Raw genomic sequence first — 72,089 nt, 5'->3', positions numbered from 1 at the left:
CCTGTGAATATTCATAGATACAATGCAATGCATATTTCAAGTCCAATGGGTTATGTTCTTTATACTCAGACAAACCTGTCAATATTTGAATATTATATTTTTTTGTTAGTTTTTTTTTTTTTTGTTTTTAGATAAACAAAAATATAATGACAATTATATATGCACAACGTCCAGACAAAATTTTCACATAAAATCTTACCAACAAATAATTTCATCGATAAATTAAATAATAATATCTGTCAATAATTCCTTCATAATTTATCATTATGAATAGATATAATTTCGTTGATGAAAGCCTGAAGTTTTCTTGTACAAACCTTCTTATGATCAAGGAATTTCTGACCTCTCACTATTATTTAAGAATCTTTATAATAATGCATATGCATATGAAAAAAATAAGGATAATTTGAAAACTATACTTTCGTTGTGTTTCTCTTCTAACTTGTGAAGGACCAAATTTAACATTTTCCTACAAATAAGCATTCTTATTTCCTATAGATCATGAGATCCAAACAATTGTGACACCTTCATCAAATAAGTTTTCACCAATAACACTCAGCTTAAAACAAACATATTGTTAGATATCTCCAAAAAATTTACTAATTGGTTAAGTTATTACAAGACATACCTAGTTGTCTCGTAAGAATGAAATTTGCCACAAATTTCCAGTACTCACGTCTTGGCCTTTGGGAAAATAGAGCAATGCCAAAATAATAATCGAGAAAAAAAAGCAAATAATGTATGGGTCCAAATAAAAGAACCAAGAGAGTTACTCCCTCCACCACCACTCACTGCCTCTATATCTTTCCATTCCTATTTTGTCCTTCGATAATATTTAAATGGATATGAATATACGTTGGATTCTTAAATGGATGTCATGAACGGATATCGACATCCGTTGAAGAACAAACAAATGTCAATATCCATTTAAGAAAGAGTTTGGGCGGAGCCTTGTATAATTGGAACTATTCTGAATTTTTCTCCAACAACAATTCCTGACATCGAGTCCACCCAAAATAATCTTGTAAGTGACACACGTATACAAAGTTTGATGGCATGTAGGGTCACATAAACTGAATTTAGAATCTCCGTGCAACCTAAAATCAATTTGTATGTTTAACTTTTATCTGATCTATTCTTTAAAAGGTAAATGTTTTACAAGTTTATTTTGTTTGTGAAAAAAGTTCAGTTTTTTTCCCTCAAAGAATATAAAAAATCTATCTACAAGAAATTTGAGTTGAAAGTAAATAGAGGGAACAAAGAGGGTACCTTGGAAAGGAGGATTTTAGTTCCGGGTCGCTTGTCATCCCAGCTGAAGGAGAAACCATCATCATCAACACCTAAAATGTGGTCATTGGATCGAATATATTGCATTTATGAGCTAGTTCCTGAGGCTTTATAAATCCATGATGCACTCCACAGAAGTTCATCCTATTTATTTAGCATTTACAACAAAAACAAGTCCAATCAGAAACCATGTATTCGTGCCACATGTTTCATTGTTACAAATATAATTAAGTTTTTGAAGTTATGTGTGCCTTACATGGTATCCAGAGTAAGAGCAGTAGAATGGACATGTAACAGAACCAAGAGAATCACAGTAAGAACCCCTGTAACGGTTTGCAAAATTGAATACCTGAAAAGAAACATTCAGATTGATTAATCAGACAATTAACATACAGAACACTTTAGCTAGCAAGAAATAAAAATGGAGGAACAATTTTTTATATTTATTAATTACGTTTATGGCTGCTTGAAGCAATTTGGAGGAATACGCTGGATCTGAATCTCCGAATACTATCGAAGAAGCTGCAAGTGTAGCTGCTGTCTCTAGCGTTTTCAATCTGGTCCATCATTGAGCTTTCAAATTCAATCACACTTCATGCTAACAATGTTGTAGTAAAGGCCATTAGCAACCCAAACTTAACGTTGTCTCCAGTACCATAATAGCCACCTACTAGGTTTACCTGAATTACAACATTAATCATGATTAAACTCTTAGTGAGCAAAACTATAAGACAGTTTAGTTCATGTGGAGTCACATACATTTAAAATAGATAGATAGAAAGATAAAGAGATGGATAGAGGGGATGTGGATGAAATTTGAGCAAAATTAAAAATAAATTAATTTGGTTAAATAGGGGAATGAGATAATTAAGCAATGGTGGGGGTTCTGTACGCAAAGAAAAGAAAAGAAGAAGGGAGAAACTAGTTTGTGTGCAATCGGAAAAAGATAAAAGTAAATGGGTGTACGGAGATTTAGAGTTTTAAAAAAGAAAAATAAAATTAAATAATAAAATTTAAATTAATATAAGATAATTTTAGAATAAAAGAAACAGTGAAGAAGGGTAGGAATCACTTGGGTTGTGGAGGGAGCAACTCTGAAGAACCAAAAGTGATGATGCATAGCATGGGCCCATTGAAAGAAAGTGTTTTCCCTCATTACTTTTTACGTGATATGAAACTGCGTTTTCATTCGGAGCCTCCATTCAAAAGCCTAAATTTGAAATTCAGTGCAATAGAAATTCTATGCAAACCTTTTCTGTGGGCTTAAAATGAAAAACAAATGTTTAGTTTGGATTCATTTTAAGGAATTGATTGTTATGTGGGCTTTTACACTTTTTATGTAAAAAAAAAAAAAAAAAACTTAGAAAAATGAGCTAAACTAACGTGTAAGGGAATTCCATTTATGAAACTGAGTAATTGGGTATAGAAAGATTATTTTGGATTTGTGTGTATTGGGGTTTCAGCACAAGATGTCTCTCCGAATAAAGGCAGTGGTAGATAAGTTTGTCCAAGAGTTGCAAGAATCGTTGGATGCTGATATTAAGGATAGGATCATGAAGGATAGAGAGATGCAGAGTTACATTGAAGAGCGTGAACGTGAGGTTTCGGAACGTGAGGCTGCTTGGAAGGCTGATCTTTCTCGTCGTGAGGTATCTACTGATTATCCATTTCTTTCAAATTTGTAATCTTTTTAATTTTTCTTACTTTAATGTGCTATCTCCTAGTTGGATAAGACTATTGTTGTTGTAACAGAGGTTGTGAAATTTGAGAGTCTGTGTGCTTGTTGGTTTTTCTGTGTGAGGGTCTCAAACACACGTTCATTTCAAAGATACAATTTGTTACTTCTCAGTAACTGAAGCTTTGGAACGTCAGCCAACTAAGTGCAACATTTATCCAAATACCTCTTTGTTAATCACGGAGCTTCTCAAATTTTGACCTGTAATGGAACGTTATGTTCTTCTAAAAGATAATATTGGAAAGACCTATTAACAAAATACTCTTTTAACACATCAATAGTTTAACATTTTAGCTTCATAATTAAGAAAAATAAAAAATCAAAATAATAAAAGTTTGATAATACATTAGTACCAAATAAGATAAACCACATAAACGATGAAATCATATATAACTTTTTAAAAACTCAACTTATTAAAGTGATAACATTTTAAAAGGGAGTTAATTTCTTCAAATAATTTGATTTTCCAGTAAAACATTTTGTGGGGTCAACGAGGGCAAAAATTACATATGATTTCAAACTCACTTCTTGATTTCAGAGTTTTCTCAAGTTTAGTATGTTTTTTAATGGATAATTAACTCGTTTGGCCTACTTGGAATCATAAAAGTTTAAGAGTTTACTTAAAAGTTTGACAACCATGGTTGTAATGTGCATTCTACATTTCCTTTCACATAGACTGAGTAACTCCGATACCATTTTGAGAAAGTGAAATTTAACTCTAACTTAAACTCACACGACTGCATGGGATTAAACTTGAGTAGATAGGCTGTAAATGACTTTAATACTCTATCTTAAAAAAGTAGAATTTAAGTGTAGCTCAATTTCACAAAACTACTTTAGTAAAATAGGTTTCCATCTAGTTATAAATCAGAATTTGGTTATATTTCTAATCCATGTGGGATATCCAACATATACATGATGAATAACTATAGACTTCCTCTCAACTTTTGTTTCTCGTTCACGTGAGGACTGACTACAAAGGTGGGCATTGGAGTAAGTTCATAGGGGCATGGGAAAGGGATGAACTGCATTACAGGGATGTGTCCTACAGCCTGACCTGTGTCATTGGGACACTCCCCATGGCTATGCTTCTGATAATTTTTACATATAATAATTGTCTTTGTTATGCGAACATCTGAGAAAGTTGAACCCAAATTATTTTGTTACTGTTGCTGCAAGATTCTATCAGTACTTTGTAAAGTAATCAATAAAAGATGCCAATGGTTGTAAAATACTGTTTATGGTTGATCATATGAAGTGAAAGAATACTGTTGTTCCTAGTTTAGTTTTATTGGTAAAACTCTGATTAACTTCCTTTTATCAGCTGAGCATGGAAATGGCTGTGCATGAATTATGGCTTATATTTGTAGGTAGGTGGTCTCAATGTCTAAAAATAAACAAAAAATATGGGAATGTTAACTGTGTTCTACACTTCTACGGGGCATTGAAATGGCTTTGCATGAATTATGGTTTAAATTACTAGGTAGTTTTCTATTCGTCTAAAAGTACATAATTTTTTAAACAAGTCTTTCTTAGATATTTGTCTCAGTATTTGTACCCTTTCCTAAATTTCTGCTAGGCTCCACTGGTATTTATATGCAAGATGTGTGATAGCAATGTGGCAATGCCAATTTCACTTGAATTTTGACAGGAATCCTGTTATGTGACATATGGTCACGATGTAGCATTTCATTTTATTTTCCTAATTTCTAAATTGTAACCTTGCGGTACACTGGTGAATATCTCCTCTTATTTTTTTTGTGAATAATTGGCAAAGTGAAATGCAGTAGAATAATTTCAAATTTATATATTGATATTGATGCAATTTCAGTGAACTGCTTCTGAAATTGAAGAAAGGAAGCAAACGGCCTTTAGGCACTTGAAATTATACAAGGAAGTGATTCTTTAACTAAAACAATGTGAGGTTGATTATTTTGAGTATTTTATACCAGATGATGCATTGATATTGTCGAATTTTAGTCTATAATGCTTCTGAAACTGAAGAAAGAAAGCAAAGTGGCTTTTAATCATGAACAGTTTACGGATAAATGATTCTTTATGTATCACACAATCTGAATAAATGAAGCTTTTCATCCCCCAAATTTCTGAGTTTGACACATGATAAACCCCTTAATAGGAGTTATGACTCAACTAATATTTTGGAACAAATTAAATAAAAACAACAATCCCTAAAATTTTAAGCTTGAGAAAACAAATATAACTAAAACTTGTGCTTCATGGTTGCTAGAAGCAGAATAAATAGTGTTAGAATTGCAAAAAGTGGTTAGGCAGTAACTTAATTAGCTGACTTGTAAGGTCTTATATACTATTAGACTTTATCTCTATTTCATTTGAGATCTTCAACGCATTCCTCACATCAAAGAATGAACATTTCAAGTGAAAAATTAAATATTTGTAGGTGAGTCCTATAACAGATAGCATAATAAGCTTGGAATGATTTTGATACCATCTTAAAAAGTGGAGTTATAAATAACTCATCCTCATAGAATTAACTTGTAAAGTAAATTTTACAACTCATTTAATCTTATTTTTAGTCAATGTGAGATCTTTAACAAGTAAATTGACCTTTAAATTAGATCTTGAAATTCCTTTGCCCTAGGAGTCTGCCTTTGTCATATTGTTTTAGTGATTGTTGTTCTTGCAATCAATTCATCAGATGACACCAGAGAAGCCCCTCTGCAAAATGTTTCTTCCTTAGACTAGAGCGTTATATTTTTCAGGCATTTCTACTCTACACCACACTTCTTTTTACGTCTTTAATAATGACTGATAACATGTTTCAGACACCTTCCTGGAACCTAGTTTATGTTTAGTGAAGATATGTGTTATATCATTCAGTGCCTTATCTTACGTTGTGAAAATGTGTGCTACATTATTCGTAAAGCATAAATATTGTTGCATTTGGGAATATGAAACAAAAAAGATTGAAATTGACCGAACATTGTAACAATATTTCTATTTACCAAACAAATTTCCATTTATGACCTTGCAATTAAAGAACAAAAAATCAGACATCCTCACTATCCTTAATTTTTTAATGTTCCAGGCTGAGATTGCCCGACAAGAAGCAAGGCTGAAGATGGAGAGAGACAATCTGGAGAAAGAGAAAAGTGTGTTGATGGGAACTGCGTCAAATCAAGATAACCAAGATGGAGCTCTTGAAATTACTGTAAGTGGTGAAAAATACCGTTGCCTCAGATTTGCCAAGGCAAAAAAATAAGGCTTTGCTGCGGTGACAAAAAGGAAATGTATGATCTTCACTTCTGCACCTCCCCTGGAAAAGGACTAGTGCTGCCGAGGAGCCCACACGAAAAGCCAAGCTCAATTTATGCACCTCTAGGAACAATTATTGAAATCAAAACTGTTCAGTGGTGGTTTACAATTCCTGTTGGGATAGTGTTTTATGACTTGATTAATTATTTTATTGATTTTTTTCTGTGATGATGTTGATGCTTTGCTTTGCTTAAAATAAAATTTTGGCTATATAATTAATTCTCAAAGGATTGTACGCGAGAAGATATTGGTCTGAAGTATCTATTGAGAAAAAATGACAATCAGCCAAGATAATTTTGACAGCAGATTTCATGGTTTCTAAAAAGGATTGCAGAGGAGAAAAAAAAAGACCCTAATGCATACTCTATTTTGATGGTGCGAAAGAAATTTAGAGTACTAAAGAAAGGAAACGAAGGAAATACAAAAGAAAAAAAAAGAGTGTGAAAAATAAAATTGTTTAGGTGATTTGAAAAATAATAAAAAATAGTTAAAAGAAAAATGATTTTATTTGTTATTAATAATCTTTCTATTATTATTAATACTATTAAATACAAAAATCATAATCAGCTATATATAAAAATAATGCATTTTTTTTACCCCGGGTCCATTATACTTTCAGCACAAATTCATGTCCTTCCACCCCTGCAAACAGTAAATAGGCTAAAGCAAAGTAAACAAAGGTTAAAGGACATTATTAAAAAGACTCTATAATTAATTATGATGCTGAGTGTCACCTATAGCGGCAAAAGGCTAGTTTTGTTTTATTAATTAATTGTAGTTACCGCCCATTCAAATGTTATGCAGAAAAGTCTTGTGTGAAGCAGGCTGCAACTTATCTCTTTTTTCATTGAAAAAGAAAAACAGGGAAAATAGGTAGGATTTTTGCAATTTGAGGGCCCATTGTCGATCACGTTATAACTTCGAAGATGAAAAGAAAGTAAAAGATAGAATAAGTTGAACATTTTTAACTAGATACAAACAAGTATTTCCTTCACTTTCACAGGAACTTTTTGTTTACTTTTTTCCAAAGCCTAAAGTTCTTACAGTTGATTTTATTTTATTTTTCTGTGGAGAATCACAATGGCTGGCCAACTATGTTTTACTACAGACCTTTGAAACAAGTTGCAGATAATTTAAGGTAAGCCTGGGTAACGAGACAACATGGCTAATGATTGTCACTCTCATGCACTTGCTATGGACTCTTTCCTATACGAAATTCTCAGGCAACATGGCAGCAGAAAGATCAGTCAAGTCAGTTTTCTTTTTCCAGATGTTCACCAAATTTCGATATTAATTATTATCCAGTCTGTGAAGACCAATCTTGAAATTCAATGACATCCAGTTCATTCTTGCAAAGACGAACCAAACCAAATTCTGATTCAAAATATTTGGTGTTTTAGTTTGTACAATCACCACATCAATTAAAGGATAATAAGAAAACAAATCCAGTTGCAAAACTAGGATCTGTTTAAACTGGGAATTTTCTTATATTCGATATATGGTGAAAAAGAAATAGAATAGCATCAACCAATAAGAATATCATATGTACAGCTTGGCCTTTTTTTTCTCTATAGTCTATCCTGTTCTAAATCATTCTCTTTCCCCTTTTCTTCAGGCATAATCATATTCCTCCTTTTATTTGTAAAAACTATAGTTGAAACTATGAAATTATTAGAGATTCATTTATCAATGAAACTCAATACAATTATGACGGAAACAGCCCTGAAACTGGAGCTTGTTTAGAATGGTGTTGACAATGGCTTCGGGTGTCAAAGTAGCATCAACTTTAAGTATTCCTTCGCAGTCATCAATCTTTAGCAAATCTAACTGAGATTGCAGAAGTGATGCAGGCATATAATGTTTTCCTTCTGCAGCTCTCGCATTAACTCGAACACTCAGCACTTCAGCAGGAGCATCCAACAGAATGAAGTTAACAGGACTTGCATAAGTTCCCCATTTATAAGCAGGGTAACCTGATCTAAGCATTTCTCTATATTGATTCTTCAAAGCAGAACAACCAAGAATCAGACCCTTTTTGTTATCCAAGTATTCGTTTATGACATCACGCAGTGCTTCAAGCCACGGTATCCTGTCTTCATCTGTGAGTGGGATTCCCATTCGCATCTTTTCTGTTGTATTGGAAGAAATCGGATGAAAACAAAAAAAAATGAGAAAAAAGAAATAAGAAAGCAGAGAGAAACAGTCCTTTTGCAGAAATCATACACACACCTTTGTTTAATTCAGAATGAAAATCATCAGCATCCAGATACTTATACTGCATCTCTTTCTCCAGCCTCCGACCTATTGTTCTGTGAAGACATAACCAATAAAAAATGTTAACCAATCAGCCTGTTCAACAGCTTGAAAATGGTTAAAAGCAATCACTTGCAACAGCAATATTCAACAATGATCATCCTCTTTCTATGTATGTGTATATAAACACTTTCATGTCTTCTGATTAATGGTGGCTGTCACATTCTAATGTCAATTTATTTCTCATCCTCAAAGATTTATAAAAACAAGTGCAAATATACGAAAACACCACCATCATAACAACAATATGTTGAAAAAAGAAAAAGAAGAAGCTTACGTCTTTCCAGCGCCACAGACACCCATGAGAACGATAACTGCACCTGTTTTGGATCACAGATATGAATTCAGTCTGAGCAAATAACAAAGCAAAAAAATTGAAGAAGAGAAAAAAAATGGTGAATCGTTACCATCTTTTGAAGCCATATTGATCTAACTGGGATTGGTAACGAGAAATACGAAAGAATTATTGAGAAGTTATGTGTATATGAAAGAATTGAGACGTGAAAAACAGAGCGAAACTGCAAAAGTTATATAGATATAATATATATGCAGGAAGGTAATTTTGATGAAGGTCGCAATCACATTGAATTCTGAGCGAAGTCACGCGGTTTGTACAAAATTTTAATAATATTAGAAAAAAAGATTAAGGTGTTAGAATTTGGAAGGTTGTATGTGTTGTTGAAGTGAGATGTGGAGAGTGCGTAGGATCCGAGTCATTGCGTTGCCTCGTCTCAATCCAAAGTACCTGCAACTCACTTTCTTACCAATCTCTCTTAAAACTCGGTCTGCCCTCATTTTGACAAAAACCAAATCAAACTTCTCATTTTCTGTGTTTCTCTTATCTCTTTTCCCATTGACCACTCAATAACATGACGTGTCCACTTTTTTATAACAAACAAATAAATAAAAAGATCACTGTTATAATAATTATTAGATTTAAATAAATTATTACTTTTAGTAACAAAATTGCAGATTTAGAATAAATATTTTCTTTCTATTTTTATATATTATTAATAATTAATATAATTAATACGTCTTTAGTTTAATTATAGTAATTATCATCCGTGTTTATTAGAGATAATATTAATGTTGATATGTGATTAATATTAAAGAAACACTAAAAGAATTTTAAATTTATAAAATAAAAATAAATAATAAAAATTTAATTGTATATTAACATCAATTCTCTTCTTTAATAAATACATCATAAAGTTAAAACTAAACATGTATTTAATTATCTCAAAATTTAATAAAATTGAAATAAAATTAATAAAATTGAAATTATTATAATAAGAATGTACTTTTATTATATCATGTCAATATATATCGTACTGAATTAACTATCTAGGGAAAGTAAAATAGTAATAATTTGTATAAAAAAATAATCCTTTACAAATATTAAGATATATATCAATAACGATTATTAACTTAATCAAACTAATAACTCTTTGCAACTACATAGAGTACTTTACCAATAAAAATTAGCCTTAAATGTTACATTTTACTATTCGATTCTCATATATATATATATATATATATATATATATATATATATATATATATATATATATATATATATATAATATATATATTATATATATATATATATATATATATATATATATATGGGGTTTGCTAACGCGCGTACGCCTGTTTTTCAGTTGGTACATTTTAGCAATGTGTACCGGGTTTTAGTAGACAAAAATATCCTTATATATCATGGATTCTAAGTTTTAAGGTTAAGGGTATTTTAATAATTTTCATTCTCAAAACTAAAAAAGGAAAAAAAGAAATCCCCCAAACCCTTACTCACCTCTCTCATTCCTGTCAACTCTTTCTCTTTTCTCTTTCTCAGTCCAATCTTTTCTCTGTCATCCCTACTGTAGCCCCAATTGAAAAAATCAGAAACACTTGCTGTTAAACAATCTTACAAAAAAATGATTTTATAATGAGTTTTCATCTTATAATTTTTGTCTTATCTAATTTTATCCAATTTTCACAAGCATAAAGGAATTGATAATTGACCTGGAAAAAATCAGAAATACTCGCTGTTAAACAATTTCTTACAAAAAATGATTTTATAATGAGTTTTTATTTTATAATTTTTGTCTAATCTAATTTTATCTAATTTTCACAAGCATAATGACATCAAAGGAATTGATAATTGGCCTGGAAAAAAATTAGAAACACTCAGTTGTTAAACAATTTCTTACAAAAAATGACTTTATAATAAGTTTTCATTTTATAATTTTTGTCGTATATAATTTTATCTAATTTTCACAAGCATAATGACATCCGAAAGAATTGGTAATTGGCCTGGAGGGTTTTTTTAGAGATGATGATTCAACAAATACTGTAACACCCCGAATCTTTGGCGCTACATCGACTAAATTTTTCCGTAAAAATAAATGTAGAAATTTTGAAATTTTAAACTTCAACATAGACATCAAATAGTACATTATTTATTACAATCGATTCTTCCGAAAATAAAATGTCAACATAGTCAGGATCGAAATAAATTTTTTTTTTTTTTAAAACACTAAAAATTGCAATCCCAAGTCTTCTATCCCATCTCTCTTTCGACCTTTATGCATGTTCAAAAGCGTCAGCCATCGCATCTGTAATAACATCTGCTCCCGTATAACATCACGCATTATACGATCATCGCATTCACATGCACACACAAGCAAGGGTGAGCTAACAATTCAATACAATAACCATACCCCGATACCAAACCATACTATACTCACTTTACCAGATGAAATTACATAAACAAATATGAGTTACACACACTAAACCACATTGCATATATATATCAAACACCAAATCAGAATGCATACACCAATATGCATCAATGCATACACCAATATGCATCAACGCATACACCAATATGCATCAATGCATACACCAATATGCATCATGCATACACCAATATGCATCATGCATACACCAATATGCATCGAACACCAAATCAGAATGCATACACCAATATGCATCACGTCCATCAATCCCAAAAGTCATACAAATTGACTATATCACATACATTCACATACTTTCCACATAAATCACATTATTATAATTCACAATCATGTTCAGATGCATAAATTCAAATCTAATAAAATCCAATTATTTCAGAAATCATACAAACTGAATATAGTCCAACAAGATATATTACACAATAATTTAACAGTCCAAAATCTGTTCAATAGGATTTAAGTTAAAAACTTGTCGAGTAGACTTCTAGGAAAGAGAGGTGCGTCACAATGGACAACTTAAGTACCAAGTCTTTCCTTAGCCAAAGTGTTCCTCAAATAGTTTTTAACAAATTTCTTATTTACAGATTTAAAACAACAGCATATAATATTAACACCGAAATTTAATATAGATATCAAAAAATAGAAATTTAAGCAATATTGAGATCTCTGAGAAGATACGAAATTAATATCTATAAATCTGTAACTCCGATTTCAAATCTGAATGGTCACAATAATTCACTATTTGTTATAAACTATATATTAAAATTTCAGGTTGATCCAACGGTTAACTAGATAGATATTGAGGTTTTACCGAGGTAACTTAGGTGCAGAATTTTAAGTGGTTTTCAATTATACTCAAAATGCGGAACTAATTTCCCTAAGCACAAACATTTAATTACAAATCTGAACGGTCAAAATGACTTAATATGTCTTATGAATTACATACTAAATTTTGGGCTCAATCTAACGGTAAATAAAATATATATGAAATGTTTACCATAATAACTTAAGAACAGAAATATAGTGTTCATCAGATTTTTCAAAACTTAAAAATTATTTTCTCCAAACATAGACTTTCAATTTATAATCCGATCGGTCAAAGTGTATTAATATATCTTAGGAATCATATATAAAATTTTCAAGTTGATCTAACGGTCAAATAAGTCGTAATATATATTTTACCGAGATGACTCAGTAATAGATCTACAGGGGTAATTAATTTACTCAAACATGCAGGATTTATTTCTCTAAGTACAGACTTCTAATTACAAATCCCAACGGTCAAAGTGAAGAAATAGGTCTTAAGATTCATATATTAAAATTTTAGCTAAATCCAACGGTCAAAATAATTAAAAGAAAATTTTTACCATACTAACTTGAAAATAAGAAAATTATAATCATGAAAACTAAATTTATATAAGTGAATAGATAACTACCATTACCAAAATTTTAACATACTCATAACTCATATTCATTATCATAACATGGATAAAAATCATATACAAGAAAGATTAGCTCCCCTTACCTCTATTCCAGGCTTAATGTCCTGCTCCGAATTTGTTTCCCCGAAACCCTTCAGAACTTCTACTCTTCTTGCAACTAAAAATTTCTCCCTAACTCTATCTTCTCTATTTCTCAAGCTCTCACTAGATTCCTCTTTTCTTGGTGCAAAATACCCTTCCCTCCCATGGCTATTTATAGTAAAAAAAATTTACTATTCATTAATATTTTAATATTATTTATTATTTTAATATTATTTAAAAATAATATTTCAATCATTTTCTCACCAAATCTGATCCTAATTTCTACCTACTACTTTCTTCCATGCTAAGGAATCTTAATGCTGAAAATTTATTTTTACTATTTACTTTTTACTATTTACTATTTACCTTTTACTATTCAATTTAAAAAAAATTTACTAAATAAGTTACCAAAAATTTGAACCTCTCCTTCTAAAATTACTATAATTTTATATCCAAAATTTACATTTTTCTATCCACTACAATTATTATTACTAATAAAATGCTGAAATTTATTAAAATATATATTTATGTATATATATATATATATATTTTTTTTTTTTGGGTCTTACAAATACAGATGATGAAATTAGAGAGGTTAGTGAAGATGGTGAAATTGAAGAGATCTTGAATGAACCTTTGCCTTGAAGGTGAATATGTCAATGACTCAACTCTTTACAAAGGAAAATTTTTTAAAGGCATGTGTTTCTGATTTTTTTCAATTGGGGCTACAGTAGGGATGACAGAGAAAATGTTGGAGTGAGAGAGATGAAAGAGAAAGGATTGAAAGGAATGAGAGAGGTGAGTAAGGGTTTGGGGGGTTTCTTTTTTTTTTTTAAGTTTTGAGAATGAAAATTATTAAAATACCCTTAACCTTAAAACTTAGAATCCATGATATATAAGGATATTTTTGTCTATTAAAACCCGGTACACATTGCTAAAATGTACCAACTGAAAAACAGGCGTACGCGCGTTAGCAAACCCCTATATATATATATATATTATCACATTTCTTTACATGTTTTTATATATTTTAAAAAAATTCCATCTTTTTAATAATAAATCTTTTGGTTTTGCATAAAAAGAATGTTGTAAAAATTCCGTGGAGAGATGTCCATATTTTTGGGACACAATTGACACTTAATAATTTAATAAAATGTTTTGTATAAAAGATTGTAATAAAATAGAAGAGGCACACTCATCCACTTTGTGAGATATTTAATAAATCACTTATACAAGGAGTTAGAAAATAATTTGAAAGTATTTTATTTAAAGATGATATTTGATTATTTTATTTATAAAAAATTTAATTTAATGTTAATTAAGTTTCATTTTATAAAAATTATTATTTAAAAAAAATTCAAAAGTTTCATGTGTGTGTTTTATCTCTAATTTTTTGAGTATATTTTTTATCTCTAGACTAACAATGAGTTTATGAAGATATCTATATTTATGATTTATTAGAATTTAAAATAGAATAATTTTTTTTTTGGAATTAGCTTAGTATTTTAAAGCACGAATAGTTCTAGGATTTTATGTATGTGATTCAAAATGGATTAAAGTAAATTTTTATTTAGTTATAATTATTATGATATGTTTAGATATATGATTTGATATTTGTGTAGGTAATTAGAGTATTCTATAAACACTAAAACTATAGGAGCAGATTTCAGTTAGGAGTTTTATATCAAGTTAGAGAAGTTATTGTTATTTTATATTTGTTTATGCTTTAATTGATTTGTATAATGATTTTTGACTAATTATATGATAATTGATCTATAACTTTTGATTGAGCAATTATTACTTGTATTATGAATTATTTAAATATTTTCGAGTGTGAAGAATATATAAGAAAATTTAGGATAGATATACAAGTTTGAATTAATTAAAAAGTTTTGCATAAGTAGTACATGATTACTGAGGGGTAAGTAAATTGTGTGAAAAACTAATAGTAAAATAAAAAACAAAATTAGGTGATAAAATATATGAAATAATGATAATTAGAAACATGGTGTCTCGTTAACTAAACCTAGTAATAATTAAACCTTTGAAATTATTTCATTAATCTTTCTTTTATTTAAAGTTTGTTTTTTTCTGAATACAGCATATTTAATGAGTTTGCATCTTTCCTTGTAAATAATGTTTTAGTCCTGAAATGGTAATGATTAAACAAATTTAATTGAATTTTTAAAATGTATAGAATATATAATCCCATTGGATTGGGCCCTTTACCCATCTTGATTTATAAAAATCAAGTTCTTATTAGTTTTCAATGTTTAATTTATATATATAAATATTATGTCTAATTGTTGTACTTATTAATTGCACTTTTGTTGTGCCAGATGAGTATTAAAACTTGAGATGATAAATTCATTTATTAAATATTTTATTTCAATTACTTACATTTATTTCTTTGTCTAATTGTTGTACTTATTAATTGCACTTTTGTTTTTTGTTGTGCCAGATCAGTATTAAAACTTGAGGTGATAAATTCATTAATATTTTATTTCAATTACTTACATTTATTTCTTTATTTCTTTAATTACATAGAAAATATTTATGATTTATATATCTTTATTACATACTTTAACTAATAATTCTTTTTTATATTTCGAATATAAAGCCATATAATTATACACTCGTATAATTAAAATGAAAATTATCTAATAAATATATTTATCACCACAATTTTTATTATTTTTCTTTCCATAATGTAATATTCAAATAGAATATTTCGTACTTTTAAATTCAGTTTTACAAATTTAATATATAATAAATGCAACTTTTACTATTAAAGATTTAGCAATTAACATTCAGTATGTGGTATATTTAATATTTATTATTTAGTAATTAAATTTTAATAATTTTCTTTTAATATTTATTATTTCATTATTAGTAATTAATATGTATTTTTAATCATTTTTAAGTCTTTTTTATGCAGATTTGTCTTGGTTCTTTAGTTAATTTTTAACTCAATTAAGTCTCTATTTATGCAAAATTGATTCAATTGAACCCTTGCAATTAATTTGAATAAATGGCGTTAAATTTTCAGTCACGTGGCATGCTAAGTTTGCAAATGTTAACCATGTGGCACATTGAAGGTCGCATTACATGGATGTGTAATTTCAAAATGAAAAAGAAATGAGATTTCATTAAATCCCTAAAATATGAACATTCAAAAATCCCTAATTAAAACAGGTGCCTAAGTTGTTCTTGTGCGATGCGGGTGGCTAGGTAGTGAATGTATTTCTTCTTCTTCAAACAGGATGTCAAACGACCATTCATGTTATTCTTTGACATATAATGTGTTGCGGAAGGAAAACCCAAATGTCTGCTTTCGTGATGGTGGAGGATCTAGGAGTTTGGATGTTTCACCAATTTGCCACTATGGATAGAAATGTGTGTTGAGAATTGCTAAAACGATGAAGAATTGAGACAAACAATTTTAGGGATGCTTTAAGTATAAGGTAAGATACATTTCATCAATGTAATTTGTGGTACTGTTTTTTAGAAGACTCTATTGTGTTTGATTGTTGTATTTACATAATGGTACTCAAGACGTTGGTTGCAACTACTTTAGATGGTCCATTGATGTTGGGTTTAACGAAAGGGGTACCTACTTCAAGTGCGAAGGAAAGAAAGATACTTTGGTGAACAGTGAAGAAAGGGAGGCTGATAGGAAAATGATAGTTAATTTAGAGAAATTTGTCATGATTGTTCAAAAGTGGATAAAGGTGTTGATATGAGTGGTTTTTGTTTTATGTGTAATAAACATAATTTTAGTTTCAATGTTGATCAGAATTGGATGATGTGTTGTACCTTTGTTTTGTTTTAATGAATTGAAAACTTCTTTTAGAATTATGGATGTTGAATAAATGATAAATTCAGGATTATGTGTTTATGACTGAGTGATTGAATTCTGGTTACTGAAATGGACATGTCTTACATATGTTATTGATACAAAAAGTTTTAATCAAAGACATACATAAGGATAACCAAAAGTATGGAAATGGAGATGTTTTAGATATGTTACTGATACCAAACCTTAAAATCAAAGACATACATAAGGACGTACATAATTTTTTTTTTCTGACATAGCACAAATTCCATTTTAAATTACCAAGATAGCATATTGTGCAATAATTTACACAATGGAAATTTTTTTGAAGATATCAATGGCCTAACATCATCATTGGTGCAAGGAACACACCTAATAACATTGAACTGACTCACTTATATAAAAAAATTAAATTTTTTTACAAAAACATATCAAAAACCATCATGGATTGCAGTTAGGGAGTCACGTTGAACTTTATGTAATTATTAAACATAGCAAAATCTATTTAGTCCTGAAATGGTAATGATTAAACAAATTTAAATTGAATTTTTAAAAAGTAGTGAATATATTGAGATGGGATTTTACCCATCTTGATGTATAAAAATCAAGTTATTATTAGTTTTCAAATGTTTAATTTATATATAAAAATATTTATTATCTATGTCTAATTGTTGTACTTATTAATTGCACTTTTGTTGTGCCAGATGAGTATTAAAACTTGAGATGATAAATTCATTTATTAAATATTTTATTTCAATTACTTCATTTATTTCTTCAGTTACATAAAAAATATTTATGATTTATATATCTTTATTACATACTTTAACTAATAATTCTTTTTTATATTTCGAATATAAAGCCATATAATTATACACAATTTTTATTATTTTTCATTCCATAATGTAATATTCAAATAAAATATTTCAATTTTATAATTTGGATTAAATATGTTTTTAGTCTCTTAACTATCAAACATTTTTTAGTTTAGTCTATCTTCCAAATTTTGCTTCATTTTCATCTTTCTCTTTAATGAAATTGTCAGATTTAGTTCTCGAACACTAACGACATTAATTTTTGAGTGATCTGGCTAACGGTGTGCCACATTTCATGCCATGTGTACACTTAAAAATTGAAAATTTTGTTCACCCATAGATTAGGGATTATTCACGGCAAGGAAAATTAGGGTTCTTTACAAAATCTTCAATCCAATTAATGAAATCGCGATTAGGATTATTTTCTTCCATCAAATTGTGGTTGGGGTGCTTAGTGTGGTTGTGGTGCATTGTGTGGTTGGGATGCTTCGCTGGTTGCAGTGTTTCGTGTGGTTGTGGTGCTTATTTTGGTTGTCGTGAAAGAAGTCTTCAACGAGATTATTGAAAGAAACGCATAAGCTTCATTCGTGAAGAATATTAATACTAATGCTTATAGTTGGTTACTTGCAATTCCAAAAAAATTTTGGTGTAAATTGTAACACCCCGAAATAGGTGTTACACTGTTTACTTTCTATAAAACATACACATAGAAAATTCGAAACCAAATTTCGATATCAACAAAAATTAGTAAATTTCTTATTACAAACTGATTATTTGAAAATAAAATATCCACGCACAAGTCAGGATCAAATATAAACTTTATTAAAATATACAAAATTTATTATATATTTACATATTTGAAATAATATAATACAAAAATATTAACCTTTTAAATTATTTTTTATTTTAATTTTTAATTTAAAAAATTAAGCAAGTATGATATCTTGATAACCCACCAAGGGGTTAGACAGGATGGACAAAAGCGAACTAACAAATTAAATTTCAAATTATTGATTTACTTAATAACCATTTTCACATCCTTCCATTTTATTAATAAGCTCACTCTTATTTAATAAACTTTCAAAATATTGGTTTAATTTGTTAAATTATATTAATATTTAAGATTGGTTCATGTAATTTAAAGTATAACTTTGATGTACAGATTCTAATGTGATGATTATTAGAATATAATGTATTAAAGTTATTGGGATTATTTTAGAGTTATTACAATTAATCCCTCTCTTCTCACTTCAATAAAAGGCATTTTGGTATTTTATTAAAGTTAATTAAATATCATAAAAGAGGGAAAAGATGAGACTACAGTTGTTTTTGAAAAGAGAGAAAGAAAGGTTACGTTCTCTGAAAAAGAAAAGAAACTGTGACATCCCTCAATTTTTCTATATCATCAAGAAAGTATTAAAGTGAAGTAAGAGAAGGGAGAACGTGGATCCAGGTAAGTTCTTTTCCACTGCGTATGAGAGAATAGTGAGTATCATGAAAATTCAAAATCCTGTGTGTGTTTTTCATTCAATTGAAAATTAAAGAATTGCTTACATGATTAATGAGAACAATATTTTTTTTTATGAAAGTATCCAGGATAGTACACTCACTTTGATTAGAAGCACCAAATATTATATGTGAATATAACAAATATCGTACCATGTTAACGTGATATTATTTGAATAGCACATGATTTCTTACACCATTTAATGAAACCTTTATTGAGTAGTTGAGTAAGTTCAAGGAAGACCACTCTCAATTAATTGTTTTCGATCTTATCTATTCAATCTAGGGAGGCTTGTGAAACCAATTGGAACGATGAGCACATATTTCAGTTTGGATTTTGATTAATGCTACATATACAAGACATGTGTATCGTTTTTAACGTTTAATTGTATTTCGTGTTTTATTTTATTTTGCTCTCGCCTACACTTGATTGTGATATCTCCCATAGACGTGAGGTGATGACTACGAAATTGTACACCAAATCCTATCCTTGCAATTCATTGGCAAAATTTTAAGAACAAAGTCAAAAAGAGAATGTTCTCATCATTACATCGCTATTACAAATGTTGATAAACTTCCTAATGTGTCAAACCACATTGCCAGCACACATGATATTAAGAACAATAGAACATGGTTGAACAAAAAATTCTATTGTATAAAATATAGCATGTTTCTTCGCCCACTGGTGAGTTGTGATCAACACTAGTTTTTCAGAATACAACCATCTACAAGAATTTCTTAGTCAAACAAAAGCCACAACATGCCTACCATATCTCTTGCTCACTGAACAATTTAATGTTATCTTAATGCAGCTATAAAATCATGCTAATTGTCTGTCATACAGAAATCGTCTACTTGAACAAATGAGCAAGATCAGGATCATCCAAATCCACATCCAACCATCCATTCAACTTCATATATTCTACATAATGATCTGGCGGCTGCACTGGGCGAGCACGTTTGGGAGTAAAGCTGTGAATTCTTGCAAGGTCTTTGGCAAGCCATTTAACATATGTCTGGTCCACAGGAGGAACAATTTTGAGTAATATTATGTCATTCTTTTCTTGCTTCGCCTGTTTGTCTCCCCTGACAAATTTGTTTCCCATGACAAATTAACCTGAATGAAGATTTTTGAAAAATTAGTTCTACAAGGTATTTGAGTGTAACTAGCTGAGGTGATGTATAGTGCAGTTATTAAACACTGAAATCGACATGTTTAGTTGGCATGTGGTCATAAATAAAGCTTGTGAAGAACAGGAGCAGCAAGCAACACTAAAATTTCTTTGGTCCTGTTTTGAATGAATTGTTTCAGTCAAGTACATACAGGAAACGTGCTTATCATAAAAGCATGAATGTCAAAAGCTAGTTCTCAACAAGTTGTTTTGTGCTTGGATGTACTCTTGCATGAGTACGTAAATGATAAGTTATGCTAGGAGATTTTTTAACAAAAGCTTATGTTTGATGAAATTACTTATAGATGCATATTTGAAATTACAGTATCAAATGTAGAGAAGTTAATAATCACAAATTTAATAATTTTACAAAGTTTAAGTAACATACAACAACATAGAACATCCAAAATCATCTCACATTGGTTTGTGAAAGACATGGTACTGAAGAAACACATGATACCGCATTGCCTCAACCGTGGAACTTGATCTCTTTAGTTATAAATATAGTTGATACGAGTGTGACCTTGTATGGACAGTGTCAACCATGCATAAAATGTTAAAACCAACTATTCCTCTCCTTGACCCAACAATTGAATCTGTCTGCTGGAAAAAGCTTCTCATACAGTTTAATATCGCAGTCAGTAAGTCCACTAGCCAATTTCAGTACAATACTGTAGCTTCTGGTTCCAAAGTCATTACATACAACTCGTATTGTAAGTGACACCTTCTACTACCTCTCGTTGCTAAACTGAGCAACAAGCATTAACCACACAGTCTATGCTTCTGGCAAGATGCTTAGTTGACTTATTCCACTGAATCTTCTAAGCAGTCTGATATAAATCAAGGGAACAGTTTCTTGGCTTACATATTTATGCTGCTTTTCTCATCTCCAAGGCAACACTACCTAGACTTTTGGTTTTACAAAAGAAGTTAGTATAATGTAGATAACTTTTTTACATAACATATCATGATTCTCAGACAAAATTTTCCTAGTTTCTTTCGTTCTGTTTCAACTCCCCCAACTCAACATGGTACTATTCAATCAACAGAGGCTACTGCTTTATATTATTAGTGAACACTTTCTTCAAAAATAACTTGTCAACATAGAGACCACCATTCAGTATTAAAAAAAATTTTAACTGAAGGTTGGCATAAAAAAGAAAATATCAGACCAATATAAGCATTTACATCAGAATTTAACAAAACTGGTTTGAGTAGGCAAAGTTAGCCATTTTTAAGGGTGGCAGATGGCATGAGATAACTCATAGTACTCTCACGCACATAAGTGATTTCTTGAATGGGGAATCGAGGTTATAGCTTATAATCCTCGTCTTTTCCTCCTAATAAATCAGTACTATGAAAAAGACGGGAAAAAACTATGCCTAATGCAACATCCCACGATTACTCAGAAGTCAGAACAGAGGTTCAAAAGCTAGCTCCATAAAATTCCTATAATAAGAACAAAAATAATAAGGTGAGTGAGACAGAATCACAATCATACTTTGGAGAAACCCAAATCCAAATCCTAACCTAAGTCCCTCTTTCTAAACACACAGAATAGTTCAATTCCAACCAAATAGCAATATGCTAATTCATAACACCACAATCACAAAATGCAAAAAAGATGCGTAACAAGCCATACAACGAACTTAACAATTGAAAAAGAAAATGAATGAAATAAAGATAAAACTAAAATTACAAACACTAACATTCTCAGAAGCAATAATCAAATTGGAAACATAGCACGAAAAGTTAATCGCATTGGAACATACATACCTTCGCAGATGGTTCGACGATAACTGGTTCCGAATTATACAGTTGATTCAGGGATGGATAATATAAGGACGAAAATGGTTCATCTGCGCCACAAGTTCACTGGTACCATTATTTTCCTGCGATTTATTAAATAGTTTTCAATTGTTTATATTTTTTTCCCTCACTAATTTGACATTATATATGTTTTATCAACTACCGGTGGAAATATAGGTGCTACAGTCCACATCTTTCACAATAATAAAAATATACATTTTTTTATATTTATTAAATAATTGCATGTTTCTTAATTTTCTTTTTATATATGTTGGGTTAATTTCACATTCTCGTTTTATTTATTGTTAAAAAGTAGTAAATAAAGAAAATAATGATTTTTCATCAAAAACTCGTGCACCACCATAACATTAAAGATAAAATAAAAAATATATAAAAAACATTACATAAATGGTTTTCTTTATTGTATATGACATCATACACAAATGATACGTCAATACTTTCCCTCTTTTTCAAATTTTAAATTGGTTTTCATTTTGATTAAGATTTTTCTTTCTTATGATTTGTATTATGATGATTTAACGCACTGTCGGGTAATCTTGTTTTCTTCTTTTCTTTTTGTTAGGTGTGAACGTTATAAATAAAATAAAAAATTATTTTTCTTCAATTTCCATATGAAAAACGTTTCTTTAACAACCAATTTTTGCCAATTTTTTAACAACGTCACATGACACATATTGAGTGGTCATTTTTGAAAGTTTTTTTAAAAAACATATAATGTGTGGGCATTTTAGGAAAGGAAAAAGGGTTTTGTGATTTCATTTGAGAAAACTCTCTTTTTTTTATCTTTTTTCCTTTCGCGCTCTTACTCTCTCCACCATTGCTCTCACGAGTCTCTTCACTAAATTCTCTTTCTCTCCGTCTTGCTCTTCATCTCTCCATCGTCAGCAAAGTTGTTCCAATAAGCACGGTTCTCACTCTTTTCTTCCGTCATTTCCCCCCTTCCTACTCTCTCTCTCTTTTCGTTGGAGCAATTTTCTCCTCTCCCTATTGCGATTTTGACCTCCCCCAATGTGTCAAGGTTGGTAGCACCATGAGAAAGTGCGAAGAAAACAAGTGTTGCACTACTTAGGATTATTATAGGTTTTCAATTTATGTCAATTACATGTATAGAGATTTTCATTGTATGAGTCTTGTACATGTTTTAGTATACAAAAGATTATTATTATAGATGTTGGATAATATGTACTTACCTGATATTATATGAATAAAATTTCAATTTTGATATATTTTGTCTGTGCTTTTGGGTGACCTTTTCCACTTTTTCGGATGGATGATTGAGTTTATTGGTCATGGGTGGTGTTTACTTAATTAATGAACAACATAAGTCATTCAATTGTTGAGAAAATGCCTATTTAGGTGGTTTGCACCAAGTTAGGTGAAGTCCATGACTATTGGTGCCCATGTCATGCCCTCATAATCGATTACAGGGACAATTGTACAGAAAGTTCAATATGACTCCCTGGATGGAACAACAACACTCCCCATGATGGTTTTTGCTATGTTTTTGTTGAATTTTTCCATTTTTTTGAGATGGGTGAGTGAGTTCAATGCTATTAGGTATGTTCCTTGCATCAATGATGATATTAGGCCATTTATTTCATCAAAAACAAATGTCTATTTAGGTGGTTTTCTCCAACTAAGGTGAGGTGCATGACCATTGTTGTAACACCCCTCCTCGGAGTGTCACAGGAAATTTTTTTATTTTATTAATTAAGAAACATGTCATCTAATGTTGTTACAGTGCACAAAATTTAAAAGAAAAATTCAATAAGTAATATATATGTGAACAAGAGGGAAATATATACCTATAAGAGAACGTGCTCTCAACTTTGACCTTTGCTGACTATTTTAATCATAACTTTTTTCACAGACCTCCAAATGATGTCATTTTTTTATTAGAAACTAGACTCAAAAAGCTTTCCAATGACTACTAATTTGTAATTTTTGGACATCTTAGGTACAGTTAATACGTTTTACATATTTTGGTCAACTCTCACCTTTGTTGGTTGTTTTGCTCTTAACTTTCTCCACCGAACCCCAAATGAGTTGATTCTTTTTTTGTTGGAATCTAGACTCAAAGAGCTTTCAAATGACTACTAACTCATAATTTTTATACCACTGTACTAGGTGCAGTTAATTTCCCAAAAACAATGTTTTTGTAAGCTTCCTAAATGGTCAGAGACTTCACCTACCTTGGTTCAAACACCTATATGCATTGTTTCGTTCCCAATTGAGTAGGGAAAATTGTGTTTTGATATACTTGACACCATCAATGATAAGAAACAAGAGGTATCCATGAAAAAATTGGAAAAAATCACCCATAGGAACAAAAAAATGACCTTGGAGTCAAGTTCTCCGAACTGGTAATCGATTACAGGGTCCCTGTAATCGATAAACAGGGGCTGATTGCTGATTTGTACGAAAATTTACACGTTACTCCCCAGTTGGGAGAACTTGACTACCCAAAGTCATTTTTGTGTCCCTATAAGTGATTTTTTCTATTTTTTTGCATGGATGACTCACGTTGCTCATCATTGATGGTGTCAAGTATATCAAAACACAGTTTGGCCCACTCAATTGTGGATGAAATACATCTTGCTCATCATTGAGGGTTTCAAGTGTATCAAAACACAATTTTCCCCACTCAATTGTGAAGGACAAAACTCCTATAGGTGTTTGAACCAAGGTAGTTCAAGTTCATGACCATTTTTGCACAACTCATGTCCTGGTATGCCATCTAATGTTGTTACAGTGCACAAAATTTAAAAAGGAATTTTCAATAAGTAATAGATCTGTGAACAAGAGGGAAAGATATACGTATAAGATAGCATGTTGTCAACTTTGACTTTTGCTGATTATTTTAATCATAACTTTTTCCACATACCTCCAAATGATGTGATTCTTTTTTTATTAGAAACTAGACTCAAACATCTTTCCAATGACTATTAATTTGTAATTTTTTGGACTTCTGAGTAGGTACAGTTAATTCCTTAAAGTTAACATTTTATATATTCCTACCACCTCTGACCTTTGCTGGTTGTTTTGCTTTTAACATTCTCCACCGAACTCCAATTGAGTTGATTCATTTTTTATTAGAAAATAGACTCAAAAATCTTTTCAATGACTACTAATTTGTAATTTTTGGACATCTGAGTAGGTACAGTTAATTCCTTAAAGTTAACGTTTTATATATTTGTGCCAAGTCTGACCTTTGATGGTTGTTTTTCTAATAACTTTCTCCACCGAACTCCAAATGAGTTGATTCTTGTTTTGTTGGAATCTAGACCTAAAGATCTTTCAAATGCCTATTAACTCATACTTTTTAGACCACTCTACTAGATGTAGTTAATTTCCCAAAAACAACGTTTTTTTAAGCTTCCTAAATGAGTTTACTTCCAAGTTATTGTTTCATGTTTCTTATTTTATTCTATTTTATTTTATTTCTTTATAAACTTGCAACCATCAACCATGGCCAACATGAGTCATCCATTGAAAAAAAGGGACAAAGACAGCCTTAAGCACAGAAAAATCACCATGGGGAGTCACGTTCTCCCAATTGGGGAGTGACTTGCAAGTTTTTGTACAAATAGCCATTAAGCCACTGGTAATCGATTACAGACACTGGTAATCGATTACAGACACCATGTAATCAATTACCAAGGCATGTATCGGCTTCAAGTGCTGAGGGACTTTAACTACATTGCTGAAACACTCACATGGGGTCTTTGCTCCATAATAGGCTGGACAAAGATGAGTTTTGATGCACTTGCAACCATCAACCATGACCAACATGAGTCATCCATTGAAAACAATGGACAAAGGCAGCCTTAAGCACAAAAAAATCTCCATGGGGTCACGTTCTCCCAATTGGGGTACCTATTAAGCCATTAGTAATCGGTTGCAGGCACCATGTAATCAATTACTAGAGCATCTCTTGGTTTCAAATGCTGAAGCACTTGAACTACCTTGCTGAAACACCCACATGGGGTCTCCACAATGAGTTGGGCAAAGTACAGTTTTGATGGAGGCTGGAGAGAGGACATAAATGAAGAGGGAGAGAGAATGAAATATGAGTTGAAAATGAAGGGTGCACAGAGGGGTAATTTCGGAATCTCAAAAAGGTAAATATGCTCTCTTTTCACCACCGCCACTGCAAAAAAAAAAAATATATCTTACGGTCCAATAAGAAGCTAACACGTGACTGTTGTTAAATTATTGTCAAATTTTAGTTGTTAACATATCGTGATTCTTTCCATAATTTTTAATTGCAGCCCTATTATTTCTAAAATGACTATTTTATTACAGTACTTAGAATTCATGGTTAAAGAACGTGATTGCAAAACGAAAGAAAATAAAAGAGAAAGGAACCAGGGAAAGACAAAGAGAAAGAAGAAGCAACGAGAACTATCTATGTTATGTTATTGTATGCATAAGGGTGACAAACTGTATATATATACAAAAGAAACATAAACTGAAAGATACAAAGTGTAGAAACTAAAACAAAAGAAGCGTCAGGCAGAAGACGAGGACGGTAAGCGGTAGAGCCAATAGAGGAAAGTTTATCAATCTCCCTTAAGCTGGGAGTAGATACCACACATACCCACCTTGGGATGAAGATTTTGAAAAGTCTGGGGAGAAAAGGCTTGGTAAAGAGAAGATAGAAATTGATTTAAATGGTGGACAACAAAGGTATTATATGAGATGGAAGTGTTATTAAACTTAAATTAGAAATTTATTTATGGTTGGTTAGTATTCCTAGAATAGCATTAATGGTTTTAGGTGCAGGCATCATAATTTATTTCTAGTATTTGAAAAGACAAAAACTTTTGAGTTGTCTCTGGCATGGAAAGAGGCAAACCTTTTCCCATAAATATTTGTATCAGGTCATTTGAAAGAATGCAGAGAAAAACAAAGAGTTTTTTTTCATACGCTGTCAACCTTTTGCCTTCCTGTTGCCAACAAATTGGCATCAGAGCGTGTGTGTGTGACTGAGAGAGCACGCGGCAGTGTGCGCAGGCAGAGAGAGAGAGAAACAACTAAGAGTTTTGTGAGGTGTGTGAGTTGAGTGTAAACACAGAGAGAAATGGCAGGACTAACCAATGGCATCCCACTACCCAAGTTGACGAAAGACGTTAATTATGACAACTGGAAGGTGCAGATAAAGGCCCTTCTCGGCTCCCAAGATAACTGGGACATGGTCGAGACTGGATTTGAGGAACCGGCGAGCACAGACGGATATTCAAATGCCCAGTTGAACGCGTTGAAGGCCGTTCGAGCTAAAGAAAAGTACTTCAAGAAAACTGGGTATGAGCAATGTCCGTACGAACATGCTTTGTACACAAAGAAATCAGAAAAGGATATGATGATAGTTGCTCTCTATGTCGACGACCTCATATTCACCGGAAGCAACACGAAGTTGATTAAGGAGTTTAAGGAGGCAATGGAAAAAGAGTTCGAGATGACAGACTTAGGCTTGATAAAATATTTTCTTGGCCTGGAAGTGAAGCAATCGGAGGAAGGGATTTTTATATCCCAAGAGAGGTACGCACTTGAAATTTTAAAGAAGTTTAAAATGGAGGACTGCAACCCGGTTTCTACTCTAATGGAACCAGGCACTAAACTCTCGAAGTTTGATGGAGGAGAACGAGCTGATTCTGGGAGATATCGAAGTTTAATCGGAAGTCTGAGGTACCTTACAAGCACAAGACCCGACTTAATGTTGAGTGTTGGGATAATGAGCAGATTCATGGAGGATCCAAGCTATACAAATTGGAAGACCTTGAAGAGAATTTTGAGATATATTCGAGGAACCTTATCACTTGGTCTTTTCTATTCAAAATCAGATGACTATCGACTAGTGGGTTACTCAGATAGCGATTGGTGTGGTGATGTTAATGACCGGAAAAGTACTTCAGGTTACGTATTCCTACTTGGAAATACAACTTTTACTTAGCTGTCTAAGAAGCAACCCATTGTAACCCTATCTACCTGCGAGGCAGAGTATGTGGCGGCCTCTTGGAGCGTGTGTCATGCAGTTTGACTTTTAAATCTATTAAAGCATTTAGGAGTGATCCAAGATGAAGGGACTGTGATCCGAGTTGATAACAAGTCGGCAATCGAGTTGGCAAAGAACCCAGTTAATCACGGAAGGAGCAAGCACATCGACGTCCGTTTTCATTTCATCCGAGAACAAGTCAAAGAAGGAAAGGTCAAGCTGGAACATGTTGAAAGCCGAGCTCAAGCCGCAGACATATTCACCAAGCCACTGCCAACCACATTGTTGGAGAATTGCAAAAGGCTTATTGGAATGAGAGATGGGAAAAGTATTTAAGTTTAAGAGGGAGATTTGTTATTAAACTTAAATTAGAAATTTATTTATGGTTGGTTAGTATTCCTAGAATAACATTAATGGTTTTAGGTGCAGGCATCATAATTTATTTCTAGTATTTGAAAAGATAAAAACTTTTGAGTTGTCTCTGGCATGTAAAGAGGCAAACCTTTTCCCATAAATATTTGTATCAGGTCATTTGAAAGAATGCAGAGAAAAACAAAGAGTTTTTTTTCATACACTGCCAACCTTTTGTCTTCCTATTGCCAATAGGAAGATGTTGGACTATAGGTAGAGAGATAAAGAGTTGGAAGCATCATGAACTTTGTTGTATGGAAAATTACTTTCATGGAAAACAACATTGCGAATGTGAGAGATATTAATTTTATGATTTGTAAGATTAAGGTGGATATAACCTTTAGTATGAGGTTTAAAGTCAAGAAAGATACAAATTTCTTACGCTGAGCGGTGATGGTGCTTGAGTACAGAGGCTACCAAAAACCCGTAAATGAGAAAGACCACAAGAAGAACCATTTAAACACTCATAGGGGGGCATTTTGTAGAACCGATGTAGGGATGTAGTTGATGAGATACATAGCATACTGAGTTGCATAGCACCAAAAAAGAGTTGGAAGATTGGAGTGAAACAGGAGAGTACGCGTGACGTTCAATACAACTCCATTCTGTCAGGGAGTTTCCACACAAGTGGTTTGGTGGATAATCCCTTTCCAAGAAAAGAAATCTTGCATGATAACCTCAGCACCATTGTCTGTTCTTATAATTTTAATGTGAGTATCAAATCGGTTTTCAATATTAAGAACAAAATCGTAAATGTGAGGAGTAAGAGTGATTGTAGAACCGATTTGATGTATCCGTGTTTCTTTAACACAATCATTACGATTATAAAAGGTGCAGAGTTTTCGAGAGTGTGAGTTGGAATTTTGCTGCAAGATCACCTGAGCGAATCGGTTCTTGAGATCATTTCAAACATCAATGGCTTGGTCCATCCAAAGATGAAGAAGAATCAACGAAAACTTTCTCGGATGTTATTGTATGCAGAAAGGTGACAAACTGTATATATATAGAAGAAAGAAAAACTAAAAGATACAACATGCAGAAACTAAAACAGAAGAAACGCCAGACTGAAGATGAGGACTCTAAGCGTAGAGCCACCAGAGGATAGTATATCATTTTATGCTTTGTAAAAGCAAGTTTTGAATTATCTGTTCCTGAAAATTTTCTCAAATAAATTTTTTGGAATTCTCAGATATAATTTTAAGAACAAAATATTTAGAACAAAATTTTCAAAATATTATTTTTTTTACATTTTAAATACAATTTAGAACATGATTTTTCGGAATATATATAATTCCTATGATAAGTTTTTCAAAACATATATCGTATCTTCCTAAAAGAATTTTTCAGAATAAGCTTCTCATAACACATTTTGAGTAGAGTGACGAGCTTTCTGAACTAACTTTCTATAATATAGGATAACTTGTGAAATGAATTTTTAAAATGATTTTTTTAAACCAGTTTTTTCTCTTTTTCTTCTTCTCTCGGAGAGTGTAGTAGAAAATGAGCGTGAAGTGACAATAGCAGTAATGTAATGAACTGAGAGAGGTTAGTTTTTATTTTTCTATTATTATGGAGGTACAACTAATAATAGTAGGGTGCATAAAAAAAAGTCCAACTTTATTCTCTTAGCCCAAGCTGCATTTTCTATTTTATTTTGGCCCATAATTAATAGTCCAAAATTAAATGAAAAGGGATAGGGTTTTTCTAAGTGCACTTGTATAATAAATTTAAAAATATATTTTAGAATAAACAATCTAAAACATTTTTAAAATATATAATTTTAAATTATTTTAATGTATTTTAAATATATTTCAGGGTATTAAAAATTTAAGATAAATGGAAAGTTTTACCTTGAAAAACAATATATAATTTGAAAATTAATGAGTAAAAAACTCACAAATATTATTATTTTAATATTTTATATGAAAGTTGATATTTTTATTTCTTACATAAATTTGGTCACGGTCAAAACTAATAATTTGTCATTTTAATAGCACTTTTATATTACATAATTGTATTTTACGTCACAAAATTTAAAATATTATTTTTAACTATGCAATATAATGTATATTTAAAATTATTCAATCTAAATCTTTTAGACGGTATAATTTAAAACATATTTCAAATATTATGACAAAAAGATACATTAATCATTATTTAAATGATCTTATATTAGTAAAAACAAAGCCTAATGTGTTTATACTTTTAGATAATAAAATTATTATACATATAAATTTAAATAATTTTTATAATTTTATTATAGTTAATTTTTATTTATTTTAATTTTAAGAAAATGATAAAATCAGAAAAAAAAATCGTTAAATTTAACTCAAAACAGATATTCAAGGACAAAATTGAAAGAGAAATATATATATATATATATATATATATATATTAAAATGAAAAATTCTCTTTAAATAATAAAATAAATAAATGAGAGAATATGAAAAATAATTGAAAAAATAGCTTCTATGTTAAAACATTATTCTTCAACTTTTTCTTTCGTCGGAGAATATTTAGAATTTTCGAACGGAACGCCTCCGAAGGTTTCTTCAAAAAAAGGAATAGACTCATCTTCTTCAACCATGCTTTTTCTCCATTCTATACCAAAGAGAATGAGAGAATGAGAAGTGGAACACATTAACATGAGGCAATAACTAGAAATGGAATGAATGGGTAAGTAATAATATCTTGGGATATTGATTGGTGATCGACGCACCAAACCCTCAAGTGATAAAATGGAAGGAACGAGCATTCATAGGAAGTGGTTCCGCACATTTCCATTAGGATTCAGCTCTCACCACAATTTGGTACACACTGGTTGAGTCCCTTCTTCCGCATTGTTCGGGAGACAAGAAATCCACGTGCAGGGACTATCATTGTTCATCCCCATAAAATTATTATCAAAAGCTAAGAGTCATTTGTTTCGTGCAATTTCATTAAAATAAATAATAAATCATTTATGATATTTAATGGAGTTTTTTTTGTCGTGTTAGTTGTTAGTATTTTGAGTTTACATTTGGAGATAATGAGTTTTTGAGAGTGACCTCGCTCATATTAGATCCTGAGACGTATTGATCAGTCATTTATTAGATAGTCATGTCTCCCCAATTGTTAAGTTTCATGCGATGTTTCACATCTCACAGTTTAGAAAATATGAATTTGTCATTCTCATGTGTTAAAAGTGGATGAAGTGGAGTCAAAGAATATCTTTGATGCAACCCGTTGAGGTAGTTGATAGCCAAACAAAAAGCTTAGAGGAAAAACCATTCGTTTGGTCAAAGTAGTGTAGGATAACAGAACGGACGACTCTACTTGGAAGTTAAAGGAGGACCTGAGGAAGTTATATCCTCACATGTTCTCTAGTAACTCTAAATTTTCGAAGTCGAAAATTTTTATTGTTAGAGAGAATGAAAGAACCTAGAAAATAGAGTTTAAGAAATAGACTTTAAGAGTCCATAGTGTGTTTAAATAATGAGACTCTATTTTTTTATATTAAAAACCATAAGGTGTAAATAAAAAATTTATAAATTAGTTTCACTACTTAAAACCCATTTCATCTCTAAACCCAACCCTTCTTTGCCTTAAAGCCCATTTCACTACTTAAAACCCATTTCACTACTTAAATTAGTTTCACTACTTATAACCTTTCTTTGCCTTCTCTCTAATTTCTCTTCTCATTGGATCATATGTTTGATGATCAAGAAGTTTCTAAAGGATGAGGGCGACAAGATTTTTGTATCCAACGAATCAATTTGTCAAAAGAGTAAGTCAATTTATGTTCTTTTCTAGAGTTCCATATTTCTTCTCTACATGTGGCTATTTTTCAGTTACATGCCTCCTCTAAGTTTTCTTTTAGGTTCTCTATTGATCAATGGTTGTAATCACATACCTTGATCATGTTTTTGTTTCCTATAGGAGCAATTAGTATTCTTAGAGTTATGAGAGCAACTTTTGGCCTTTTAGAGCAATTGAACTTTCATAAGGTAAGGCAAGCTAAATGCTTCGTTTTCTTCTAAAGTTTAAGTAACTTGTTAAATTGTTTTGGTATGTTGCAATTGTATGTGATGATGGTTGAATATGAGTTTAAGCTCTATGATAGTGTACAATGCAACTTGTTGAAATTGATGGTATGGTATGATGAATGCTAGTTATAGTGAGCTTGTTGTTCTAATTGATCTAATTGTTGAGCATCCAATTGTTGCAAAGCTATAGTATGTTGCTTAACTAATGCAGTGTTCTGTTGCTGCATTGCTTCCAACAGTGACTCCATCATTCTCATAACGTTGGATGTATCAGGATTGTGGGGTAGAGAAGGAGGAGACCTATTTGCCATCTTCTACAACCGAGTGCCTAACTCACTCTGTAGTGACTGCCAAAACCGAGAAGTGCACCGAGGATCCCTATTTGAGATGATACTAGACGGTACACCATGCAACCGAACTACTTCTCTGATGTAGAGCTGAGCCAACTTTGCCATTGACATCTTCAAATTAATAGCGAGGAAATGAGCACTTTTAGTTAACTTGTCTACTATCACCCAAATATCATCATGATTTCTGACCATTCGAGGTAAATATTTGGGTAACAAAATCCATAGTAATACTATCCCATTTCCACTCAAGAATTTCCAATTGTTGCAGCAAACCTCTTGGTCTTTGATGTTCCACTTTAGCTCTCTGATAAGTTAAACATGAAGACACAAATCGAGCCACATCTCCCTTCATGCCTGACCACCAAAAAGATTCCTTGAGGTCCTGATACATTTTAGTCATGCTTGGATGCATACTAAAACGACTCTGATGTCCTTCCTCAAGAATCAATCTCTTCAACTCCCCATCATTAGGCACACACACCCTTCCTCTGAACCTTAAGAGACCGTCCGTCCCCACGCTGAAATCCTTTCCTTGCTCTAAACCGACCAAATCTCTGGACTTTTGCAGTTCAAGATCAACCGACTGCTTCTCTCGGATGCGATCTAACAGCCCACTTGCTAACACAAAAATGTTGTAGATAAAACCGTTCGGTTTTAACTCCACATGTAGTCTTAAGTCCCTAAAGCTCTTTGCCAAACTCAGCTCTCGAACCATCATAGCAGAAGCATGCATAGTCTTCCGACTCAAAGCATCAGCTACCACATTAACTTTTCCTGGATGATGCAATAAATCAAACTCGAAATCCTTAAGAAATTCCATCCACCTTCGTTGTCTCATGTTCAACTCCTTTTGATCAAAGAGGTACTTTAAGCTCTTGTGATCGCTGAACACTTGAAATTGTGCACTATAGAGATAATGCCTCCAAATCTTCAAAGCAAAAACCACAGCTACCAACTCCAAATCATGCGTAGGATAATTCTTCTCATGAACTTTCAACTGCCTTAAAGCATAAGCAACCACTTTTCCCTCTTGCATCAAGACACAACCCAAACCCTGATATGAGGCATCACAAAAAACCTCAAAAGGTTTACTTGTATCTGGAATTACCAACACAGGATCACTCGTCAACCTTTGCTTTAGCTCTTGAAAGCTAGCTTCACACCGATCGGTTCAAACAAAAGGTTGATTGTTTCTTGTCAACTGAGTTAACGGCGCTACTATCTTAGAAAATCCTTCAATAAAACGATGATAGTAGCCCGCTAATCCAACAAAGCTCTTGATCTCAGTGACCGACTAAGGTCTTTCCCACTGAAACACTTCACGTACCTTAGCCGGATCCACAGATTGTGCAGTGAATGATCTGTGTGCATCATAACAAACCAAAAGCAAGACAAACTTACAAAGCAGAGAAAGAAAGACACTTGAAAGCTTTCTGTGAAATGTTATTATGAGTGAAAAATCTGATATAGTAGTAAAGTAAAATACACACACACACACACATACACACACACACACACACACACACACACACACACACACACACACACACACATATATATATATATATATATAGAGAGAGAGAGAGAGAGTAATAGAGCAACAAAAGAAAATAGAGGAGTATTCTAGAATAAAGGTTACAAAGGGGTATTATGGGTATTTTGACAAGCCCCTCAAGCTTGGTGTAGATGTTGAGAGTGCCAAGCTTGGAATGCTATGGAAGGTGGAAGGAGGAAGAGGCTTGGTCAATATGTCAAGAAGTTGTAGAGTAGTGTGTATGGGAGACAATGCCTTGTTGAACTTTTTCCCGAATGAGATGGTAGTCAATTTCTATGTGCTTCGTTCGTTCATGAAACACTTGGTTTGTGGCGATTTTGATGGCATACATGTTATCACAATATATGGTAGCAAGTTGAGGAAGAGGTAGATGAAGGTCGTTCATAAGATTGTTAAGCCACTAGATCTCACAGATAGTCTAGGCAAGAGCATGATATTCTGCTTCAGAGGAGTTGCGTGAGACCGTGCTTTGCTTTTTGTATTTCCACAATATTGGTGAATCACCCAAGTATACAATATAGCCAGTGGTGGATTTGCGGGAGTCGGGGCAGTCGGCCTAGTTAGAATCATTGTAAGCTTTCAATTGATGTGTGACAAGCATTACAATTTTCAGTTCTAGAATCAATGTAATTATACTTTTGTCTTAAAATTTATAATCTCTTGTCAGGAAAATGACCTAATCGATTGTGCCAAATGTTCTTACAATCAAATATATCAGGAATGTGTTTATCTACAAAGTGAATAAAACATTGTGGGATGTTGGTGGATCCACGAAAGTTGTACAAGCCTCCATTGATCTCAACTGAACCAATCTTGCTGTTTGTTGTCATATCATGAATAAAACATGTCCCATTAGTGAAAGTAATACAAATGTGATTATGTGCAACCAGCTTAAAGACAAAGATGAGGTTATAACAAAAATCTGGAATAAATAGAACATCTTTGAGAATAATGTGTTCACTAATTTTAACAATGCCTTTATGTGTGGCGGTGGTTTTCATGCCATTAGGTAGATTAATGGTTACATGAGTAATTTTTTCATAAGAGCTTAAGTGAGTGAGAGAAGAGGAAACATGATCTGTTGCGCTAGAATCCAGAATCTAAGATATAATACCTTTGCCTTCATGAGAGGTAAGAGTAAAAACAGATTTATCTATATCAGTTGAATTAGATATTACGGAACCGATTTGATTAGTAGATATGGCTCATGTGTCAGTAGGAGATTTGATAAGGACCATGAGAGCTTGATATTGTTGTTGTGTCAAGTAAACCTCTTAATCAATGGCATTTGTTGGACCATCATTCCTGGTATCTTGATTTGTAGACATGAGACTTTTTCCATTATGGAATTTATGACCAGGAGGAAACCCATGTTTCCTGTAGCAGACTTCAATAGTATGTACAGTTTTGTCACAATGAGAGCAAATCTTCTTACCAGTGATATTTTTGTTGGCAGGAAATCCATGTCTCTTGAAGCAAACCAATTCATTGTGACCATTCTTGACACAATAGGAACAAGTGACAATATCCACAATAGCGACATGTTTAATTTCCAGCTCATTGAGAAAATTATTGCTTATAACTTGCCTTTCTTATTGTACAACATAAGAAAAGATTTTCAAAATGGGAGGGATATGATCCATTAACAAAACGTGAGACTGAATGTTACCGTATTGTTCATTCAATCCGCAAAGAAATTGTAGGATCTGATCTTCATGCTTTCTTTGAGCAGTTGTTGAAGTTAGGTTACAAGAACACTTGATTTCACAGGAGTAGGTTGACTTAGGACGAAAGTTGTCAAGCTCGTCCCAGATTATATGAAGTCTGGTAAAATACTCTGTCATGGTTCTTTCTCCTTGTTTTAGAAAGGCGACTTCATTTTGTAATTCAGAGATGCATACGAGACCTCCTTGGAAGAATCTTGATTTCAAGTTGTCCCATATGCCCTGGGTGTTGTCCATCCATAGAATGGTTCGGCGTATGTCCGGGGAAACGAAATGCACGAGCCAAGAGACAACCATGTTGTTGCATTTTGTCCAAGCATGATAAGAATTGACTTCCTTTTGCGGCAGGGTAGCGATACCATCAAAAAACTGAATCTTGTTCTTGGCACTCAAGGCGATGTACATGGATTTGCTCCAAGCATAGTAAGTAATTGTTGGACTCTAGGAGAGGAGAAACAAGAGAAACCTTTGGGCTTTTGCTTGGATAGAGGTACAAGAGACTGGAAGAGTGGTTATGTTCCTCCATCATCGTGCAAGATCCTGCAAAAGATTGGACAAAGGAAAAAAGGAAACTAAGAATAGAAAGAAGAGAGAAAGGGAAAAGAAAAATAAAAGAGAAAAAGAAACAGGGTTAGAGGCACAACAGAGCTCTTCAAAAGAAGAACTCTGATACCATCATGAGAGAGCTTCAAAGGAGGTTCTTAGTAGATTGTGCAGTGAATGATTTGTATGCATCGTGACAACCAGAAGCAAGACAAACTTACAAAGCAGAGAGAGAAAGACACTTGAGAGCTTTCTGTGAAATGTTATTATGAGTGAAAATCAATACAATAGGAAAGTAAAAAATACATATATAGAGTAATAGAGCGACAAAAGAAAACACATGAGTATTCTAGAATAAAGGTTAGAGAGGAGTATTAGAGGTATTGTGACAGTAGTTACAAAAATAATTGAATTCAATTTAGAGAGGACCAAACAAAATTAAAGCATAAATAAAAAGACTAATTAAAAAATAAACAAAGAAAAATAAAATCTAAACACGCATTATAACAATAACAAGAAAATGAAATACATATATCAGATTGCACGTATATCAGATTGATTTGGATGCACAATTATTTTCTTATAGGATGGAAAACTCTTTTATATGAATCAAAATTCAGTAGCTCACATTGATATTCATATATATATATATATATATATATATATATATATATATATATATATATATATATATATATATATATATATATATATATATATATATATATATATATATATATATATATATATGAATATTGTTGTTTAAAATAAAAGATAGCTTAGCTATGTGTAATGTGAAAATTTAGTCATAACCCTGAAACAATGTTAAGTTTCCAAAATTCAGTCATTTCAAATTAAAAAATTTCAAATATAAAAACCAAGTGCAGTTATTGAATAGTTTTTATCAAAGGCATAAATCTTTAATCACAAATGAATCAAAGCTTTTATATAAGTAAGAAAATAGATATTTATACTATAAGCTTATTGAAGTAATTAGTTGCATAATCCAACAAACTATCTAATAAGCAACCAGCATATAGTACAAATAAAATGCTAAATAATAGGTTCTATTTGTACAGACATAATAATAATTACAAAAACATTCAACAAAAGTCCAATGTTACACAACATTCCTAATATAAGAATTAACTCAAAATTAGCTTGAAATATCCTTCCCTTCCTTTGACGCTTTTGAGCCATCTACCAGTTTCTATAAGAGAAAAAGAAAAGAAGTTAACTTGTTGATATAAAAGACTAGATTTTGCTTTCTTCTCACTTTCTTTCTAATTCAATTTTTAAATTATTTGTTTCCATTGTCTCTTTCTTCACTTCATTACAAGTACAGGAAGTATTTTTAAGTATTGTGTAAATTATTCAGAGTATTATTTAAAAAAAGTATTAATATTTTTCGCCTTACATGGAAGACGAGATAAGAAAATTACACGTTTGCAAGAAGCATGTTTTTCAAATGATAAATTACAGCCTTGAGGAATGTAAAAAGACATAATTATTGAATGTCCCATACCATGTGCAGTCTCTGCGCCTTTCGTTTTAGCCGGCAAAATTTGACTTTCATCTGATGTGGTTGGCAATGATTGATTCTCCACAAGGTGTTGCAACTTGGCTGGTTTTGGTGTATAACTAGGACTTTATCCAAAACAGCCAAAAAAGGAACATCCTTTGATTGATTATTATTCAATTTCATTAATGAATAATAATATAATATGTTTAAAAGATAACATTCAATCCTTCATGATTAGTTCTCTTAAACCATCACACGTTTATTATTTGTTTATAGGAATGTATGCATTTACTGTTCTGATAAGATAAACAGAAAGAAAATATTGAGCATAGCTCCAAAAAAAGGGATCATGAGAGAGAAGCATTATACTGATCCAGTTCAGTACCTATATATAGACCATACAGCTTTATTTGACACTTTTCTGTGTTCAACAGTCTCTCTGTGAGCTGAAGGTAGTTAGCATAAAAAAGATTGAAGCAAGCACTCAAGAAGGAAGAAAAAGGTAATAGCTTGGCTTTCATTATTTTTCACAAACTCCCGTAATTCATAGCAATAAATTTAAATCTTTTTCTACTGTTTATGCTATCGTATCCTCTGTTATGATTGTTATCTTACCTGATCTTCTGCTACTTGATATCATTTTCAATTTCTCAATTTTTGTTGGAATGTGAAAAATAAAGCTAAAGGGGTTAAAAAAATTCATTCTTTTTCTCTCTCTAACTTTCCTTTTGGTTTATTCCTTGATCTTTTCTTTCTCTCTCTTCATGTTGTATAATCATCTGTCAGATATTAATGCGTCCTGCAGATTCCTGTGGGTTGCAACTTGGGTTCTGGCTTTTTCAACTCCTGCTGTCCTATTTGTGGCAAAGCTATTGTTGGGATGGGACCAATTGTGACCCATCTATCTCTTTGTGGTATCTAAGGATAACCCTCATCAATGTCATTTATGATTTCCTAGTTCTGCCCTTAACAAATTCTTACCCAGTTAAGGGTTTTTTTTTAAATCTTAAATCTGATTCTTATCTTTTACACTTTTTTTCTTAATATCTGGATTATCTTTATATGCCTTTGTTGGGATAATTACTAATTTCATTTTATTTTTGAATAGGTTAAAATCATTTCTAAAATCAGAATAAAATGTTTTGAAATTTATGTTTTTTCTTTTTCACCAAACTTGTAAAGAAACAAGGGACACCAAGCCCTTCACTGTCAGAAATATATAGGTTTTTACCTTTTTACTTGACTGGTAATTAAATCAGTTAAAATGGTGTGAAAGACAGACTTAGGTTGGTTAGTTAGAGTGTCAGAAGCCTGGGAATGCTGGTTGTACCTTTGGCCTACTATGTGTTTTAGGGGATTACTTACTAATCACTTTTAGCTCAGATTAAAAAAAAGAAGAAGCATAGCTATACCTCAAATGAAGGGAATCATCAGCTGTTTATTTTACTGTTCCGAGGTAAGTTGAATAGGGTTCAGAGTTCTTACTAGGGATTTTGATAAAAAATGTTGAGATTGGATTTGTTTAGCTGATTCTTGCATGGTTATATTGATAGCCAAGATGGAAATACAGACCTAAGCTCATTTGATAATCACTGTAATGTTCTTATAAATAACCCTTTGGTCTTTCTGAAACTTCTTCAACTTTAAAATTCTTAGTGTGTTTGTGTAACCGTTACATTATAATGAACTCAATTCAATCTCAATCGAACAAAAAGACTTACTTCTAGGTTTAGTGCATAGGAAAGTGAGACTTTTTGTTTGAAGACTCGGAAACGGTAATCCAGACAACCACTTAATGATGCAAGCTGGACCTTGATTTGGTCTTTAGGGTAGGCTTAAACTTAGAGTGATATAGCAAGAATAAAAAACAAAATATGAGGGTGTTGAATGTGTTCGTGAATGTGAGATTTACAACTGTTATAGTTACGGTGGTGGGAACTTATATTTCTGTGGTCCTGTGCTGTTAAAATTGTTCTTATAAGAAGAGATATGAATAATCTATTTTTCCTTTTTGCATATGGAATATAGTAATTTTAAGCCCTTATACACTTCTCGGTTTTTCTACTTTGTTTGTTTACGAAATGTCTCTTTCGTGTATTTGAAATCCAGAGCCCTAATTACCATCTCATTGACTAACTTCACATCAATGTCCATATTTTCACTTCCCTTAAAATGCCAAGGATTGCATCTTTGTATTAATGATTATCAGATATTTCTCATGCCCTGACTGTACTTTGTTGCCTTTTCATTCATTAATAGGTAAACGATTCACAAGAGTCCAGTTTTTCAATTCTGAAGCAAAAATCAACATTGAAATTTTACATACCTCAGTGTTTGGGATTTGGTTGGTATTGAACTCTGGTCTGCTTCGTGGCATTTTCTGTCTCTGTTGATTCTACTTCAGGACTGAAACTTATTGCACATATCTGCTGCAATAATTTAGCATAAGATCAAAGTAATATTAAGGTTGTCTTCAAAGAGATAAACTAGATCCATTATTCTCAAGAAACAAACCAGTGTGTTTGTGATATTTAAGGTGTGGGTTTGACGTGGATTGTTGAACTGTTATATAAAAACCTTTTCTCTCCTTTTGAAACAAATCTCTATAGTTGATTTAAACAAGACTAGATGACTGCGGATGAAGTCGGAAGTAGCTCCGAGTGGAGCAAAGAACAGGATAAAGCATTTGAAAATGCCTTGGCAATTCATCCTGAAGATGCTTCCGACAGATGGGAGAAGATTGCGGCTGATGTACCAGGGAAAACCTTGGAAGAGATTAAGCACCACTACAAGCTCTTGGTTGAAGATATTAATCAGATTGAATCTGGTTGCGTACCTTTGCCATCTTATAATTATCCTTCAGAGGGCTCAGCAAGCCATGCTAGTGATGAAGGAGCTGGCAAGAAGGGAGGCAGTTCATGGAATAGTAACAACGAATCGAGTCATGGAAATAAGGCTTCAAGATCAGATCAGGAACGACGAAAGGGTATTGCATGGACAGAGGATGAACACAGGTCAGTTTCTCTTTGCTTATTCTAGTATAAGGCATGGTAAACAGCACGAGGCAGGTTGCTTATTGTTAATTTTGACGTTGTTTGAATTTGTTGTCTCAAGTTTGTTTTTTTTAACCATATACTTTTTAAGTACTCTGAACTTGAATCTGATTATATATTCAGTGATCCTTGTGTGTGTTAACTAGTTATTTCTTCTGTCTGATCTTTATCAGCTTATTTTCCATTCAGTCTAAAATGTCATGACTTATTACTACTAATTGTTTAACAAGAATATCTTACTAAAACCATACTTCCTCCTCGATGGTTTTAGCCATCTGTCTGCATTGCACCACTGGTTTGTGTTTATAACAGTATTTTAGCTTTGATTCTTCCAGAAATATCAGTTTGATCGTACTGTGGAAGAGACACTATTCTGACAGGAAGCTTACTTGTTACTTCTTTTGTTATCATGCTCCATGATTTCAAAAAAAATGCTCGTCTAGTTGTTTCTTATGTAGGTTAATGCAGTGGGGGCTAGCAACAAGTGATTATGTTAAATTGAGTATCTGGGGTATGAGATTTTAAAACTGAGATGGTTTTACACGTATTGTTGTGTTAATACATACTTTTATTCCTTAGAAGTGGCACCCGTGTTCCATTGGTTTTTGAGAGTTTGTTATTTGATGGATGGAATTCAATAGGCATGCTCTTCCAGAAAATAAATAAATAAAATATCACAAGCTAAGAACCAAATTATAGTCTGGAGATGGTGACAAGATATTCAGATTAGATTTCTGTTTAGAGGAAGAGCAAGTCAAAATCATAGTTCAGCTATTGCTTGGCATGGATATTAAGTTGAAATTTTACTTATTTTTTTTATTGTATTAATGCTTCATTGGAGCAATAATAGTATCTAATTTTCAATTGATATACGTGATGATAGTTTCGGGATGTGTACATGAGAGTTATCATGGATATACGCAGTGAGAAGAACCGTTTAGATTATCAGTTAATCATAAAGTTTTTTGGTGAAGTTATGGATTTTTGAAATGAAAATATTTAAGTATAATGCAGTATTGTTAAAAGACAAACAGTCTCTTGCCTGAACCAAAAAACCATGCCCCAAAAGTGAAGTTGGCCATGTGGTGACTTCTTCAGTTGCGAACATGCCTTCGGGTTCATGATGTAAGTCACTGTTGTCAATGATACTCTAGATTACTTAAGGTGATTTCCCTTTGGAAAGGCCATTCTGCAGTAAAAAAATATTCATTTCTCCTACATTTGTTTTGAATTTATATCTGATGTAGTTTAATCCCGTCGGGTGTGAAGCATGCTAAGTTAACAGCGGTAACATGATGCTGCTATTGAATCAGCATCTTGGTTGTTGAATGGTTAAGCTAATCAAATTTATGTATCAGAAGCACACTTGTGGTGCTTATTCCAAAGTAGAACTAGAATGTAGTCCGTCCGTACTAACAGTAGTCTTAAGTTGTGGACTTACTAAAGATACAATATATAATGAAATAGTTAAACTTCTGATTTTGGTCCCCACAAGTTTAATCAGTTATTTCATTTTTCAATTTTGTGTCTTTTGGTGATAGAAGTTGAGTTCCCTGTTTTTGCTTTCTTCTTTTAATACCTTTTATCGCTTTACATTTTGAAATCATGGACACAGTTTGTGAATGGGACTTGTGTTATAAATTTTCTCCTTTAGTCATACTTGTAGCTATATGACAGTTTATTTTTATAGTCAAAGTCATAGAACTTATGAATATAACACAATAAGACCTTGATATCAGAGTGATAATGTTTTAGAAGTTCTAGATACAAATGACTTAGATATGTTAAAATAATTTTTTCTAAAAAATCTTACAAGAATGTATAATATTTGTGAAGAGAAATTAATCATTTTTTTTTCAATAAATAGTTATATCAGAGGATGATGATTCAAAAACACTTTTTATTATAGCAAAATTAGAGTATATTCTTTCCCAAATGAACATTTTTTCTAAAATATATATTTTTCATCACTAGTTGTCTTCAAAAGAAGTCTTGACTGTAGATAATTGTGTACTATAAATTTAGAATACAAGCCTTACGAATACAAAGGAGAATACAGAGTCATGTTGAACCCAGATTTAATTTTAGTCCTATCAATCAATACATTTTTAAAAAAGAAAGTAAAACAACATATTAGAGACACTCCTAGGATATATATTAGAGAAAATTTGAATGGTTTCTGCGTAAAATGAATTTTTCTACATGATGTATGTCAATCAAAGACTCTTCTTCAATGTATATTATATAGCACCCCGAAAATATAGTTGTTGGCTCGTCTTTGTCTGAAACCTTCATGTAGAGAGAGGAATTCACCATGATGTAAATGTCATTTAATTTGTTTCACCAACTTAATTTCTTGATAAAATGAAACAATCTACTTATCTTGCTGAAGTTGGTTAAATATTCTACCCTGTATGGCTATGAGTTGTTGGAGTAGTTTTCTCTGACTTCTTTCACTTCACTACATAGGGTGTGCCTTTTTTATTGTACCTTGATCAAGTAGATGTATTTACTTTTGTGCGAAGATCCCATCAAGCTTTTAAACATGTTAAGAACATCATACAATGGACACTAGAAGACTAAAGCATCGTTTGATCAACAAATCTTTTTTCCAAATCCTTATACATGTTTAATTGTTTGTTACCATCAAAGTTAAGGGTCTATAACCATCTTTGGTCTAACAAGGATGAACTGATGGAGGAATGTACTAGAAGGAGTGGCGTGCATCGAATTGGAATGAATGGAGTTGCAGAAGCTAGGGGAAAAGAGGTTGAAGAATGGATAAGAGTGGCCAAACAATGCTTCTAAGGGCTCGCAAGGTTAAAGAAGGAAAGCACTCCTGTGGTGACTCTTGAAAGAAGAGAAGACACAAAATTTGCGTCAATTATCTATGTTCCAAAATGAAAATATAACGGAATGATGACCGTATTTATAGAGTTCTTGGGTGAGAATTTCAAGAGCATAATTGAATTTCCCATGTGCTCCTAGAAAACCAGTGCCACTCATGGATCTAGTCACATTTAATGTATGAAATGTGATGCAAGGTCCATGTGCGCCTAGTATTAGATCATGACCGGCCTAGGGCGCTTGGATCAAAACCCCAATATCTATTTACAAGTCCAGTCCATGCAAGGCAACCCTAGACTCAAAACCTAGTATATTTCAGGCAAGGAAATCCTGAATGATAGGGTGCTGGGAGAAATTTGATAGGGTGCAAGAAGCAATAGCCTTATTGTTTTTCTTTACAAATTTATAATCCACTAGAGATGGCCCATGTAAAGTGTTTTGGGCCCACAAAGGCGTCAGTAGAAGCCCAATCTTCATGTATTCATAGTCATGGTTCTAGTGCTTGGTCAGATATTAAGGATATTTTTATTCTAGTAATTTACTATTTACAACAAAAAAATGTCCACACCTTCTTTAACTTTTAACTTCATAAGAACATATTGATAGGTATTCCTGGAACATAGGCACCAAATTGTGCTTCTGCCATACCTTATATTTGAGGAAAATACGTTAAGGTTTAACACTTGTCAAGGTGATTTTAAGGAAGTAACAGCCCTGGATCAAGTCCGAGGCTTGTAAACTTGAAGCTTTTTCTGCTTGTTTTTTATTTTGCTTTTTGACTACATCTTGAATTTCTTCCTCCTTTTCAGATTGATCAACCCAAGATTGATTGATCAATTGAATATCGTTTTGTACAACTGTTGTCATGTTGGTTTCAGCACAATCCTTATCTTTTTTGCATAAGGGGTGGCATACTACCATAATTTGTGGTCTCAGAACCCTTAACACTGCTATTGTATCTGTTGTGTAATATAATCCTGTTGCTCTTCTTCTCAAATCCTTACTGTTGTACCAGTTTCTTTGCTAACTAAAATTATATTATTCAGATCCATATTATCCACTTGTGCATCTGAATTCCACTCTTCACGAAGATCATCTACTAAGTCTTGTACCTTATTCATATCAGTTTCCTGAATTGATTCTATTATGTCAACATTGAGAAACATTATCTCCTATAGAGTGACAACCAAGAAAAAAATCTGGGAGCCTTTCATAAATATTTTACAGAAAAAAGAAAGAAGCGAAACCTTCACTTTTTACCGTAAGTTGATCTCTCATCCTCAAGATTAACGTCGACCAAAATTCTTGCAGAATGGCCATATTTTTAATCGATAGTAGCTGCATCTATAGAAATATGCTCACCTACACCTGTTTCTAGAACATATATGGGATCCTTAACACGCCCAATATTCTTGTGGAAGATTAAAATACGAAGCCAAACCTGAACTAGAGTTTCTGTGTCTAGTTTCCACAATGACGTCCTCAAGATTTCAGGGTTCATGTTCCGAGATTCAGCTGCAAGAACCCATCTCAAATCATCTGAAGTGTTAATTTAAATTCATAATAGCCTCTCCAGAGAGGAGTCATTTGCCAATCCTGCAATTCTGTCCATAGATCTTGTAGCTTAAGATGCAAGTTATACAGTTTTAATGCCTTTTTCCCTTTAGCCAAGAATGAATCTTCCAAAGTTGAGTTTGCACCTAGCCAACCCATCTCTCTATATACTTCTTTTGATATGGTGATTGCTGAGGCATCTCTTTTAAGCATCTCTATAATTGTTTTTATGTACAGAATCTTTCTTGCTTTCAGTTTGATGTTTAGCCATGTAAATATGACTTTCAGTAATTATTAATCATAAAGATGAATCATATGACTGTCAATATCATATTGACCATAATTTTCAAAGCAAAGTGTTAATTTTAGTCCATGTGAAGGGAATGAAGCTATCTTGAATTTTTAACGTACCAGATATCATTATAGAGTTTTTCTTCTGTTGGAAGTTAAAAACTAAGGATCTGGGTTGCATGTGGATTTGACAATTTTATGAACAATAATGTGCATTTCATTGGTACTTTCTCTTCTGGTATCTTGACATGCTTCCAATCACAATTTTCGTTTTTAACAATTACACACTGATTCGCTTGAACAGGTTATTTCTTCTTGGCTTGGAAAAATATGGAAAAGGTGACTGGCGAAGCATATCAAGGAACTTTGTAGTGACAAGAACACCTACACAAGTTGCAAGCCATGCCCAAAAGTACTTCATTCGGTTGAACTCGATGAATAAAGATAGAAGGCGATCCAGCATACATGATATCACCAGTGTCAACAATGGTGATGTTTCAGCACCTCAAGGACCAATTACTGGCCAAACAAATGGTTCTGCAGCAAACTCTGGAAAACCAACGAAACCAGCCCCTCCAACCCCAAGTGCTGCCCCAAGTGTAGGAATATATGCTGCTCCTACCATTGGACAACCTATAGGACCTCTTGTATCTGCAGTTGGCACCCCAGTGAACCTTCCTGCCTCGGCACACATGGCATACGGTCTTGGTGCCCCGGTTCCTGGGACAGTTGTTCCTGGAGCCCCAATGAACTTGGGTCCTGTGCCATACCCAATGCCACACACATCTGCTCATAGATGAAGGTCTGTTCAGAGGTCTAATGTACAAAAAAAGGCACAGAAGATGGCTTCTGAACATAATGTAAGGATTTGTTTGGATAAATTTCTCCTTTAAGTAGCTCTAGAAGGAAAAGAATGAGAAGGAAAAATGAAATATTATTTTCTTTGTCTAGAACTGTTCATGGAGAAGTTTATCCAAGTATGTCCTAATTCTTTTCCTATTCCATAAGTTGCTTATGTGCGAGTTTTATGTCCGATCAATTATTTCAAATAAGCGATACTTAGATAGAAGCATTAGAATGTGTCTGCATCGGTTGCCATGGATGGAATATCTGGCACCCTTGGAATACGACAGCATGAAAGTAAGGTTGTTTTGTAGACATTGAAATAGTTTTAATTAGTCATATAAAGTGGTGCATGCTGTAGAGAAAGGTTCTGTGTCTTTGAATTAGTTTTTGTTGTATTTTGACATTGTTTCTGATTTTCAGTAGGATCTAAATTTCCCGTCTACCTTCACTTGTTAGCAGGTTAGTGCCATTACAACATTTAAGTGATGTACAAAAAGAATAGTTGTATTAATTATGTCTACTAAAGTCTAAGAGCACAAACGAAATTCTTTACTAGGAAGCACTTCCAATAAGCATGTAGGAAGCCTTCGTGGATAATGTTTTAAAACATTACAATAACATACGTAACATGAAATCCACCACGCTTTGGCCAAATAATTGACGTAGCAATTGCCACATAACTTATCTGGGAGTGTTCCATATGAAATGGAAAATCTACAACGAGGGCAATTTTGTTATTAAGCAACAGAGTAATAAAGACAGAAGAATGTGCCTTACAACTTACCAACCCCTTTTTATCAAATGGGACATGGCACATACATTGTTTCATAATCCAATTCTTCCCTTTAACCTTTATGCGTTTAGGATGTGGTCATCCACCTTTTGCAAGGTCTTGAGTACAAATTCGAATTCTTTGATGATGTTTGGGTCAGAAACATCTTGGCTAGCTTCCTCCTGCTCCTAGGACCACTTCATATGGCTTTCAACTTCTCCCTTCAATTGTTTGAAGTAGAGAAGGAGGTCACATTCAATCACTATAAAATAATGTCTGGTTTTCATGAAGAAAGATCCATGTAAGTCGTTCACCATCTACTTTCATTGAGTTCAAGACTCCAATTTAGAAGTGGTCGAGCAAACCAACTGAGTACTTGATGAATCACTTAGATTTTGCATCAAACAAGATTTTGCATCATTAGACACATCAAACAAGATTTTGCAACTATTTTAGCATTAGGAATTAACCTACATCGTATTCATAGGAAGTATTGACGTTTAATCTCATTTTTAATTTCAATTTCAAAATTCAGTTTGGTTAAGGTATAAGAAATGAGTGATTTTAAGTATAGAGGTTGTATTTGATGAAGTATATTTGATTCATATAAATTCTAAGGAGACAACATGGGAAGTGTCTAGAGAGTTAAAATGATTATGGTAATGAGTAAATTTCTATTTCAAAGAACCGTTAGGTAAATATACGACGTCTATAGATGAGACACCTATTGTCTAGCACAAAAACTCTTATTTGACCCTTAAACCATTGTGTGCAATTCTTAGAGGTAGCAATGACAATATAAGAGATGATTTTTTTGTGGTAGCATTTCTTATACATTGGTCGCAGTGAAGGAGGTAGAGTCTTCTAAACCAACAACTTTTCATACAAAAATTATTTGTCATGAGGGTGATAAGTAAATAATTGTCATGCATGAGGAGATTGAGTTTGTATAGAAGGATGATAGTTTGGGATCTAGTGAAGCTACATATGAAAAAAGTATTATTGGTTGCAAGTGAATCTTCAAGAAGATCACTTTTGAAGCATTCGATGGTAAAACATTTGATTAAGTGACTATATCAAAATATGAGGTTCAAGGCTTGATGGTAGTCAAGGGTTATAACCAAAAGGTACAAATGAACTACAATAAGAATTTATCACTAGTGATCAGGCACATGTTTATTAGAGTCTTGCTTGCTTTAGTAGCAATTCAAGACATGGACTTTGAACATCTCAAAAGACTTTAAAGTGACAAGAAATGTGTATGTAAATTAAAGAGATTATTATGATATCAAAACAACCTCTTAGTCATGTATAAGACATTTGAAAAGTTTATCATCTCTTAAGGATACAACATAAGTCCTTATGCCATATGTTTATCATAAGAGGATGAAAATTGTTAGTTCATATATTTATTATTGCATATAGATGATGTGTTGAACATATCATAACAGGGCTAAGATGGGTTGGAGTCATTGCTTTTTATGAATTTGGGATGAAAATTATGGACTCAATTGAGAAGATTTTTGGGACGAAGATCAAGAGGAATCAAGCCTAGAAGAAATTCTTTATGTGCTAGGGGTAGTACATTTAAAAGGTGGGATGTAATCCAAGGATCAAGCACAAGCAAGTGGAGAACTCGACAAGAAGGTCGAGTATTATAAGTCAGTCGAGTAGCACGGATAAGTAAATAAGACATGTAGATAGCTCGGTCAGCTTTATGGGATGTGTAGATAGCTTAGAAAGCTTGGCAGAGAGTGAGGAGATCTTGAATGGCCCAAAAATGAACATGGAGAGCTCAATGGAGCATGTGGAAAGCTCAATTGAGCATGAGGTCATATCAGTTAACTCAGTGAGGCATCTACATAGCTTGATTAAGTTGGTCGAGCAAGTGAACATCGCATAAAGCTTAAAGGGAGCCTAAGTAGCTTGGTAGAGCATGTATATAGCTTGGATAAGTTGGTGGAGCAAGTGAGAAGCTCAAATAGCTTAGTGGTGCATTTGTATAGCTTAGATAGCTCAAACATGTACGAAGGTGAACTCGTTATCCAAAGGTTAGAGCTTGCAATAGGCATTTTAAAATAAAGAATTGACAAGGAAGTTAGAGATAATGTATTATAGGCAAGCTTAGAGAGAAGAAAGCAGGTTTTGCACTAACAGTGCCTGAAACTTGAACAAGAAGTGTTAAGTTTGTAAGAGTAGTTGTGTGCCGAGAAGGATCTTAGAGTTGCACTAGAGGTGTAAGATGAGAAGTGACGACTTGAAAATGATGATGATTTTGGTGTGAAGAAGGCGTGGGCATTATGTTATCTCTTAAAAGAAGCTCAACTTATTGATAGGAACTTGGTTAATGAAAAATCGACCATAAAAACAGTAAAGAACCCAATTAGGGACAAGTTGGTCGAGGTTAAAAAGAATTTAGTCAAAGAAAAAACAAGAAAGTCATAATAAAATTAGAGTCGTCATGAAGAAAGTGAAAAACCCAACTATTAGTGAAAAGAGCAAGTTCGGTGTGGGATGCACATGGCAAAGTCAACCATGGAGAAAACTCACCCATGAAGGAAAACCTTCTGGTATGAAGAACATGAAGAGGGATTGAGTCTTGAAGAAACTCTTCATGGAAGGAAAGCTCATAAGTCAGCCACCACTACAGAATTGGCCTTTAATGTCACCCAGTAGACGTCGGACCACTAAATAACCAACGTAAATTATTGACCGGTGGCATGTTGGTAAATAAGTTGGACACATAGCCGTCTGTTAGGAGGGGCACCGGCGTCTATAAGAACATAACCCAAGGAAATGATAGTAAAAGGTCAAAGTTATAAATTTCAAAGCTAACAATTGTTAATATGGCACACTTGTCTTATTTCTTCTTACTTCTTTAATGGAGAGGGAGGTTTTGGTGGTTTAGAGGGGAAATAGTGCATTTTGAAGAGCTTTGGAAACTCGTATGGTTTCTGGGAATATCCCCTTTCTCTTCTTTAGGTCTCCATGTTCTTCAATTGTTCATCATTTCTCTTTGAGCTCTTCATGACAATAAAAAACTAAATCTGTTTTGTTGGGATTAGATGTAACTAATCAAACTCTCATGTAATTGGTGTTGTTTATATATATATATATATATATATATATATATATATATATATATATATATATTTGTCTTTCCTATGTTACTATTTTGTTTCTATACTTAATGTTTGTTATGACTTGATCATTTATAGTTTAATATTTAATTCATATTGAAAAATATCTTTTGTAATATATAACTTAAGAAAAATATCTAATAACTTGTATTTATGAATGAAGTTTGACTTATTAATTGTCTTAAATATCTTTATAAAAGCAAATTTATTTAAGTATTCAAATAATTTACTTTTAATAAGAAAACTTAAATTTATTTTACTAAGAAATATGAGTAAATTTATGGGTTAACTTTAGCATTAAATTATAAAAAAATTAAATAATTATATGAATGAGAGTGAGATTCACTTAAATCTAACTCTAATAATAACATATTATATCATTCCTAATTTATTCCGCTATATTTGATAAATTCTAAAAACCTGTCTTATTTGTTTTCGTACGGTTTTAATTATATAAACATCAACATAATTTATGAAAGGTTTAATTGCTTGTTTTGTCCCCAGTTTGGCTGTAACGTGTCAAGTTAGTCCACAATTTTAAGAAAGTTTCAATTACGTCCAAACTTGGTTTAAAAGTGTCAATTTCGTCCAAACGTAGTAAAATTTGCTTCAATCAAGTTCCTTCCGTTAAATCCACATAAACGGACGTTAATTTTTTTTCTCTCTCCTCTGTTGCTCTGCTCCTCTCCTCTGCTCCTCTGCACAACAGTAGACCCTCTCTTTCTTTTGAATATTTGCATACACTAAATGAATAGTTATAGTGATCACAATGACAAAGTGAAGCAACGGTTATAATTTTTGTTATAGGGATGAAAATAATGCATTTGCACTAAAAGTTGTCTATCATATTCTATATGGTAGTGTCTAATTTGGTCAATCAATATTTTAAGAAAATAAAAAGGTGTAAACAAATAATCATTTCAATGAAAAGTTTGAAAGAACGAAAAACTTTTAAATAATTTTCAATATCTTTTATTTTAATAAAATTACTTTCTTTATGTTTTAATAAATATTTTTTCGTATTTTATTTATATAAAACATACGCTTATATTTTTAAAACTTTATTTTTTACCTTTTTATATTTTTATTCAATATTATATCTTTAAATAAAATAAGAGAAATGTGTTGTTTACTAAATATATCAGGTAGATTAATTTTATTTTTATTAAAATTATAGTTGAGACGAGTGTGAATTCTAAATCTAGAGGACATATAAATGTCACACATAATATTAAAATCTTCTTTAACATCATTTTAAAGAAGGTAAATGATATTTCTGCAATTATAATTTTTAATTTAATTGGTCTATGCATAACTCTCCAAACTATTTAAAACATGTTTCTATTATAATTTATAAATACAGTTTAACTAAAAAATTATTGTTTTATAATAATCAAGTTCAGTTTTAACTAGTAATTAAATAGTTTGTTAATAAAACTTTTCTTTTATGGAGTGGATCCTTCTCTTTTGACAGTAAATGGAGACTCTTCCATTCCAGAAATGTGAACCATTTGATTATCTTCCTATTTTAATTAACCTCTTTATATATAACAATTACATTATATGTATCTCTTAATCTAAACTATTCATTTAAATTCAAATATTAAAATGAGAGGGTCTGCTGTTGCGCAGAGAAACAGAGCAGAGGAGCAGAGGAGAGAGAGAAAAATTAACGTCCGTTTCTGTAGAATTAACGGAAGGGACTTGATTGATGCAAATTTTACTACGTTTGAACGAAATTGACACTTTTAAACCAAGTTTGGACGTAATTGAAACTTTTTTAAAATGGTGGACTAACTTGACATGTTGCAGCCAAACTGGGGACAAAGCAAGCAATTAAACGTTTATGAAAGTATTTATTTGTCTAATGGGTTATAATTTATTGTCATGCACTACATAAGTTAAAAGAACGATAAATATATTTTAATTGTTATTGTACTTTATGTACTTATAATCAAACGTATCAAATTGTGTTAACAGCTATACAATATAACTAAATAAAATATAATTTGATTATTTAGCTAGCATAATTATTACTTTTGTCGAGTTGGAATTTTTTCATAATATGTTAATATTTTCCCTTTTCATGTCTATATTCTCACCTCTCAATGTCAAAAAATTTACTTTCATAACATTTGAAATCAATATTTATACGATTTCATTCCACTTAAATACTTTCTTAAAAAGACTTCAAATTTAACTTTAAAAAAAAACTTTGTTCTAGAATAAGGATTTATTTTATGTTAAATTATTTCACATGTCCTTTGAAATATTTAACATTTTTTTATTATTTTACATTTGAATCATTTGAACTTATTTATATTTGAACTAATAATATTTAACAATTTTACCTATAGGTCATTATGTTCGATTGTGAAAAATTAATCATAATAATCTAATTATTCTCTAAATCAATTATCATCACTTTTTACATTGTACTAATTATGAATATATATTCATGTTATCTTCTTACTTTTTCATGTAAAATATTTTATTTCTCCAAGTAAATATTTCTTTTTTAATTTCATAGATTCTAGATTCAATATTTTCAACCATACAAGTGTTAATTCAAACATTTTCTTCAATAATTACTTTAGGTTTCACATTAATTGTTGTAGTGAAATTAAAACTGAAGAATATAATTAAAATATATTAAAAGGGATTTGATAGTGTAATTAGAAAATAGTATTTTATTTGCAAATATTAGTCTAACGTTTTTCAATGAAAAAAGCATTCATTGATATGAGTTAAAGTAGGGTTTCATTAATCCATTGAATTATAAACCAAGTTTTTTTTTTCATTCTCATTTACAAGTATTTTTAGATTCCCTCTAAATCTTTAGATACATAAAAATTCTTTTTTTATTAAATCACTCCTAAATCAATAAATATTTATAAAACTAAATACAAAAAATCAATTTCAATCAACATAGAAAATATGATACTTTACAAACAAAATACAAAATAGTTCATGCTAACATTGAAAGGGTTTCATCCAATGTACATTTAAGAGTTTTTTTTTTATATTGTTGGTAATTGCTTTCTTGTTACTCTTTGCATCTTCTTTTGGTCAGAGTCTTTAGTCTTTTATTGGCTTCACAAAAAATAAGGGTTGTAGGATTTGTATGATTTTGAACATGACTACATGCAACTTTATGTGTTTTACATTTCTGAAAGAGAGAGACTAAAATGTACATACAATTTTGCTTCATTTTGTATGATTTTTAATCTATCAAAATATCTTGTTTTGTTAAGACAATATTTATGTTACAATATTTAAAAAATAAAAGACAACATATATTCCAAGATTTACATGCATTAATTTTCCTTTTATGACTAGAACTCTCTAAATATGTCACTTCAACTATTAGAAGATATCCTGAGTAGTGAGTTGTTTATATTAGATGTGTAAATAGGTTTTGACTGTTTTTGATACTGGTTTTCACAATAGCATTGAATCTGTGTTGTTATTAAGTTGAATCTTTTTTGAAAAGTTGGATAAATTGTGATAACCATTGTGACTCTTTAAGAATAAAAGTGATATGGTTAATTAAAAATCGATAATGGTCTTGATACATATTTCAATTAAGTACATAAGCCATTATACTATTAAAAATTTAATACTTTAATGTCATCAAAATTATTAGTGTGGTTGAGAATGGAGTATGTAAACAAGAGTCATCCAGTTGCACTATACTATCTAGTTCTAACCAAAATTAGACAATTCACTATCATAATTAATTATTTGTAATACAAAGTTAGATAAAGGAGTCCAATTAAAAATAAATATATTAAAGAACTCAATTAAAAAAAACTGAAAGAACTAATTGAGTCAAATAGTTTAAAACCCACTCTCACCTAAATTTAAATAGTTACCAACTATAATTTATAAAGTTAATAATATAAACTAATGAATTTGAAGATAAAATTATTTATTTATGACTCATACCAAATATGGATTTCATTTGGATACTGATTACAATAATATTATATATATATATATATATATATATATATATATATATAATGTTTTTCTTTTTTTTTTCAAGGTACTATAAAAGAAGTGTAGAGTAGAAGTTGGAAATGAATATACAAATAAATGATTTATTTTGGAGTTTTTATGATGTAAAGGATCTCACAAAAGTGTAACTTTAAAAAATAAAATAAAAAAGAAAGGGAAAGCAACTTCTGACCCTGTTTTTTTTTCCTTTCCTTCATTTTCTTATCTCTTCTTCCTCTTCTTTCTTCTCCACGTCCCAAAGTAAGTCCTGTGAAACACAATTGAGGAAAATGGAATGCGAGAAACCAGATCACTTAAACTAAGATCAAGTTCCTAGTTCCCTTTTGACCAAAAGAGAGAACTGAAAAGAAGAAAATATCATCTCTTTATTTTTCATTGCCTCACAAACTAATAAATGCTTGACTTTTAGAGAGCTTATTTCACACAAATGTGTTGCTTGCAAATATGATAGGTATTTTTTTCTTATCAAATATAGAGTACATATACTATATTTCAGAAGAAGAAAAATTCAGTTGGAAGCCTACATTAACAGATTAGGAGAGATATACTATTATTCATGAAGAAAATGAAAATCTAAGTCAATTGTTGATGATGATAGACATGAATAGTGAGAATGACGGTTACACCACACTAGAGAAATATTTGGGAGCAATATTTATGACGAAGACTGAAGAGAGCAACTGAAAAGGACCACCCAACCCCCCAATGTATTTTCAAGCTGTATAAACAAGTAAAACGTAAAATTGATGAAAATGGAGAATGAGGGTGTGGTTTCCATTTCCTTGTCAGAGCAAGCACCCCACCACCACTTCCCAACCAAAAGACAAGCAAACACTGTCTACTTTTCTTTTCTCAGCTTTCTCCTTTCCTTAAAGTACATCTCTCTCTCCTTTTGTTGTCTGCTCCACAAAATCTATGTTGTTGTAGGGTGTGTTATTCGGTATTCTTCTCATGTAATTCCACTTGCTCCATGCTTACTCCACTCATGATTCCTTACTATGAAAATACTTTTATATGGTAAAGGCTCCCTCAAATGCGTGCCAAGTACTATTCCAATGCGATTCACTTCATTCATGCATGGTTCTTCTTGAGGAAATCCACATGTTTCTCTGAGGGTGGCATGTCATGCACATAAGTTTTAAAGAACGGTTAAAGGTTGGATTTTCAGCCACAAGGTTAAGGTTTTTGGACACCCCACGTTCACATTTGCCACCTTTTTCTGCAATTTAAAACCTTGAACACAACATACAAGATAGGATCACCACCATGCCATTTGGTTTAGTCTCAGCATGGAACAAGCGTCGAAGAAGCAAATCTCAAGATCATTCAGACCCTTGTATTTCTTCTTCTTCTTCCTTTTGTTTAGTTTTTTGTATGTTGTCACTTGTGCTGAGCGTATCTTCTTGAAGCATCAAGTCTTAACAAATTACACATTCGCTCTCTTCACAGGGATTTATAAACCTGCAGAGTTTTGGCAGCTTGAAGATCATATACCACAACCAACAAAAAGGAGGCACAGATCATGTGTTTTCACACTCAAGGAGATGGAAGAGGCAACATGTTCATTCAATGATGATAATCTGCTTGGAAAAGGAGGATTTGGCAGGGTCTACAGAGGCAATTTGAAGTCAGGAGAGGTAATGACTTTCTGATAAAAGTTTATATGACAGAAAAGAGGTCATCTTATATGATTCTCAAAATTGTGTTGCTTGAGATGTAGCTTCTGTAAAGAAGACAGGCATATTTCTTATTATTTTTCTTCACAATACCATCATTGAATTCCAATAGCACATAGATTGAGTTATAGCAGCAGAGTAAAAAAATGACTTACGTTGTGACTTAGCTACAAAAAAATGCAGACTAATCACTTAAGCATTTTAATCTGAAGGTTGTAGCAATAAAAAAAATGGAGCTGCCAGCAATGAAAGCAGCAGAGGGGGAGCGTGAATTCCGTGTAGAGGTTGACATATTAAGCAGACTTGACCACCCAAATCTTGTTTCTTTGATAGGATACTGTGCTGATGGGAAGCACAGGTTCCTGGTTTATGAATATATGCATAATGGGAACCTGCAACATCATTTGAACGGTTAGTAATGTACCCCCAAATCCATGCTTTTGTGGAAATTTCCTACATCCATGTTCTGTTAATCAGTGCCTAATTTTAGGAATTGGAGAAAGAAAAATGGATTGGCCTGTGAGACTCAAAGTGGCACTGGGAGCTGCAAAAGGGCTTGCTTACCTTCATTCAAGTTCTTGTCTTGGAATTCCTATTGTTCATAGAGATTTCAAATCCACCAATGTTCTTTTAGACGCCAATTTTGAAGCAAAGGTATGAGTAAACTTCCAGCAAGGACTTATTTTACATATAGCATAACATATGAAGCACTGAGGCAAAATGAACATACATCTTGTAGATATCTGATTTTGGGCTTGCCAAGCTGATGCCAGAAGGACAAGAGACACATGTGACAGTCAGAGTACTTGGTACCTTTGGTTATTTTGATCCAGAGTATACATCGGTATGTATATTTAAAGATAACAAGACTTATAAATTGGTTACAAATTGTTTAACCAGGACATATTTCTTAAAAACCATTCATCAAAAACTTATATGATTTTTATTATTTTACAACTCAAGTATTATTAAATGTTGAAGTGAAACTAACACATTGTTATGTTTTGGTGTGAGCAGACAGGAAAACTCACAGTACAAAGTGATGTGTATGCTTTTGGGGTTGTTCTTCTAGAGCTTCTCACAGGACGTCCAGCTTTAGATTTAAACCAGGGTCCAAATGATCAAAACCTAGTACTACAGGTACGCAACACAGTGGATAATGAAAAAAAAAACAAAAAACATAGACTTAAAAACTCTCCATCGTTTTAATTTAAGTACATTTATTCATAGGTGCGGCACTTACTGAAAGAGAGAAAGAAGCTTCGTAAGGTGATAGATGCAGAGATGGCTCGAAATTCTTACACCATTGAGTCTATATTCATGTTTGCAAATCTGGCTTCACGATGTGTTCATGCGGAGAGTAATGAGAGACCTTCAATGGTAGATTGTGTCAAAGAAATCCAAATGATTATCCATACCAATTCAAAGGGCTTGGGAATGGTTAGGCATAGCTTCAGAATGGTCTAATCTAATCAAATCATATCATAAAGTTCTTCAATTCATGTTAAGAACTCAAATTAAAATGCGTTACGATCATTGATTAAGTATTGGCATGATTCTTAGTGACAATGCCTTTGGGTTATTTGGATGATCAATCCGTGGCTGACAACGTTAACATGAACAAACCACTTCACTTGAAAATCTTCTCTTGCATCCTATAACATCACTATTTTGTGTTTGGAATAGTTGGTTTTTTTATCAGTTCAAATGTATAAATCGATGATACATCAACCTTAGATTACCATTATTCGCTATAATGGAGAATCAACCACGTTACTCTCTAATTCAGTGGAATTAAATTTGCTCAGCAAATTCAATTACCTTATGTTTGTAAGTGAGTTTACAATTTGTAACATATTCAAATACATTGAATTTGAATTACTCTGATTTTAAATTATTTCATTCAAATGTTTTATTTCAAATTACTTGACTTGGCCCTAATCCAATTGACTTGGCCCTAATCCAATTAAGGTCAGGTCAAGTCAAGTCAGGTTCATCCGAGTCTGCTTGAACACAAATCGAGTTGAATATGTCCGAGAGACTTGAGTTGAGCCAAGTCAACCCAAGTCTAAATTGAGTTGAGTTAGTTTGGACCTAAGTGAAGCCGAGCCAGGATGGGATCATGTTCAACTGAGTTGGACTAAGCTCATGTCAAGTCAAGTACAAACATATTAAGTTTGGCTAAGTCAAATTAGGCTAAGTCAAGTTAGCTCTAGACATCGAATCACAACCATGTCAAAATAAGATGAATGAATTCCATGTGAAATTGAGTCATTTCTATCTAAATCTATATTAAGCCGAATTGACCCAAACCTAGATTCTAGGCTAAGATTACCAAAATTTAAACTTTAGAATATGAAGAATTACAAATTTTTACTTTTAAGATAAAATTTTATTTTTACGTAATTACTTTAATAAAATTATAGAATTTCAATTTTATTCTAATCTCGTCTAAAACACTCATTTTACTTCCAAAAATTTTAAATTGACTAAATAAATAAATTAATGTTTAAAATTATCTCATCGAAACATATTATTAGGAATTTATCCTAATTGCTCTAAGGGTTGAATTTGTTAACCAGACATCAATCCGCGGAGCGAATTTGGAACTCTAGCAAAGCACATCTCAATTCATTGAGTGGATAAAATTTGAGATCAGGATTTGAGTTCATCTACTAAAAGAATTATGTAGACTATAATTCTTCCCAAACCAATTTTCCATTCCAAACATCCATTTTTCTCTTTCAGTTTAATGTCTCAATAGGTCTCTATTTTCGTCCAGAATCTCAAATAGGACCATTTCTTCTCTGGCGTCTCAATTGGGTCCTTATTTTTGTAAAGTTGAATCAAATAGGGCCTTTCCGTCAAATTGATCAGACGACGTTAAGTATTGTGTCACCTGACAGTATTGTTTTAACACACGTGTCATTAAAAACATGGGTGAATTCTATTATTTTAAATTTTGAATTAAAAAATTAAATTAAAAGAGTGGAAATTCAAATAAAGTAAGGGCAAAGTAGAAAATTCAATTAAGAAAGCCCCATTCTCTGCAATTGTGATATGGAAATGAAATTGGGGAAATTTTGAATTTTAGGGTTTGTCACTCATCCACAAAAGTTGTTCGAGTAGATGTCAATGGATAAGGTTATAGTTAATTGGACACCCTTGCTTGAAGAAGTGTCATGGCCACATAGTCATTAAACAGACGAAGCACGAAGATGGAATGAACTCTCTTGGATAGAGAAAGCAAGCAAAGGGCCCAGATTAACTCAGTAGAATGAGAAATAGAATAATTTGAATGTGTGACCTGAGCAGCAAGGTAAACTTGTCCTTGGGTAAGATACTGAAATCCAGAGTAAATGTAGAGAAAGCCAGCAGGGTAGACGAGAGGACCAGTGTCGCCTTTGAGGTTGCGAAAGTCTCTCTCCTTTGAGAAATCTGCTAACCTGTGACATGTAAGCGTCCCAATCTATCTTCGTATGTGAAGAGATGAGCGTCAGCGAGAGTGACGAGGAGGGCGTCAGCGAAGAGAAGAGCTAGTGAGAAGGGTATCTTGGGGCTTTGGAGCAAAGCGGTTTTTCCTTCCGATCTCGGAGGTGGTGGCGACGGCACCACCGATTCAACGCCCATGGTTTCTCTGTTTTTCAACCTTCTGCCACCCATCTCCGTTTTATCATTCTTCCACGATTCAACGCCCTCACTTTTTCTTTCTCTCTAATTTTTATTTCTGGACTTCGTAGAAGATGAAGTTAGTGAAGGAAGAAGAAGAAAATAGATTTTTGTTTTTTAATTTTTTTTAATATAATTTCAAAACGGCAGAAGAGAGGTTTAAAATTGAGAGAGAATGATGATTTCTGTAATTGAATTTCGAACTTTGCCCTTTCTGTACTTGAATTTCCACTCTTTTAATTTAATTTTTTAATTTAAATTTAAAATAATAGACTTCACCCACGTTTCTAATGACACCCACACTGTCAGCATGCCAAGTGACACAATACTTAACGTCGTCTGATCAATTTGACGGAAAGACCTTATTTGATTCAATTTTACAAAAATAAGGACCCAATTGAGACGCCAGAGAAGAAAGGGTCCTATTTAAGATTCTGGACGAAAATAGGGACCTATTGAGAGATTAAACCTTCTCTTTCTATCAAGTCTACGGTGCACAAATTAGGTAGTGTAGATAGAGATTGCTTGCAATAGTTAATTTTAATCAAATAGAACACATGTTTAAATTCAAGTGCAAAACAATAATAACTATTATACATCACCAACGTCAACTAAAACAATCTAACTATATTAATCCCCGTCAACAATTCAATTATAGCTTAAGATAAATTCCCTTATGAAGAAGTTACTTACGGCATATATACCTAATAATTAGTCTCATCAAATATAAAAACACCTAAAACTTAATTATGTCAAGTTGCACATTTAGCAGGAAAAAAAAAACTTGTAAACATAATTGATGCAAATTCTATACAAATTCTACACTTAATCTTATTTAATGTTTTATCATGTTCAATCATCCTATATCATTTAGGAGTCAATAATAAAATTTATTATTACAACCATTGTAATAATACTTTTTATTCTTATAATTAAGTTGTTTGAAATTGTTTTACAAGTGTCAAGAAACTACTTTAGTGAACAGAGTTGCCTTATACAGTCCAAAACAAACCTCCTCCTAGCATAAATTAAACCCGTCAATAGACGAGAAAATCTTTATTATTATTAACATTAAAGCTCAGACGTTTACGATTACTATTAACCTGCACGTAAACTCTTATGATTTTTTTTTTCAAAAATTGTATTAGTTATCATTAAATAATAAACTAAAAAAATGTAATGAAAAGTTCACCATTTTTATCTTTCTTTTCACCATTGGGATCTTCAGTGTGAATAAGCAAATTTTGAGTTGGATATGAAATTACTAGTTTATCATTATTTTTCCGAAAAAAAAATATTAAGAATACATGTTTTTATCACTTTCTACACATTAAACAAAAAGAAAGATTTTTTTTCTTTCAAACAACCTAAATCATTTTATTTTTTTATTTTATTTTTCTATTCACCTTCTTTCTAAACTAAACAAAGCATTATAATTCGTTTTGTTTTGTGACATCTTTCAACACGAAACGTAATAAATGTAATAAGTCAAAATTAGTTTTATAAAAAAAGGTAACATGATTGGATTCCCAATAAACTAAACCAACCAAAGAATAGTTTGAGTTAATTCGTTAATTGAACTTTCGTAGTGTGCAGTTTTATCTGTTGATATTATGATCTGATTTTGTGCATCTGTATCGGTGTTAAAAAAATATATAATATTATATAATTATCTTATATTATATGGTTGAGTCTCTTCAAGTTACACCAAGCTCAATTTTTTAAGAATAATTTACTTTTCTTTAATTTCATCATTTTCCAAAACGTAACAAAATTAACAACGTACTATTTGTGTTTGAGTAATATTAACAAGACTCAATAAACAAAGCGAGACATATATAATCTATTTTTACTTGATGGAACTCGGACCATTCTTTTATTCCCCTTTCTTAGACGAACACCATAGTTCATTTTATTTCGGCCATCAGAAGTCACTGCTACAGTTCATAATGAACTCTTAGATTCTTATTTTAAGGAATGAAGAGAAGAAAACGAAAGTATAAATACGAACTCTGGGGTATGGGATCAACTCTACATAGAAAACAATTAAAGCAAGAGGAAGTTTCCTATGTAATGAATAGAACTCCTTAATTTGTTTATATTTCATCCATCTTCAACATTCTTAACTAATACATTATGGTCGTCCCATCAATTATAAATTAAACGGTTAACTAATACAGTAAGTCACTAGATCAAATCGTCAACTAACAAATCAGACAGTCCATCACCAATCTAGATGATTAACTAATAAATTGAAAGACAAAGTATTAATTCAAACGATCAACTAACAAATCGGACAACATATCACTAATTTGCATGGTCAACTGACAATCGGACGACACGTCACCAACCTAGATGGTCAACTAACAAATTGAACGACAAAGTATTACTCTCAAACGATCAACTAACAGACCAAACAACAAGTCATCAACCCCGGAGGGTTAATTACAAAGTTGACAGTTACCAAACCGATAATAAATCACCATACTAGACAACTAGATTGGAGGATCAGACAACAAACTAGATGACCAAACAACAAGTGCGACAACCAAACTAGACGACTAGGCTCGAGGACCATATAACAAGCTGGACAAACAAACAATAGGTCGGATAACCAAACTAAACGATCAAGATAACTCTCATTTTAGCATTCATTCCCTCAAGTTTCTTCTCCTCCTTCTCATAAGGCCTAGTCTTTGGACAAGCACCAACCTTGTCCCATCATCCTCAAAATGAGCAGAAAAATGTTGTCATAATAACACCAACCCCATCATTGTCTCCTTTACCACCTCTCCTATCAACTATTATGTTCTTATAGAGTCAAAGAAGTACCCTGCAAAATATTTCAACTCCACGACCTTCTTCAACTCTCGTTCTCCAAAGTGATCACCATCCTCCTCCTCAATACTCGTCCTCTATAAGGTGAATTAGGATTTTGCATGTAAAAAATACTCTAATGCTCAAGTCAGTCTCAAACGTCAACAAAGTATTAAGTGTGTGTCGCAACCAGAATCGCGACGGGATGACATCCAAAAAAGAAATCAGGTTTTGGAAAAGAGGTTTGGAGTCGCCACCATAGTTTATTCTGGAAAACTACGGAAAAACCATAAAACGATAAAGCACGGTCCACGAAAACCAAAGATTGGGTTCGGGAGTCGGTTACGCGTGGGGAAGGTGTTAGCACCCCCACAACGCCTGCCCTAAGGCAGTACCTTTAACTAAATACGCGAATTGGATGTGGTTTGCAAAATGTTTAATTTCCCCTAAAAAAATAAAACTCTAATTGTGTTTTTTGTGCCCGACAAGGATTGACCTTGCTCCTACGTATTCTCAATTAGACTGAGAAATCAGGGTTACGTAGTTCCTTAAAACTGGTTGGAAATTTTGTTTGAGGAATTTGTCTTGAAAAGTTGATTAGAAATTTGTTTTTATTTTTTTGGAAAGTGATCCTGACAAGGACTAGCCTTGCTCCTACGTATCTCCACTTTTCCTGGAGAATCAAGGATTACGTAGTTCTGGGCGAAAGGTTGATTGTTTGTTTGAAAAAGGATGTTTTGGTATTTTTGTAATTTTTATGTAAGAAAAAGAAAAGGTCTTCTAACACAAGGATGATGCGTGCGATCACACATGCGCTAGAATCCTTAAAATATATATTTTAATTTTTATTTATAGGAAAGAAAGGGTTTTCTAGCACAAGGACGATGCGTGCGATCACACATGTGCTAGAACCCTTAAAATATATTTTTGGTATTTTTATAAAAGAGAAAAGGTTTCAGCACGAGGACGATGCGAGCGATCACACACGCGCTTAAACCTTTAAAACACATTTTATTATTATTATTTTTATTGTTTAAAAAAGTATATTTAAAAAAGGTAGATAAATATTTAGAATGGAAACAAAAGGAAAGATAAAAAATAAAATAAAATAAAAATAAAAGATAAATAAATAAATAATGATAAGTAAATAACAAAAGGTGTGGAGGTGCTTAAATAAGAGAAGGGGGTGTCTAAGCTATTTTTCCTTTTATACACAGATTGGGCCTAAGCCCAAGTGGAAAAAGGGGTGTGAAAACGAAACAAGGGGGCTGCAAACCAAATTAAATTCTGATAACAGATTGGGCCAAAGCCCAAGTGGAAAAGGGGCTCGACTTAGAAGAAATGGGGGTGCAGAAAAGGTTTGTTGATTTTTTTTGTTGCTTTCTTTTACTTGGCCCAAGTAGAGAATGAAAATGAAGGGGGCTGTGAATATGAGAAATGGGGGTGGCAGAGGAGAAAACGGTCTGAACCTAGGCCCAAGGCCTTCTTCCCAGCTGAAACACTAGGGGTTCTGCCCCTTTCCTCCCATTCTCACTCATTCGAAAAAAAATGAAAGAGACCTAGGGTCTCTCCTTTCCCAAGCGCGACCACATGCTGGTTTCCTTTTCTCCAAACGGCCGCTGCCCTCCGACAGGCACCGCGCCATCCGGCCAGCCCTAGCGTCGCCAGCAACATCGACCCTCACCAAGAGCCACTACCAGCGGCGACGTCTCTGCCCTCTCTTCGCGCGAAAGAGAACAACCTTGTTCCTCCGCAACATCCTTGCCGCCGCCAACGAGAACAGTCGATGCCGCCGACTGCACCGGAGTCGCCTTCGCCTTCCCCAGTCTCGTCGTCGCCGGCAACGGCAGATGCCTCCAGCATCAGGGCCGGTGTCACCGCCACTTCTCCTCTCTTCTTCGCTCGCGAGTAGGGAAACCCCTTTCCTCTTCTTCAAGTCCAAGAGCGCCGCCACCAACGAGACAAAACACCGTTGCCTCCGGTAGACCAGCCGCCGTTCATGCGCGCAACAGAGGCGTCGTGGTGACCAAAAATGGTTTCGATTTCCAGAGCAGTTAAAACAGATGCAGAGATTTTGGGTTATTTGGCTATGCTAAGGCTATGGTGGTGGCTGCACTGCGATTAACTTTAAACAAATTGGCATGGGATCTGTGAGTTGATTTCTCTAAGTTTTGGATTGATGCAGGTGAAAAATGATGTTGGATTCAGATGAAGAGCATAGGCGTCTTGCTAGGCAGAGAGTATGAAACGACAGAAGAATGAGTCTTGGTTCTTAGTAATTGTTTTTATTTCTGTGGCGTTGTGTTGTGCAGGTTGAGGACGAAGGTGGGATGTGTGAGTTAGGACGGGGTATATGCGAGAAGGCGAATGGCTGCCCAGGCCGAGAGAGGCAAGACGAAGGCTATGGCGATGGCGCCTTGAGCAAAAAAAGGAAACAATGCTTCTCTGGATTTGACCATCATGATGTTTTATGGATAAGTGTTGAGAAGATGAAAAGGGACGTTGAGTGTTATGAAAGACCAGAACTCAAGAGAAAAGGAATTTCAGTGAAGCCTTGTGGTGTAAGGTGCGTTCATGTGCTCATGGAAAGGGAATGGAGATACGTTGGTAATAGAAACATTAAGCAGTCAATGTAGCAAGAAGAAAAAAAAAACAATACAAATGCAAGCATATTGAGTATGTGAACATTAACATAGAGTCATCGCAGCAAGCCAATGATTACCTTTAGGATCAAACTAGGATGGAGAACTGGGATGGACGACTTACCTGAGTGCTGAAGTTTTTTTTCGATGATAATCTCCTTCCCTTCTCTCGGTGCAGGTCTAAACCTCCCAGGAAGATGGCTTCTCCTGGTCCTCGATTCTTGATACAGTGAGGGGAGTTTTCTTCTCCTGGTCCTCGATTCTTGATACAGAGAGGGGAGTTTTCTTCGCTTTCAGAGAGGGTCAGTCTTTGTTATGCTCGCCTCCTCAAAAAAAAAATGAGTCCCCTCCCCCTTTTTTGTGTATTCCCTTCACTTTCTCTTCTCCATTACTTTTTGCGAATTGCCAATCCCTCTGTTGTGCCTCCTGCCAAACCAAATCGCGCCTCTGCTCTCCCCAAAACTTGCCTTGTCCTTGCCTGCCCAAAACCAATTTGTCTCCTCGCAGCAGAAAACCGTTTTTCTCCACTCTGTCCCCTCCTTTTTGCCAATTTGTCCTTTTCTAACTTTTTGATTCATTTTTTTTATTTTAATTTAATTTAATTTTAAAACATTTTAGCTAATAATAATTTTTTAATTATAAACAAAATGAAAAGATAAAAATTTAATTAAAATTAAAATAAATCAAAAAATAAGAAATAAAAATAAAAAATAAGAATTAAAATTAAAACGAAGAATTAAAAGAAAATAATAAAAATAAAAAAAAAGTAAAATAAATAAAAAGAGATAGAATAGAAACAAAATAAGCAATAAAGAAAAAGGGTAATAAAAACAATAAGATAAAATAAATAGAACTAAAAAAGGAAATAGGTAAATGAATAATAAAAAGGTTAAATATGTGACAACCAAAATGCAATAAAACTATAAAAATAATCCGGATGAAATTGGGTATTGGCAGTGTGTAATTAATGCGAACGTAAATAAAATACCTCGATAGACCAAGGTTTGAGCCTAGTGGCCCATTTACCTTGTCTAGGTTAATGTTTGATCATATTCTGTTAAGTTAAAGTAGTTCATGCACCATTAGTTTTAATAGACCGACAAGCACTAGTGCAACGAAGGGATACGACAACGGTTAGTTTGGGTTTATGACAACGATTGTAAAATCGAGGTATATTCAAGCGAGGTAAAAAGTCGGCGACTTTTGGCATCGGTTCAAAAACCAAAGTAAAAAGGTTACGATTTTACCTTGGTTCAAAACTTCTGAAGTAGTAAACTAAAAATAAATTAGGTCTATTGTCTCGATTTTGGTTTCAACCGAGGTTGTAGACCCATAAAATTAATTAATTAAAGGGTCTATGGCCTCGGTTGGATCTGGAACTAAGACAATAGACCCTTTTTGGCCTCGGTTTTTACCAAAATTGCTGTTTAAAGTAAGTATTCTTTTTAAAATATGGTCATTTCTATAAACATTCCATATCACATAAATCATATCACATAAACCCAGAAACACATAAACCCAGAAACACAGAAACATACTTGCACATAATAAACAAGTATCCACAACCCAAAAATGCAGTCCTACATATAACTATTTAATGTGATTTTTGGTTTTGATGGTTATTATTTTTTAATGAATTTTTTTACCACTCTTTTAAACTTATATTTCAGGAAAAAAATCCCAGGAGCCCTTAATTTGGGTAAATATGAAGTCTAAAATTATTTGGATTGAAGATCTTAAAATTACCCTAACTTTCACTCTAGTTAACCGTTTTTCTATTATATACGGATTTTGGGTATAAAAGAATTTTAGATACTGTGGTAGCTCGCGTTGCCAACTAATCCTTCTAGATTTTCCAGAAAACGTTGTTTTCTATTTTTTGAATTTTTTTTTAAAACTTTGGAAAAATATTTAAAATAGTTAGAGTTTGAATTTTAAGCTGAAATATTTTGTGTTGGGTTTTCATGATTTTTTGGTCCTTCATACAAATTTTCAAGTCATTTCAAGTTCATTTGAGCATACTCTCAATTTGACCTCTACCTATGGTATATGAAGAACAAACAATCAAACGAAAATGTTATAGTAGAACAGTAGAATGATTAGTGTGTTTGGACAAAAATCAAGTTGACAGGGTGAATTGATTTCTTGTTCTTTAAAATAATTTTTCTTTCTCTTTATAATATTTACTTAACAAATAATATAAACAACAATAAAGAGTGTAGGGAAAGAGAGATTTGCACAAGTAGTTTTATACTGGTTCAGATCCCAAGGATCCTACGTTCAGTTGCTGATCCCAAACAGATATTAACTATCACAAAAACCAATAAAATATTACAATCACACATAAAGACAAGTTTAAGGGTTTAGAAACACGTCTCTTGTTACCCCAAGAGATTATACTCACTTTCCTTGAAAATCACAAAGGATGAACACCTCTTCTAAATGCTTCACGAAGGATAAACACTTCCTTTGAATCTTCACAAAGGGTGATAAGCTTCACTCAGCAACAACAACAACACTTGATCACACTCCTAGTGAAAGTTCTTGCTTTATGCCAACACCAAGTTCTCAAAGCCACAACACAAGAGTTACACAAACCTTAGATCACACTTCACTCAAACTAACAAGTGTGTGTTAGAATGAAAGTCTAAAACATCTTTATAAAGACCTCACTTAAGAACACCTCCAAAAATATGTTGTCAGCTATTTAACGCATGATAATCGATTATTCATTTATGGTAATCAATTATGCATTTAATGAATGCACAACGGTAAAAAACATGTCTAAAAACTCCAATCGCTAGTCGTGATAATCGATTATGGCAAGTCATAATCGATTATGGATAATCGATTATCATTAGTTGGTAATTGATCATTCCTGACCTTAGATTTTTCTGATTCCAAAAATGAAGTTCAAAGCACACAATACATGGAATCAAGGATAAACAACATCCTATACATAATTCTATTAAATTACAAAAGCTTTAACACAAAACAAGTCTTCATGAAGGTCTTCTTGCAACTTGAACACTTGAGACTTAATTTTGGGCATCATCAAAAATTCCAAACGTCATCTTTATGCTAACAGAAAACATAAAAAATCTAAAACTAAACTAAGCTTGAAGGTGGGTTTGGTGCTGAAATGAAAAGAAATAAACATCACAAAGCACTTGTGCACAAAACCAATCGGTTAAAACAAAAGAAAATCATACCTAAGCACTTAATCAATGTTAAATGAAAGAAAAAAATGGAAGAAATGTTGGATATGTGGGCGCGAAAAGCAGGAGCGCAACAACACAATGGATTTGTCTGAAATGTGCAGCTTTGTTCGCGAAATTAACCCTAGAAACATCTTATTACCTCGGTTATTTTATTAACCGAGACAATATGGGCTTTATGACCTCAATTCTATCAAGAATCGCTACCTAAAGCCTCCAAAAAAATATATTTTTTAAGTTATTTTATGCCTCGGTTCGTGGCATAACCGAGGCATAAGTACTTTGTGGTCTCGTTTCTCTAAACAACCAAGGTCATTGACCATTTTAGGCTTCGGTTCTTTGTGAACCAAGACATATATGTTTGCGATAATTGCAAAATTGTTACTATGTCATTTTATGCTTCGGTTGCAACGAAACCAATGTCAAATGTGCAAGTTAAAATCCATAGTTTTTTACTTGTGAGGTAATCAGCCAGACTGCCTAGTTGTAGTCACATAACATGTAGGCTAGACATGTTTAGGTGCAAGCACTTAGGATGTATTCAATTGTGTTTTGTGTTATATCGTCTTAGGACGAGATCAATATTGATGTGGTCTAGGAGTACTCAGCCTTATACAGTACACCAACCTTAGTCGTTTCATGACATGTTAAAGACGTGTAAAGAACTTCAAAAAAACAGTAGTGGTCGATCCTTAGTTGATTTTTCAAACATAATGTTGGTATTTAGTAATCGGTGACTAAACTTGTGGCTAAGTGAATTATTAAACGGTGACCAAATTAATAATTAAATAATTGACTAAATCGTTGGCAAAATTGGTGAAAAAAATTGAAAATGTGACTAATATATGACTAAACAATTAATTTTAGGCTTAATTGCTTGGATGGTCCCCACTTTCAAGATTATGTTACTACTTGGTCTCCGCTTTTAAAAAGTGTCAATTTCGTCCTCAAATGTGTTAGTATGCATTAATCAAGGTCATTCCATTAATTTTCCAGAAACAATGTTAATTGTGTGATGATGCGGCAAAACAGTGTGGTGATGTGGCAAAACACATTTGCAACGAGTAAAAATGTGCAAATGTTTTGCGCAATAATGTTCTTCACGTGTCCTTTTAATAGAGAAGTTTGTAGTTTGCCTTAAGTGAAGTTTGAACCCGAAGTGAAGTTTGAAGTTTGCCCTAGTCTCCACTGTTTTCTTCTGTCGTTGCGAGTTCTTCACAAAGTGTGTTTCCAAACAGGTGCAATGTCATGCAATTAGTGTTATTCATCTTGCTCATGGGGGACACACACAATCATATATATTCAACACGTATGCACATTCAATCTTCAATGGAACCCACTTCACTATCAAAGAAAGCTTAAATTTCCACTTTCATTTCGTCGTACATCAGATTGCCCAAAATAGACACACACACAATCATATATATTCAACACATATGCACCTTCAATCTTCAATGGAACCCACTTCATTGTCAAAGAAAGCTTGATTTTCCAATCTCACTTCGCCATCAATGAAATCCCCAATTTCGCTTCTCTTTTTCGTTGTTAGAATCCCCAATTCGTAAACATTCATTGTTTTTTTTTTCTAAACTCTAATCTCATATTTTCAAATCATAAAGTCTTTATCGGTTACACGTCAAAAAACAAATGTCACAATACTATAAAATATCCACTGCAACATGTCTAATAAATGGATGTTAATTATTTAAACATCGTGAACAAAAATGAACTTAATTAATACAAATTAATAAATTTGAAGACGAAATTAATATTTTTTTAAAAATGGAACTAAATAGTTTCCAAATAATTAAACCTTAATTATATATATAATTTTACTTTGTAAACAATAATTTGATCTACTTATAAACAATTTTATTAGCTGTTACAAATTAATTATACTAATGATAATCAACTTCAGTATATAATATACCAAAAGATAATATAAAAATCCATACTATATTATTTAACATAAAATTGAAATGAAAATAATTTCAAATAAATATATGTAAGTTTTAAAGTTATTTTACAATTTAACATAACTTAGGTGCTGCTTGTGAACTTAGGTTCTTGTGCATTATGGGAGGAAGTGAATTTATTGTTTTCAAATTTAAGGCCTTAAATCTTTCGATTAAATTTAGAAAATGAGAACTAATGTAAAAGTGAAATTTTAAGTTTTTTTAAGCAGGAATTTATTTTTCTTTAAGCACCAACAAATTACAAAATAAATAATTTATATTAAATATAATTTAAAAATCACCATTGATTAATTTAATCTAATTAAATATTAATTTTTATTTTTGAAATAAAAATACAAGCAACAATAAATCATAAAAATAAATAGTTTAGTTAATCATCATTTATATTAAATATTATCAAATATTTATTATCTTGTTAATTTAATTTAATGAAATATTAATTTTATTTTTAAATAAAAAATATTAATACATGGATGGAAGCCTAAGAAAAGGAGAAAGAATCTATGTACATTGAAGGGGAGCCTAAGGTGGGTGAATGAGCTTAAAAACTTGGAATTCTCCTAGTTTCTAGATTCATAATTCCTTTCTCAAGTTTATTCCCTCAACTTCTAATATTTTCTTATGTTGTTATTCATTTATTTACAATTTCTTTAATTATTTCTTTTAATGTTTTGAGGTTTCCTTTTGTGAACCTCCCATATAATTCTCTTTAATTTCTTAGTAAGTTCTTCGTCATTTTTATTCACATATCATAAGCAAAAGTTTATGACTAAAACTATAAATAGAAGATGATGTAAGATAATTACATTACATTGATTACAAAGGTGTAATGAAACTCAACGTTGTTCTTTGATTAACTCTAAGTAGAAACTTGAATCACATATGGTTGCTTCAAAATCATCATTCCAAGCTTGACTGAGGCCATGGAAAATTGCAGAGTTTTGCCTTGAGGATCGTAGCAGTGCCACAGGCACCACTGAATCCAAATACCCAATTGCCATTATAATCTCAATAGATTCCACCAAAACAGACGTTTCCAAGATTTTCAAAATACTCTCACCATATTCAATTTAACGACAATCAAAATGGACCAAATTAGGTTGTGCTTCTTAATATCAAATAATTATTTTATCCGAGAACAAAAAAATTATATTTATTTATAACGATTTCTAAAATATTCGTTTAAATTTATATTTGGATAAGAAATTTTAATAAAGTAATTATTTTTTAGAGAATTTGAAATGTTTTATGGAAAATATATTGTTTGTATGAGTAGTTTTAGAAGAAATTAAAATTTTATAATTTCATTCAAGCCGTTGGATTGTTTAAAGTTGGAGAATTTCAAATTCTATCTAATGTAAAAATTTGAAACTTTTTAGA

The 72,089-nt window shown here is 32.4% G+C and overlaps 5 protein-coding genes, 1 long non-coding RNA gene and 1 pseudogene across 15 annotated transcripts in view; 3 read left to right on the top strand and 4 right to left on the bottom strand.

Moving 5' to 3' along the window:
* The window catches only part of LOC148206204 (uncharacterized), a 2,694-nt gene extending 519 nt beyond the window's left edge, over positions 1 to 2,175 (bottom strand). The window contains exons 1-5 of one of the 3 annotated variants that reach the window (XR_015783526.1): positions 2,047 to 2,175; positions 1,742 to 1,967; positions 1,544 to 1,636; positions 1,270 to 1,431; positions 2 to 75 (exon numbers count right to left, since the gene is read on the bottom strand). This is a non-coding gene — a long non-coding RNA (uncharacterized LOC148206204). Of the gene's footprint in view, position 1; positions 76 to 1,269; positions 1,432 to 1,543; positions 1,637 to 1,741 lie in introns of all 3 variants that reach the window. The other 2 variants (XR_015783524.1, XR_015783525.1) reach the window with 2 other exon arrangements.
* A 176-nt stretch (positions 2,176 to 2,351) lies between these two features.
* On the top strand, positions 2,352 to 6,484 carry LOC148206203 (uncharacterized). Its single transcript, XM_088104150.1, has 2 exons — positions 2,352 to 2,936; positions 6,090 to 6,484. Exons 1-2 carry the CDS (start codon positions 2,757 to 2,759, stop codon positions 6,261 to 6,263), a joined length of 354 nt encoding a protein of 117 aa, XP_087960276.1. The 5' UTR covers positions 2,352 to 2,756; the 3' UTR covers positions 6,264 to 6,484.
* Positions 6,485 to 7,737: 1,253 nt separating this feature from the next.
* LOC148206202 (gluconokinase-like) lies at positions 7,738 to 9,347 on the bottom strand. Its single transcript, XM_088104149.1, has 4 exons — positions 9,037 to 9,347; positions 8,907 to 8,949; positions 8,546 to 8,625; positions 7,738 to 8,445 (listed from the first exon to the last, which is right to left on the bottom strand). The coding sequence occupies exons 1-4, from the start codon at positions 9,050 to 9,052 to the stop codon at positions 8,003 to 8,005; spliced, it is 582 nt and encodes a 193-aa protein (XP_087960275.1). The 5' UTR covers positions 9,053 to 9,347; the 3' UTR covers positions 7,738 to 8,002.
* Positions 9,348 to 19,695: 10,348 nt separating this feature from the next.
* LOC124827587 (aspartyl/glutamyl-tRNA (Asn/Gln) amidotransferase subunit B) lies at positions 19,696 to 22,163 on the bottom strand. Of its 6 annotated transcripts, none has more exons than XM_088104146.1 (3): positions 22,010 to 22,162; positions 20,652 to 21,142; positions 19,696 to 20,178 (listed from the first exon to the last, which is right to left on the bottom strand). In XM_088104146.1, exon 3 carries the CDS (start codon positions 20,165 to 20,167, stop codon positions 19,913 to 19,915), a length of 255 nt encoding a protein of 84 aa, XP_087960272.1. In that variant the 5' UTR covers positions 20,168 to 20,178; positions 20,652 to 21,142; positions 22,010 to 22,162; the 3' UTR covers positions 19,696 to 19,912. The 6 variants fall into 6 exon arrangements, with proteins under 6 accessions (XP_087960272.1, XP_087960273.1, XP_087960271.1 ...); XM_088104147.1 differs by having other exon boundaries at positions 20,652 to 21,137; positions 22,010 to 22,158; XM_088104145.1 differs by having other exon boundaries at positions 20,622 to 21,682; positions 22,010 to 22,153.
* A 16,377-nt stretch (positions 22,164 to 38,540) lies between these two features.
* LOC124827586 (transcription factor SRM1-like) lies at positions 38,541 to 47,221 on the top strand. Of its 3 annotated transcripts, none has more exons than XM_047300670.2 (3): positions 38,541 to 38,690; positions 40,448 to 41,202; positions 46,238 to 47,221. In XM_047300670.2, exons 2-3 carry the CDS (start codon positions 40,817 to 40,819, stop codon positions 46,731 to 46,733), a joined length of 882 nt encoding a protein of 293 aa, XP_047156626.2. In that variant the 5' UTR covers positions 38,541 to 38,690; positions 40,448 to 40,816; the 3' UTR covers positions 46,734 to 47,221. The 3 variants fall into 3 exon arrangements, with proteins under 3 accessions (XP_047156626.2, XP_047156627.2, XP_047156628.2); XM_047300671.2 differs by lacking the exon at positions 38,541 to 38,690 and adding an exon at positions 38,994 to 39,102; XM_047300672.2 differs by lacking the exon at positions 38,541 to 38,690 and adding an exon at positions 39,290 to 39,644.
* An 8,265-nt stretch (positions 47,222 to 55,486) lies between these two features.
* LOC124827585 (putative serine/threonine-protein kinase PBL28) lies at positions 55,487 to 58,289 on the top strand. Its single transcript, XM_047300668.2, has 7 exons — positions 55,487 to 56,047; positions 56,161 to 56,348; positions 56,600 to 56,798; positions 56,878 to 57,041; positions 57,127 to 57,231; positions 57,405 to 57,527; positions 57,618 to 58,289. The coding sequence occupies exons 1-7, from the start codon at positions 55,978 to 55,980 to the stop codon at positions 57,852 to 57,854; spliced, it is 1,086 nt and encodes a 361-aa protein (XP_047156624.1). The 5' UTR covers positions 55,487 to 55,977; the 3' UTR covers positions 57,855 to 58,289.
* Positions 58,290 to 59,538: 1,249 nt separating this feature from the next.
* Positions 59,539 to 60,050, bottom strand: LOC124827584 (dol-P-Man:Man(5)GlcNAc(2)-PP-Dol alpha-1,3-mannosyltransferase pseudogene; annotated as a pseudogene).
* Positions 60,051 to 72,089: the final 12,039 nt, after the last annotated feature.

This window comes from Vigna umbellata, chromosome 1 (assembly GCF_029865625.1).
Source record: "Vigna umbellata cultivar VRB3 chromosome 1, Vumbellata_1.0, whole genome shotgun sequence".
Lineage (NCBI taxonomy): Eukaryota > Viridiplantae > Streptophyta > Magnoliopsida > Fabales > Fabaceae > Vigna > Vigna umbellata.
Note: the sequence above shows the minus strand (reverse complement) of the source record. Positions and strands in the feature narration are given on the sequence as shown.

Bases quoted from the DNA above. Each gene is read 5' to 3' on its own strand.
- LOC124827585 (XM_047300668.2), top strand. From the start codon at position 55,978: ATGCCATTTGGTTTAGTCTCAGCATGGAACAAGCGTCGAAGAAGCAAA. The intron at 56,799-56,877 runs GTTAGTAATGTA...GCCTAATTTTAG, and splicing joins CCTGCAACATCATTTGAACG to GAATTGGAGAAAGAAAAATG. The intron at 57,042-57,126 runs GTATGAGTAAAC...TACATCTTGTAG, and splicing joins ACGCCAATTTTGAAGCAAAG to ATATCTGATTTTGGGCTTGC.
- LOC124827586 (XM_047300670.2), top strand. From the start codon at position 40,817: ATGACTGCGGATGAAGTCGGAAGTAGCTCCGAGTGGAGCAAAGAACAG. The intron at 41,203-46,237 runs GTCAGTTTCTCT...TCGCTTGAACAG, and splicing joins TGGACAGAGGATGAACACAG to GTTATTTCTTCTTGGCTTGG.
- LOC124827587 (XM_047300673.2), bottom strand. From the start codon at position 20,167: ATGGGAAACAAATTTGTCAGGGGAGACAAACAGGCGAAGCAAGAAAAG.
- LOC148206202 (XM_088104149.1), bottom strand. The intron at 8,626-8,906 runs GTAAGCTTCTTC...ATGTCTTCACAG, and splicing joins GTCTGTGGCGCTGGAAAGAC to AACAATAGGTCGGAGGCTGG. The intron at 8,446-8,545 runs GTGTGTGTATGA...CCAATACAACAG, and splicing joins TCATTCTGAATTAAACAAAG to AAAAGATGCGAATGGGAATC.
- LOC148206203 (XM_088104150.1), top strand. From the start codon at position 2,757: ATGTCTCTCCGAATAAAGGCAGTGGTAGATAAGTTTGTCCAAGAGTTG. The intron at 2,937-6,089 runs GTATCTACTGAT...TTAATGTTCCAG, and splicing joins CTGATCTTTCTCGTCGTGAG to GCTGAGATTGCCCGACAAGA.